We start from the raw sequence: 54280 nt of genomic DNA on the forward strand, positions 1-54280 counted from the left end.
TAACTCCGGAAATTTGGCCCCGGTGTTGAATTCGCTGACACGCTTGACTTGGTGCTGACAGATTATTATTGCTTCGAAAATCATCGTGCGACTTTCTGTGTTCTGACGGCGCTGTCTCGCGTCAAGATTAAGTGAGTGACTTATAAATATTCAAGTTAGTTGTGCACATGAAATATTACACGATATACTTGACTATAGAACTGATAGAATGCAGATTACAAAACAAAATAGAAGAACAATTAATTGAGTGGGAACGCCCTAAGACCGGTACAGCACCCGAAAGCACATTGACAGTAAGATTTTAAATTCACTTTAAAGCTCTCATGAGTATATGTGGTAGAGAGCCGCTATGTGCTACGATTATTCTGCATAAAAAAGAGTAAGTTGTAAATGTTCTTATAGGTACCCAATACAGTAATGATTTGTCAAGGAATGTACATTTCGATAAGAGATATGTATATTTTCGGATCATAAAAAAGTTACAGTGTGAAGATTTATGCTGTGTAATCAAAGCAGTAAGCGAGAATATAAATTGACTGATGGGTGATGCTTTATCTCAAAATTAGCTTACACCATATCAATGAAAATATTTTTGGTGGAGCAACTAAAGCTGTCAGCAAAAAAAAAAGAAATGTGAGCGATACCACCCTGAAATTGTGACGTCTGCAGAAAAACATAAATTAAAAACACATATTTTAACTTCAATTAATTAGTGTTTTATAATGGAGTTCTACTGATCTTGATAATTTTTTCCCAGACTCATTCTGTCATTGTATACGAAGTCACCAGCTGCACATTACAACATAAGAGGCGTTTTACGTTTTGCCATGATAATTCATTTTGCTTGATTTCAGGCTGGTACTAATAACTCACATAAATTGGATACCTATTATTGCTATTATCTAAACATAGCTTCAACATATATATATCTATAATTTTAGATGTGCCAAAAAGTTTTGAATTATTTTGTCGAGTGTTTTTAAATTATTGATTTGTGATCAATAGCAATAACTTTTTTGCTACTGCAAAATCCACCACATTTATTGAATGCATTAATATTTCCCCTGGAACCTTTACATGTTATTAATTCCAATTTGTTTTGCGGGGTATTCACATTTTTGTTTCAAATAATATTTGTCAAAGTGACTGTTATACTTATATATAAACACATACATGCTTAGATGGTAGACAAGGTTCAATTGCTGTTGGCAATTTATTTCAAAATACCCTAACTAAAATAATTTTTGCAGACGTCTCGAAACTCACTTTTGAAGAATGATTTGCTGTAACTAGATGGGGTTTTGGTATGGAAACGCATCTAGGGGGATTTTATGAAGATATGTCTAAAAAAAACGTTTGAAACAGCCATGTAAACTAACAGACCAACATGTTTAACTCAATAGCTTGATAAAAATGTCTGTTAAATATTAAGCACAGGTATAGCACAAAGAATTGTTTTGGGTTTTAATTCATTTGTATTTTTTTTTTTAGATCTATCTCCTATTGAGCATTTAAATACTTGGAGCATGATTATTATTTCTAAAATTACCAACAGTATTTGGGTCATTAATAACAGATGAACCGGGGAAATTTTTCTTTGTAGGTTCTTCCTGCATCTGGTGCTAGGATTTCGGAAATGGGTGAATTTGAAGCAACTGCCAAGTTTTGCAAACTGCAAAATACATTTTTTAAGATATGGAACAGCACTACTGACGTGGCTTCCCGCAAAAACGGAAATCTACTACTACTCTATGAAACATCTGGAGACAAAAGACAGTAGATCAGCAAAAATTCATAAATATTTCACACACTGGAAGTCTACAACAGATGATTAGCTCAAGGATTTTTTAACAAAATTAATGCTATACACTACAGCTACATGCAACACATTCTGTAGTCATATTTAAAAAAAAAAACATTTATTGTTTCTCCAGCGTATGAAGGGCTTCATATACTGGTACCTTCAACATGTGGTATACCATATTAGACCAAACATCTGTCAGCCCCCCCTTTAAGTGTAAGATGAAAGTCTTCTAAATTGGTTTACTATATCATACATATAAATTTTTTCGTGGCTTGAAACACTTTTTAGAGTTAGACCGCGATCAGACCTGCTAGGTGTTTTGGTCTAACTTGTCAATTAAAAGATTTCAGCCCCCCCCCCCCCCCCCCCCCTTCAAAATCTTCAGCTATGCCCGTAGGGCCTCACCCTCAATATTGAATGAATCGCCAAAGGATTTTCAGTTTAAAAGATGCATATTTTGCAGGTCGCGGGGCTGGGGATCCATCGGTGCTCCAGTTGATTGAAAAGCAGCAAAGAAAAAGAAATATGTAGCAACGTCCACGTGATAGAACCTAAATTGCCTTTTTACTCCAACTAAGAACCACTCTCAAAGCCTTAAAAAACATCAATACCACTATTAATATAACTCGATATTCAGTGTTTATTCACATTAGTAATTAAAATAATAATTTGTATTTCTATGGATTCTTGAGAAAAAAACTTTACTCCAGAAATACGTGTACCAAGATAACGGACAACGGAACATAGTATGTGTACCAGGTTAGGCCATACTTTCAGGTACAAATACTACAAAACTCACTTGGTTAGTCCTTGAACTCGTAATAGAATTAAAATAAGGAAAAGGGAATAAAATTTTGGCCTAACCCTAACGTAGTACACATACTACGTTCCGATGTCCTCATTTCTTGGTACGCATACTTCAGGAGTACGAAAACTTGACTGTAATCAGTAAATCACATACATCTTAATCTTCGTTCTAGCTGCTGTGTTTCTTCAATTGTTTTCGTATTCCATGAGTCCTATTGTCCATCTTGTTGTTATTATTTTGGCTGCAGTACTTTGCGTATACATTTGCTCAATTTTTTGAATACTTTCTCAAGTAGTGTTGTTACATCTTGACATTCAGTTACATTGTTTAATAGGTATTCGCTCATGAATGATTTGAAAATATTTTTCTTTTATATCAAGTGTCGGATGTTCAATGATGTGATGATGGAAAAAATTTCAGCTGCTTGCATGTGTTGAGATAGCCTTATAATCATTGACTCTTACAAAAGTTATTAAAAGATTGGTTTGATTGATTTCTTGAGCAGAGCCTTGTGTTTCTGGGTTGCATTATTAACAGAAATTGCTGCTCTACCTATGCATTCCAGATTGTTGTCACATTCACAAAAGCTGCAGTGCGCAAATCACTGGCCCTTCGTTTCGTTTGACGCCGTTGAATTCTTTCTCATATTCATTACGGCAAAATTTTTACGTTTACTCATTTTATCCCTTATGAAGTTCCAAATCTAAGCTAAATTCAAAGTTTAATTTACTGGTATATTCATTTATAAGGTCAAAAATAAGGACACGTCAAAATAAAGATGTTTCTTAGAAATAAGGACAAAAATATTTCCTAAAACAAAGACCTTCAAAATAAGGACAAATTCTAAAAATAAGGACGTTATGGCAGTCCTGATTATAGGTCAAGTGGAGAAAAAACTTCTGTGAAAGCTACTTGAGATGAAGTGAGATCAAAATGCTGTGCTACTAAGCGTTTTTTTTTTTATATAAAGTGCAAAGTATTCATTTTCGTCGCCGCTTTACCTACATCTGACTGACATTTTTTGCAATGCATCGCATTTTTGATGCCTTGCTTTCTTTCGACAAGGAAGTTGTCACATCATCCTGGTCATTTGCAAGACAGACTGTGTCTTCATTTTCACAATTATTTGTTCATTTTTATCAAATTTCTTAGTCTTTCAGCAAATATTTCGATTAGTCATCAATGATCAGGGCTAGTTTTCGAGCTGTGATGCAGAAGCGTCGTCGTCGTTAAGCATCTTGTCTGAACAAAACCAACCGTGACGCCCGCCACTTGGAGGTGCAACATCGCCTTTGTTTGTTTAATATACGGCAAGCGGAGTTAGACATCTAGTAGTAGTATATATTTACGGTTTTTCTCATCTTTATTTAAATGTTCCACTTCGGATAATAACCTTCCCCCACTTCAGGATCAGAGCCAGACATATCAGCAATTTGGTAAACCTCCCCTCTTGGGTGAACTACTCCCACTGAGGTACCCACCTCGACATGCACCGGTTCCTGGCTCACGTTGACCACACAACTTGGGATTCCAACAACCCAGGGCTCCACCACTGAAGGTAACACACAATCCCACTTCTGAAAACCGGTCACAACAGTCCAGCCAGCTTTAACCACCGCACACATGCCGGGACCTTCATCATCACACCAAGGCTCACTCAGCCCACCAAAAATGTTGTTATGTTCCGCCTGAGACACCGTTCCCGAAGTCGCTGAGTTGATAATGGTTCCGTTAAACTCTTCGTCCAAGCTGGATTTTTGTTTCATTTTCCTGATTGTCAGAACCTTCGAAGTTGCCGTCATTGATTTCCTCCAAATCCGTCGCCGTGCTCGCCATTGTCACGGTCTAAGATGTTGCTACCGTGTGTATTGAATCAGAAGACTCAGATTCCGGATTTGTGGTTTATTATGAGGCAACTTCACAGTTAAAACAGCACAAAACAGAGAACACAGGAAAACACGTCCGGCCGCCAGCGAGGCGACCGGAGAAGAGAGCGTGAAACTCTTTTTCTCACAACTCGAGGGTGATTGTAGTCCCACAGCAACCGGACCCGGATGAAGTATACCCGAACCAAGGGTCCTCAAAAAGCATATAAGCAAATACAAAAAGACAAACTAAATTAAAACACACGGATAATAAAATCCGTGACACTAGCACATAATTTCATAAAGGTTCCCACGAGACAATGAAATAGGGTAGATTGCTCTTCTGTAGGCTACCGGTAAGCCCTTGGATTTGTGTTTGACTCACGTACGAATGAAAATGTAGTCCATCAGTAAGTCTCGGATTAACATCTTCTGGATACGATTCCTTTAAAAGTTCTACGCCTCGTACAATTTCTACCTTAGATGCTTTCTGATTAGCAATAAAAGAGGAACATTTCTCCAATGTCACTGTACACATTAGCGCTTCTTCTCAAATTGGCTTCAAGTGCGTCGAGAATAGGGATAAATTAATAAATGAATAGGCTTCAGCCTGCCTAGTCTATTGGGAAAGCTGGCCCTGCATATATATATATTGTTTTCTAGGATTAAAAGGGTAGACTTTTTCAAATTTAGACAGATTCATTTACGCGGCCGTATTTAATGTTTAAACCTATATATAAAACGGTAAATATTTGTGGCAAGAATTATCAACCTAATTAAAAAATTGAACAAATAACACTTTCGTTAAATTTAAACCCTTTTTTTAACCCGGAACTAGCCTATACAATTCAAAAAAATAAAAACGATTTGAAAATGAATAAAGTTCAAAATTTAATTTCGAAGCCTAGTTTTGCTGAAATGACTCCATACAACATTCTTTTCCCTCCGTAATGAACAAACGATTCCCTATTGGCAATTCGAGTACTCGGCAGTAATTCGTATCCATGTATAAAGTGGAATGTTTGTAGTCTAGTGCAGTAGTGTCAAACTTTTTTGTGTCGTCGCCCCCTTACACTACTTTTTACATTATCACTGACTGAACACACCGACAATACAATAAAACATGAAGCCACAAATAAATTTATTGCAAATCAATTAAACAAATGAATTAATCATGGCTCATGGTGTTTTTTTAATAGAATGTATGAGTTTCAACAATATTTTAAAACTAAAATTTCAAATGCCATTTTGGTCAGGTACAATCTCAAATCCTCTCGTATGTCTGATGACTCGCAGCAAACTTTATCTTCGGTAAATTTTGTTCAAAATCGGAAACATTCGCCGCGATCACGACTTTCCAGCGGATAATGATTTTTCAGTTGCGGGAAATATGCAATTCATACGTGCATTAAAAATTAAATTATTAATTCAATTATGTTCAACGGAATGCTTCGGCTTAAGACAAATAAAAAAAAATTACTGAACTCTATAATATACCGCGGCACGGCAATTTGTGCCATGAAAAACAATGCTAATAACCGAATTGCGTAAGTCATTTTTGGCGATTATGATTTTTTATGAAATAGGTATTTATGTAATGCTGTGCACCTGTCTGTTAACTCAGATTTTATTTTAAGAATTCCGAAACCCATAAAAATGGAGATTTAGTATGACATGCACATCTGTGCAATTGTTTCGTCATAATGAATTATCATTGTTAACGCAGGACTAATGTGACGTCACAAAGGCAAAATAACTTCTGCTAAGTATTTTCGAGTTTTTGCATCTCGGATTCTAGCTTAGCGCGTATTAATTTGAATTTATACTACAGTATAGGAAGACGTGCACTTGTGATATTCACTGTCCGAGTCCTTGGTTGGCTTTTATATTGGGTGCATTGCTGTTTTATTCTTTATATTTAATCTTAGTCTTATTTCGGTGGGTGTGCAGAACGTGTTAAGTTGATGAACTATATATTTTTAAACATAAAAAATAAAGTAATTGGAACTGATTAGCTATTTTGGGGATTAGACATTGTAGATACCGAGAATTACATTCGTTTTTGTAATGTTTAGTGTTCAGGACTGGTGCATATAGTAAAGATGCCCCCAAGTCATAGACACATTTCTGCCTAAGTCACAGTGCGCCATTATGACGTCACTTAACTGCGTCATACAAATTAACTTAAATCCGGCGACGATCAAAAAATTGAACCATGGAAAATTATTGACTCTCAATGGAATAACAATAACATTAGGAAGTTTTTTACGTTTTTCTCAAAACTGCTAAAAATGACTTGCGCAATTCGGTTATTAGCGTGACAATATGTAAAATAATATTTTTCAATTTTATTTTATTTTAATCATATTTTAGATATGTTTGACACAATTCTGTTAATTTTCGCGGCGTACTAAGCAACTCGACATTTATGAACTGCTGCTGTAGTGCAATCAGTGATGGGGAGCAACATTTAGTGTCACACTAGTAGCACTACAAGTCTCATACAATGGCGAAACATTACCTTATACGCCGCTGTTTCCCATGACTCATTTCGAAAATATTGTTCTAGCATGCGTGATGAAATTATTTTATTTGTGTTATCATTTTCATTTGTCGATAAAAACACTGGTTACTAAATTGAGTAAAAGATGATATCAGTATTACCAATATTATATATATATATGTGAAATCAACACGACTGTGTCGGCGCGCTTGATCATTGAACCGGACATGAATAACTTATTAGCGTTTGCGTTAAGTAAAATGAAAACTGCAATTAGAACAATGATAGAAATTGCGCGTTTCACTTGCGCAGTCACGATGCGTTTTACAACATCCACCAATTGCGAATATTTGAATAGAGCATACCAGTATAGCGATATTTTACTTTAACCTGTTAGTTAGGGCTTACATATATATATTAGTGATAATACAAAATAGGTAATATTTCACTTGAGTATTAAATACAAGTTATACTATAGTTCAAGATTATCGGTCAGTCGAAGCCCACACTGCAATCTAAACCGATTTCGTGAATCTGGAGCCATATGCACACATCTATTCCTGCCAATAGCCACAAGCTACAATTTCTATAAATTTGTGTAACGAATGAATTAAAATTCATCAATTCCGACAAATAAATAAAACGAATAATTTATAGTTTGAGGTAATTCAAACAAACAGCAACGATATTTAACTGATTGTTCAAAAGCAACGTATTTCCAGTATCTTTCTTGTATCTCTCAACAGTAACAAGTTTCGTTGGTTACCAAGCCGTTGTCTCGCAGACTAACCTTTCACCTAGAAATCGAGGTATATTTGTGGTTCATTTATAAGTTTGCTTAACCAGACGTTTCTCGTTCGACGTTTGCAAATATTAGAGTTCCAAGGCTAGACTCTGCAAACTTGCAAACACAACATAGTACAGTGCAACGTACCATCCTTCTTTCAATTGAAAAGCCACAACTCTGTTACCTAAGGCTGCAGTCCAATTTACTTTGCAGCTATATAAGGCTTATTTCATTTATTCATTTTTTTTTTGTTGTAAACAGATTTTTTGCACTTTTATAATGTGTTAAAAAATATGCAAGAAATAAACCGACCTGTTCTTTTGAGTTAACGCGCGTCCACCTGTTAACTAAAGTTAGTTAAATTAACCTAATAAGCTAAAGAAAAGCATGCCTTTGCGGATAAAATTTACTTACGCAACATGTGTAGAAGAACGGTATGTATATCGTATGTGGCAAGTGGAAAAGTACTAGGTACAATTTCATCTATTCGACGCACGCTGTGCGATGCGAGAGATAAAAAGACATCCATGTGAATTCCGGTGCCGAGCATATATACAGGCCCTGACTGAAAGAACGACGCAGTAAGTCAACGGTGCTCTGCTCGTGCGTGATAGTTTTATCCTAGATGGATTCATTACCTAAAAAAATTGCTATAATTGGTGCTGGATGTAGTGGTTTAGCAGCCATCAAATGTTGCCTGGATGAAGGACTAGAACCTGCCTGTTTCGACAAAGATCACGAAATTGGAGGTAAAAATTGAAATTAAAGGCAAGGTTTTACTGAAACAGTTTGTACCATAAAAAGTAAGCATTTTTAAAATGTTTTCGATTTTTTAGTGTATCCAGTGAGGGGTAAGTATTTTTAATAAATAAATAAGGTTTTGAAAGAACAAATGTATTAGGTAGGCCCGAGGATCGCAGGAAAAACAGTATATATTCGTTAACCGGGTAAAATCAACTGGTTAACCACAGCGTGACGTAATAAGTTAAAATTTTACCTTGTTAGGTCACAATGTTTCCAAAGCAATTTCGAGTGATTTTATCCTGGCATCACTCGAAATTATTCACGGAGCGAGTTAGTTCTATGATCGCTCTACTGCAAGGATAGGCAGCGTGTTTCGGGCATATCGAAGTATTTTATTAAAACCCAATTCCGTGAATAATAGTCATTTTTGATGGATGTCGATATGCTAATATATTCTTGTGACTTATTGAATGGTTGCTTTTGCAATGGAATCATAAACAATTTTTTTCAAAACCAGCAATACTAGTACTTCAGTTATTTATTGATATTTACCAATACAGTCAGTGATATATTTTTGAATTAGCCGCCACGGGAGATAAATTTGCGGTGAACTAATCATTTTTGAAGAAATTTTACAGTATGAAGGTGATTTGTACAGTTAATGATCAAAATAAATCGTAACCGTTAACAAACTAAAATCGGTTTTATATTCCCAATCCTAGTACTTGAATATTTAACCGCACAACTGAAAATTGTTTGTTTTTCTTTACTATGAATTTGTCAGCAAGTATATCTTCAATTTACTAAAATGATTACTTATCACTTCTGTCGTTAGATATGTCTATAATTTTAGATTTTTGCAAAACGTATTCGAAGAAAATAATACCTGGTTAAATAAAACACTTGTGTATTTTACAAAGGCATTTTTTGTTGTTTAGAATATAGTAATGTGAATGTACATAATTTGGTACTCCCGTAGTGTGTGTATCAGGTTAGGTTAGGCCATAATTTTATTCCGATTTTCCTTATTTTAGTTCTATTACGAGTTCGGGGAATGTCTGTGTTAGCCAAACGAATATACCCCGTGCCCATAGGTTTCAGTTGAACAAAGTTAGTTACCTTCATATTGGTACACTCGTCATTTTATAGTTTTAGGTCAAGCCACACCACAAGCAATTTATTCTGTGACTTTAAATAAAAATGCTGAATGTTTAATCGCTGCATAAAAGAAACAAGTATACGGAAAAGTTGAATGAAAAACTAGATAACTACCAAACCAAACCTGCGCTCAGTGAGTGACCTCGAGCTTTTCAAAATCAAATCACCAGACCGTATAGGTTCCGCTTGTTACCTCATAATAGTATATTATCAAGCGTTCTTTGTGTTTTTCTATTTTTAGGTCTATGGCGATATGAAGAGGGCGAAAGAGACGCAGCAACGGTTTACCATACTACCGTCATCAACAGCAGCAAAGAAACCCTTGCATTCTCCGACTTTCCCATTCCAAGAGAATATCCAAATTTTATGCATCACACAAAAGTGATGGAATATTTCAATCTTTACGCTGAAAAGTACGATAAAGTATCTATTTTAATTTCTCTCAGATAGGATGCAATCTGTTTGAAATGTTCTTCTTCCTATTTTCAAGTGAAAGTGCAACCTAAATTCTAGCATTTATGCAATACTTAGATGTATTATCATGTGTTTATTCGTGCCATTGCCGTTTTGAAATGAAAGAATGATTTTGTAACATTTAATGGCGAGTACCTTTTTTTTTCGATTTTATATAACTTCTAGTATGAGCAGATAGTATTTATTTATTATTTTTATTTATTCTGTTTTATAATATTATGGGATATTTAGGGCATTATTTGCCCCATAAACGTATCACGTATATCTTGTTGGACACGTACCGTGTTGCCCCAAAAATAAGACCTAGCCTGAATTTTAAGGATGATTTTAATATAAGCCCTCCATTTAAAATAAGACCTAGTCAATAGCGCGAATTTTTTTCACCTATACAATAGCAAGAAATCTCTCCTACACGTTTTAAGTTATTAATCTAAAACGTGTGAGAGAGAGAAAAACGTATCATTTAAGTAAATGGGTATCGGTTTTAATATTTTTCATATTAAAAAATCTCGTAATTCTCTACTTTGTAATTTTGTTTTCGATAAATGAGAATAAAAGACATCCCCGAAAATGGTCCCTAGTGTTATTTTTCGAAAGAAAAAATTGAAATAAAACACTGTCTTATTCTCGGGGAAACACGGTAGTGGACCTATAAATCGTTTTGTTATTATGTTTGTGTTTTAATTGTTCATGGGATCTTATATTTCATCTCAAATTTTGGTCTATTATTCTTTACTCATGGGAATACTGTTTGTGCCCTTTTTCAAGTGGTTGCGCGATTGAATATTAGGCCTACAGCTACAGTTCCGGTACTGGTAAGCAGGGGCGCATCCAGGGGGGGTCGAAACCACAATATCAGATATTGAGATTTTCTAACGGCGATAACGAGTTCGCACGATTGCAAAAATACGTATCAAAATTAAATACATCAGGCAGTTTATTTCATATTTTTATGTCCACAGATTGCCGTGGTGTTATAGGGTAGACATGTCTTCATTTCGACGTCAGAAAACGCAACCGCGAGTTACGTTGGACACAATTAAATTAATTTAAAAGGACATTTTAGAATCTCGTAGTTGTCATGGATTGAATATTTTAAGCTACAGAAAAATAACTATACGCTGAAAAGACTCCCCTTTTAACGAGCACGTAATCGCGGTGACTGTTACAAACGGGAATGGAAAGTTACGATTTTGAACCCCCCACCGGCCCGTCCCCTTTCCTGGCTGCGCGCCTGCTGGTAAGTTACCGTAACGCATATGATATTCGGGGCATTGATGATAAAATATTTTGTTTTCTCTAAGTGTCCATATATTTAAGCATCGATCTCTTGTTAATAGTTCAGTTATATTTCTTAAAATTCGTTTAATATGATCATTTGATTGGAATAAAAATCTTTTTTTTCATGCTTTGAAACTCAACGGGCTTTAGAGTGGTTTATATTTTAGATTTTACCTCCGAAAATATATCAGCTTGAATACAGAAGTGGTCAACTGCTGTCCAACCGCGGATTTCAAGGAAACTGGAAAATGGTATAATAGCAAAAAGTTGTTTTTTACCTAATTTTTACGAAAAAAATTGATCTAAATCACTTGTGCCATAATTATTCTCTTTGTGAATTGAAAGATCAGACCTTTCGAATGTAATTTGTCGTCAGTATTTGTGAAGGGTTATTATTCCCTTTGTAAATTGAGAGCTCAGATCGTTTGACAGTGGTTTGTCGTCAGTATTTATGAAGGGTTAAAGGTTATTACCACGAATAGTTTGGTCAACTTTAATTGATCCTCTACCCTGTACGCTTTCAGCACCACGAACCACGTACATTTCAACATAAACCTTTTATTATGATAACTCTTCCCAAACCTTTATCCCATTGTATTTATTCGATTGTATAAATATGTTGTATAAAGGAAATACAACACGGGCGGGCACGAGCTGACTTATTAAACCATAACTCTGCTTTGTATTCCCAAAAAGTGTCTCTGATGTATTGGACAAGATTATTTCAAAATTGTATCTTTTTAACCATTTTATGTATATCACGTTTATAAATTTTCAAATAAATATTGAAAAAGATCAACAACATGACTTTGAGTATTTAGTATAGTTGTTCGTCGTATTTCGATCATAGCAACGCCCGTATAGTTCTGTAAGCTAAGTGCCAGTTGGCGTTTTTCGTTTCGGCGTGGATCAATAAGATTGAATGAGAAATTAGGGGGAAAAAATTTTGCAAAAAATAATTTGGAGGTTAAACTCATTCGCTGGCTTTACTTGTATTCACCTGGTGAAAATTGAAATAAAACTTCAACCATTAAATGAATTTATTATTTTATGAATTAAAGGCAGCTGATTCTGAAAAAAGTTCTTGATGGAGGCACGGAGACCAGAATCTTTGATGGCGTCATGGTATGTGTTGGACACCACGCTGTGCCTTATTATCCATTGCAAGATTTCCCAGGTGTGTATAATAAAACTTGATCCTGTAATATATGTGAACTATTTTTATATAACTAATACTACATAATTGAACTGACTTCCGAGTTCTCTGGTAGAACTTATTTCTGTTGTTGTTTTTCTATTAAAAAAATTTGCTCAAAGCAAAGTCGCGTGCACTTACTCAATATCAAAGGAGACTCATCTATGAGGAAATTTATGAGCAACGATGATTAAATCTGTGAGTTTCACGTAATCGAAGGCTCTAGAAAACTTTTTTTGTTGTTTAGTACACACTGCCGGTAAATTAATAACAGCTTTTGATAGTCTATAAAATTGTAAAGAAAAATTTAATGTACATTATTTTCCGCTACCGCCATTGATCACCAATAGCAAAAGTATTGACTTTTAATGAAATACGACTAAAAGAGTTCTTTATTTTGTGTAGGTGTGGAAAAATTTCAGGGTAAAAAGATGCATAGTCGCTCATATCGCACTTCCACCCCATTTGAAGGAAAACGTGTAACTGTCGTGGGGATGGGAAACTCTGGTTGCGATATGGCTGTAGAATTGAGTAGAAATGCAAAACAAGTAAAATTAATATTTTCTCAAAAGCTTTTCAATGGTTTAGTTTTAACATTTTTCACACAGCATGGTTTATTAAACTAATAGGCTTACATCTATATTTTGTGTTTTCATCAGTAGAGTTTCAAAGGAATAAGAAATAACTTTAGAACTTTTAATATACTGTATATATATATATCAATTTACTGTAAGAGAGTGGTGAGGTATATGAAGCCGATGTTTGAAAAAATTGCTTCATCGGCGTTTCAACGGGACTCTTTGCTTATATATATATTAAAGCCCTAATCCGACAAAATTTAAATAAAAGTATAGTTATCCAAACCCGAGTAAATATTTTTTGCAGTCATATAATGATTTAAATATTACCCAATTTATAGAATCTATCAATCTTGACAGTTAATGTATATCGTAACTAAAAATCTTTGGGTTTGCTGTTTTCGATAAATACAGTTTGAGCTCAATCCAAAGAGCCTAGCCAGGCTCACAACACTTCCAAATTTCATAATTGATAAATTGGTTGGAGCTCGATCTGACCAGCCTAACTGGGCTTAAAACACTTCCAGACTTTTTAAATGAAAAATTGTCGTATTTCTTACGTACAAGTCTAATAACAGGCCAAATGCTCGTTCAAAATGTTGCTTTTTTTAATACAGCGTATCAATATCTTCCGATGCTCTTGGTTTAATTTGCATTGGCTTACTGTATTTTTACCTTGGAACGTGACCGAGTTATAATTAACACGATTTGTATCGTAGATATAGTTTCTAATGACAAATAGAATGTTGTAAAAAGTTTATGTAATGTTTCTATAGTTTGCCCCGCGGTAGTTAATGTCGAAATTTTTTAAAAGTGCTTATTGTGGCAATTCAACAAAAACACGGTTTGTCTATAATAAGAAAAAAAATCATTTGATTTTCACGTGAATGAGATGTGGGCTTGGGCTACTTTGTTTTAATAGTGTCGTTGTTAGAAAAGTCATGTGAAATTGAAAGAAATACCAAGTAATTGCTTTCTAATTAGATTTCACAAACCTACATAAGTACTTTATATAGAATCTCGAATAATTTTTTTAATATGCTTTACCCAAAGATCCAAAACAACACATGAAATGTTACGAAAACTACTATATTTTTATAATCGTATTCTCTGAAAATATAGTTATATATTTAATAGTTATGCATTTTAACGAAAGGTGTTGCTATCATATCTCCAAGTCGGTTATTTGAAAGTTTCCCGGCATAACTAATATATTGCGGTATTAGTTCATAAAAGTTGCCACTCTCACAATGAATGAAGCCTTGTGTTTTCCTTGTGTTCTCAACGAAGATGAACTCAATTAATAATGTATATATATAGGTTAAAAAGTTGATGGATTTTAAACAGTAGTTAGAAAAATTAGATTTAACAAGGGTAGAATAGTATGTTTGTCAGTGCACGAAAACGTTACATTGGACAGTAAAATACCCTATAGAATGTTGATGCAGCCGGAATACCGGAATCCGAGTAAATAACTTAGCCATTGGGTAATATAAGAGGCTACAATAAACTACCGCTGAACTATCTCAAATGCAGTGTGAAGAAAGTACATTGACCAGCCCTGTTTTGCATGCCGTCAACACATTTAAGTGAAAAAATGGCGAGTTCTGCAATGCTCATTTTAAATATATATATATATATATATAAACGGCTAATTATTTGTATTCATTCTATGACTTCATTCGTGCATTTTTTGAGCAAAATATTCTGAAATCAAGTGTTTTCACAATAATCAATCCATGCATCCGAAAAAAATAATTGGCTAACTAACCCCATACGCGACACAGACTGGTAACAGGACGAGAGGCCGTGGTTCGCAATATGATCAAGCCGTCTTAGAGACTTTCCTCTCTCCCGGGATAAATATGTAAATCCTGTCCTAATCTAGCACTATCTTTATTATTCTGCTATAGGTTTACTTGAGCACAAGACGGGGAACATGGCTTTTTAGTCGAATCATGGACAAAGGGGTCCCCTTCGATTTCCTACTCATAACAAGGTATGTTTTGGACTGGACCAATTGCTTTTCAGTGATTAGTATTTTATTGTTCGCTATCAAGCTGTTACTTTCATTTATTTTCAAACTTTCTGTAGGCTTTAGGTTATTCGTTTTTTATTTCAAAATTCAGTATGGTGATCTCTTCCAAATTAATGAAAATTATTTGTAGCGCTACTGCGACCGTTTCCTTTACCGTATCATACAGTAGACGAGGTAAGGTACTGTTAAAGATAAGGTAGACTACTGCTTCTCTTTGATCTCCGTGTTCGTATATTTGAGCATCGATCTCCTATTCACCAGTGTTTTTAAAGAATTTACAATAATATTGTTCTTCAAACGGCTGTGGTTGGATCAACGGTATAAGTCGTCTCCTCCTATGTTACCATCAGCATGCTTGTTTTATAACGCTGATTAAGAACATCACAAATTCTATTTCAAGGTTCACTTCTTGGTTGATGTTAAATCTGCCATCCCTTATGAATCCTTTATTTGAATCGATTCTGAACACCAGATTTGATCACGAGAAGTATGGAGTTAAGCCGAAACATCGAGTTCTTTCCCAGGTGCGTAATATTATGTTTCCGTATTTACCATTATTTTAAAATGAGCACCAATGTCCCAAACAAGCGTCTTGGAATCCCAATTGGTTTCGGTTAAACGGCTTCGTTGCATTGGAGGAATCGCTGTGATGATTTTCACAACAGCACTGGGAATACCATGGTACAATTTGGTTATTTAAGTGGCATATTTCAAACATATATTATGCCGGTTTACGGAAGACTTTGATTTGGATTCCTCGCATGTAGATCAGAGGCAAACATTTTGACGACGTTTTGAAGATAGACGATTGAATGCATGATTGTTTAGCATCTGTCACCTATTTTACTCCCCTACTAAAGTGAGCAATAATAATCCTCGTAAGTATTAAATGTGAAAAATTTATATACATTTGACAAATTATTTCAGCATCCGACTATTAGCGACGAGTTACCTCATCGCATTGTTAACGGCACCGTCATTCTGAAACCGAACGTGACAGAATTTACAGAAAATGAAGTCATATTCAAAGACGGAGCCAGAGAAAAAATGGATGCAATAATTTTTGCCACTGGTTTTTCTTTCGAGTTTCCGTTCTTGGACAGGAACATAATTGACGTAAGTTACGTATCGGACAAAGACTACTAGTATATTTGTTATTGTCTGCACAGGCCAGCTGCCTTTCCTATACTGTATGTTGTAGAAATCTGTGTTTTGACGTAGACGTGGTTGAATTTGGGAAAATATTTTTTTTTATGATTGTTTGTGTGAGTATATCGTCACGCTAATAACCGAATTGCGTAAGTCATTTTCGGCGATTTTGAGTTTTTTTTTTATAAAATAGGTATTTATGTAATGCTGCGCACCTAACTCAGATTTTATTTTAGAATTCCGAAACCCATAAAAATGGAGATTTAGTATGACATGCACAATTGTGCAACTGTTTCGTCATAATGAATTATCGTTGTTACCGCAGGACTATTGTGACGTCACAAAAGCAAAATAACCTCTGCGAAGTATTTTCGAGTTTTTGCATCTCGGATTCTAGCTTAGCGCGTATTAATTTGAATTTATACTACAGTATAGGAAGGCGTGCACTTGTGGTATTCACTGTCCGAGTCCACCTTGGTTGGCTTTTATATTGGGTGCATTGCTGTTTTATTCTTTATATTTAATCTTAGTCTTATTTCGGTGGGTGTGCAGAACGTGTTATATTGATGAAATATATATTTTTAAACATAAAAAATAATGTGATTGAAACTGTTTAGCGATTTTGGGGATTAGACATTGTAAATACTGAAAATTACTTTCGTTTTTGGAATGTTTAGTTTTCAGGACTGGTGCATATAGTAAAGTTGCAAAATTGCGTATGTCCCCAAGTCATAGACACATTTCTGCCTAAGTCACTGTGCGCCATTATGACGTCATTTAACTGCGTCATACAAATTAACTTAAATCCGGCTACGATCAGAAAATTGAACCATGGCAAATTATTGACTCTCAATGGCATAACAATATCATTAGGAAGTTTGTTCCATTATTCTCAAAACTGCTAAAAATGACTTACGCAATTCGGTCATTAGCGTGGTGATATAATACCATAACGATAAGATAGTTTTTTTCAATGTTTCATTGGATTTCAGTTGTTAACCATTTAACAAGATTGAATAGAATAAGCTATTATATCAAATTATGTTAAATAAAAAAGCTACAATTATCTTTTATTGTCTCTAAATCCGTCTATATAAATTGTAATCAACATTGGTTATAAGTCATCGATGATGCCGTGACGATCCTACGGGTCGAAACCTATTCTATGCTAAATAATGGCGTGTCAATATACTTTTATAAATAATAAAAACATGATCGGTTACTCACAGACAACCAGTAATCAATCAGGACTCTATCGGCTGGTGTGGCCTATGAACTTGGAACAGAACACTCTAGCCGTCATCGGTCTTGTTCAACCGCTCACTGTAATTGGTCCATGCTCAGAAATTCAATCAAGATGGGCAGCAAAGGTTTTTAAAGGTATTTTGATGTCTATTCTGCGCACTGTTTTATATTTCACGACGTTGTTACTTAACCAATACTTGGCCCGAAAATAGAATATAGCTCTTACAAAAAAAATGGTTGATTAGATTAGCGTATGCCTAACTACTGCATCTTCCCTGCTGCCTTTGTGCAAGTGCAGAAGTTTCCAATGTTTTTTGATAAACCCTTTTTTATTTCTATTTTGGACATTTTTATTTCTTCCTCGATAGATTAGTATTGTGGCTTTTGCACAATTTGATTAGTTTATGATATATCGATGAATACATATTACAATATTACCAAATAATTTTTGGTGAAATTAGACAAAATACAAAATTTATCCCCAAGAAAATCCAGATTGGGAAAGAGATTCCAACCTGGTTGCGGAACGTTTTGCTAGTGGGTCTGTATACACAAGCCATAAGGATACTATGTCAGCTATATAGAGTTGTTGTAATGTTTTGACCTAGGTCAGACTTATTCGAACAGCAGCTCACAGCAGTAACAGGAAAGTAACATCTTTGAGTTTGAAGTTATGAAACATTAATTTAAATAGAATTTCAATTTCACACCATAAATACGAATTAGAATAATTTCTCGCAAAGGAGTATATAATAATTGGCTTAAAAAAAATTTTCATGAAATGGCTGAAATAAAGTTCCGGATCTAACTAAAGTTATCATGTATAAATTCAGGTGGCTTGAAACTGCCTTCAAATGAATTGATGAAAGTGGATTATGACGAAATGATGACTGAGATGAAAAAAAGATACCTTTGCAGTCATCGATATACTATTGAGGTACGAAAAATAATGGAGGAAAATATGAATTTATTTAACATGCACGTTCTGCAAGTACTGAAAAGTAATAGCCTGGGAATGGCTATCGTTGAATCCACCGGGGAAAAAACACTATAACGAGGGATGTGGAGTGGAGAATATTTTTTTACATACATACAAATTATTATTTATTTACACTTACAGGTAGATGGAGTTACTTACATGGACAGAATTGCAGAGGAATTATCATGCAAGCCGAACCTGTTCAAACTTTTCATCACGGATCCATTACTTGCGTGGGAGGTATGAATTCTACAAGTTTGGTCCAAGAACTTGTTTAAACTGAACCATCTATAACAAGATTTCAGTTCGTTATTGGACACCAAGTGTACATATTGATCGTTTTGTTATTATGTTCTTGTTTATCATCCCGATAGTATTCCTTTCCTTCTTCTTGTTGTGAAAATGTCTCTTTTCTATTAATTACTGAACCAATTGCTTTGAAATTTTAGGTGATCAAAGATTGTTGTTGTCGCTAAAAGACTATTACTTTCATTTATTTCAAACTCTGGTAGTAAACACTTTAATATATTGCGCGGACGAATATAATCTATTCTCTGTACAACGTTTGTTGTATTTCCTGATATGTACATATATATACGCAATATGTGTATATTAATTTCTTACAGAATATTTGATAGAACTGGAATTTTTGAAGTGGTATTATATATTTTTAGGTATTGTTCGGACCATTCACCTGCGTGCAGTACCGGCTGACAGGGCCTGGTAAATGGGAAGGTGCTCGAAAAATTATTATGGCACATTGGGGCCGCATGTGGTTCCCGTTGTCGGGAAAAGAAGAAAAACAACGTCAGTCTTTCTGGATGAATATGCTTATCATAGCGTTCGCTTTTTGCGCTATTGCTTGGATTATATAAATCATTGTTGATTAGGTAGAAAGCATGCATGGCGTTGCTAAGTTTATAATACTGGAAGCTCTATAGTAGGTAATAATATATAGGCATATTAGATAATTAGAATTTTGACGAAAGTGGATATTGTAGTGGAGAAATTGAATTAGAAAAAGTTTTAACAGAACTTTTTGTGATTTTTTTCAAAAAGAAAAGAGGATTATTTGATGGGAATTTGCTGCAGTGATTACATTATCTAAAATGAGTTATCATTTAATACAAAGTAATTTAAACTGTGGCCCGCCGACACATTTCGTGCGGCCCGCCGACACATTTCATGCGGCCCGCAGAACAATTTTGGCGTACACTACTGAACCATTGGCAGATATTTGTATTTATTAGCAGAACAATTTCAAATAATATTAAACTATTCCAATTGAGGATAGCCCTATTCCTAATCCCGATGTCGGGATTGGTGTTTGTTAAAATCAAGGAATTTCATTGTTGTACATATAAACGTCAAAACGGTGCTATATGGCAGTGGTTCTCAATCAGTAGTAGAAGATTTTCGAGTGGTACGCGAGCAGCTTTGAAATATTGCAACAATCAACTTTTGAGTTGGTTAAGATATGACGACAACGCTTTATCCTCCATACCGTATGCATTCCATGAACGGGTTTATAGCGCTGCCAGTTCTTGTCTTGAGATCGCCCTCGACCGCTACTTCCCACCTAAAAAAAAACGATGATTAAACCCTTTTAGCTCTGGCGGCAGACGACGCAAATGCTCTCGCGATTTTGCACGCAATTATCACGTTATTACTACATAAAATAATACGTTGAAACTTTGCACGAAAGTCTAAGATGGATGTAGTGCCATATTAAATGCTACCATAGCGCGTGTCTTTTGCCATTGGTCCCCACCCCAGAAGGGAGTTCTGTCGGTGGTACGCGACCAGAGTAAAAACACAAAAGTGGTACGCAATCAGTGAAAGGTTGAAAACCATTGCTATATTGGAATGCCGTCCTGTAAGTGGTGAAAGAAGAATGAATTCTCTTGTGCAGACTGAACCAAGCCCATGAGATAAGCTTGCGTCAAGTAACTCCTCATTTGAAGAGACGTTTAGTGCCCTCATCTTGTCAAAACACTCCTCTGTTCTCAAACGCTGGTCATGTGACAGCAGTGACAAACCGCTGAGCTGACTCAGCGCCACGCGATCCATTTTCGTTTTTTATCTGGGTCTAAGGTCCCAACTTGGACGGACTTAGTTGTTTTTTGACGGTAGCACTAGGCCTGCTCACGCTCATTTTTTCAAATATAACAATTCATCATACAATGAGTTTAGAAAAAGGTGACCGAAGTAAACTGAAAGGAATCGCATTTCCTTACCCACAACAACGTTAAACCACAGTGTCTGGTGTGTGTTTCAAGTAATATCCGTCACGAAAGAATATAATTTTAAGCGACATTACAAAACCAAACACGAAAAAAGATACCGATAAATACCACGATATTTCTCGTCTATCTTGTCTTCTGTAGGAGTAATGTTAGGTGTGTATATTTTTATGTTGCCATAGCTGCATAGCACATGACAGAAGTATGTATATCTGATCCAAACCCTAACTAGATAATTCCTAATTTTATATGAGCGGGGGCGGGGGCTTTGTACAAAATCTTCCAAATTTTAGGCCCCTTGTACGCACTAAAGAAGTTACTGAACTAATTTAACTTTCAACTAATCGAGACATGTGATAAAGATCAGACTATAGAGCAGGGGTGGGCACACCGCGGCTCGCCAGACTTTTTGTGCGGCTCTTCTCGCTAACATAATTTGTTATCCAAATTTTAACTAAAAGAAAACCTTTAATGTAAACTCTTTTAATTTATTAAAAGTCGTAAAGAAGTTTTCGTCAATAATTAGGACAAATTATGTTTTAGTTTGAAAATCGCTGTAGCGTTGAATTTAAGTCAGTCGAGTCAGCAAATCTTTCGTCACAATGGTCAATGTTTATTGATGCGTCGGTGATATTGCAGCTTGATTGCGGTTAGTTAGTCTAAGTCAGTGTTCTTCAACCTGCATGGCATCCGAAATCACCAACCCAGACACATGCCCGTATTATCTATATGATTTGTGATGTAACAACGTGCTCACGTCGATTCTTAGCGTTAATAACATTTTACATTTCATGTGCGCCGCGTTTGCATTGTTGTATCCAATTGAATATTTTATAGGCTGTACACCTTTCGTATACCCTTTATCAGTTGTATACCCAACTTATGGTCTGGTATACACTTGGTATACCGTATACCCGATTGGAGCGCACTGGTCTAAGTTACTGTGCGATGTGTCCAACATTAAAAAAAAACGAAAGTACGAAGATGAAAACAGAGTTGCCTTGTTTATCTATTTATTGTTATTAGACTATTGTGTGAATTTATTTTCTGTTCATGGTATTTCGATAATATTAATAAATTCACAAATTCTGCGGCTCTCTTAAAGTTCTGACTTGCAGCATGCGGCTCTTATACTAAAAAATTGTGCCCACCCCTGCTATAGAGGGTTACTATTTTCTGTGATCAGACCTAGGGTATATTCGTTTCAAAAGTCGAGTAAAAGCCACTATAACATTGAATTGTTGTTGAATGTAATGAGAAGTAACTTTGGGTAACGTGACATCATGTAGTCAGTAACTGCTCCCAATCAACTATAAATCGACATTGATTTTTTGTGCATTTATTACCTGAATATCAAGCAGCTAAGATAAGTTTGCACGCGTGACTGAGCACACATCAGCGATTATTTTGAGATATATTATGATGTCAGTATATAGTACGCCTATACATTTATAATTAACGTTTAGAATATTTTATGAATAACAATAATAACTTAATCAGTTTTCATGCATAAAGAAACACATAACAAATTCTGATATTTAATAAGTCTTTCTCTACATCAATCATCTTTCTACCTAAACTGTTTTTCAATAATATAAAAGGATGATATTTCATTTGTAAAACTATCGGGTGGAGAGTGTAGTAGTATCAAACATTGCTCTGTACGCATTACACAACTTTAAATACAATCCAAGCAATTACGCAAATCAAAAACGCTATGATGAGCATGTTCATCCAGAATGGCCGACTTTGTCGTTTTTCTTTTCCAGACAACGGGAACCACATGCGATCCCAATGTGCCATAATAATTTTTCGAGCATCTTTCCATTTACCAGGCCCTGTCAGTCTGTACTGTACGCAGGTGAATGGGCCGTAAAGCACCTATGGAAATAAGAACGAATTTATTCCAATTGTCAGTGAAAAGAACAAATAGGGAATTGTGTGATGTTTATCATTATTTATATTTCTGGGGTTATGTCAATACAATGATTGACCAAAAAATCAAAGATAAAACCAATTGCGTTATTCAATAACATATTTATTTGCATTTTTATGCAATTTACTGTATTATATAGCTCAAAGTAAAGTAAATTTTCAACTTAGTTTGGTTGAGATCTATATCTTTTATTTCATTTAATGTGACCTTCGAACTATTTGAGTTATTTTTGGATTCCGATTGCCTGAAGCATCCTTAAATAAATCCCATACCTTCCACGCAAGTAATGGATCCGTAACAAACAATCGTAACACATCTGGCTTGCATGATAGTTCTGTTGCAATGCTGTCCATGTATGAAACTCCATCTACCTGCAGGTAAACGGATTTATGCTATTACTAACAAACATGCAAATATCAATTGTTTATCTCCTCATGGCGCTTATCACGCAATATCTCCTTCCATTTGCCGCAAGGCAATTTTTTGGCGGCAATGCATAAGCACTGTTTTGAGTATATGGGCCAAACCTAGGCATATCCGTCACGAAATATTTATCCATGTTATTGACTCCGTATGAGTTTAAATTTTATTTTAGAATATTTACAAACCTCAATTGTGTGGCGATGACTATCAAGATATCTTTTTTTCATTCCAGTCATCATTTCATCATATTCGACTTTCATTGATTCATTTGATGGCAGTTTTAACTCGCCTTAAATACATGTAAACTTAAACAAAGTCATCGTCTATTCTCGACCTATATTTGCATGCTCGTTCTTGAGCTTGACGTTTATTCACGAAACAAACAACAATTTATGGTTTTCGCCTAAACGCTTCGGTGCTGTAGATGAAATTGAGAGAATAATATGTTCTTTTAACAACATTCTAAATGTTTTATCGATACATAAATCTATATGAAATGCTGTATTGGCATGACGTATTCGATTAATTCCACACCCCCAGCCATATATTCTCATTTTTACAGTTACGTCGACCATATTTGAAATTATTGCAGACATTGAGATTTCGGAGTCTACACAAACGTACGGTTGTGACTATTATTACCTTTGAAAACTTTTGTTGCCCATCTTGATTGAAGTTCGGAGCACGGGCCAATTACGGCAAGAGGCTGAACAAGGCCAATAACGGCTAATGTGTTTCGTTCCAAGTTCATGGGCCATACCAGGCGAAAAAGTTCTGATTCGTGGTTGGTTGTCTGTGATGAAATATTGTTTACTAAAACATGTTTGAATGAATATACCGAAGCTTGGAGATTATACAAACATCAGTTAGACCAAGCTCCTCATATTTGCCTTGTATGCACGAACCGATACGTTTTATTAAAAATAATATCTAATAAATGAACGCCTCAATGCTTACAATTTTATATAGAACATTGCATTAGTCTCTTTTTGTAATATCAAACAGAACAATGAAGAGTCTGAGTTAATTGTTTTGTTGTTGATAATTTCATATATTTCTGAAGTCTCAAATCGGAGTAAAATTTTTCCCTTGGGCAGAATACGGTCAATCAACATCAAGGTTTTTGCGATCAAAATACATTGCAGTGTAGTAGGAGTAATTTTCTTTAGAGACTAGGTTGAAGTCACATTATTAATATACTTGAAGTGAACAAAGATGGGATCAAACCTTATATGACATAATGTAAAATTTATCAGAGTAACAGGGTCCTATGTCCCAGACTGATAACCAATTTAAATGAAAAGTGCATGAGTCATGATATATTTATTAGACAACATGGCCGCGTGGATAATCATGCCATGGTTGTTGTTCAAAAATTAGTGTTTGTAAATTACAGCCGAATAAGTCAAAAAAACTTTTTCGGTTTTAATGCTACAAGCAAATTAATAAAGTCGGAATATGGATATATTCGATTCCAGACGTAATATGTTCAAACCTACTTTAATATTGCCGAGCATGTTGGAAAAAGTCATGACGAATCTCAGGATTATGCTGCAAACAGCGAAAAATTGCAAATATGGAAAAATCCACCTTACAAAATCTAAATTATTATTCCAAGAGCAAAGTTATCTTACGTCAACCACACATTTGTCTAAGAACGGAAATTCGAAAGAAAATCCTGTTGCAAAAATTACTGCATCCATTTGTTCTCTTGTTCCGTCACTAAATATAACTTCAGTTTCTGTGAATCCTGTGATGTTAGGCTTCAAAGAAACAGTGCCGTTAGCAATCCTGTTTGGCAGTTCGTCGTTGATTGTCGGATGCTGAAAATTGTTAATTAAATTTTCAAATTTGTATAATTTAAAATACATTTTGAGTGGCTTTAAAACGAAAAAAGTAAGAGGTATAAAGACACTGTGTAATATAATCCATTCAAAAGTGACCAGCCTAGTGACATATCAAAATAATGACTTTACTTATGCTACTATATGCTTATGTACCATGCTAGCCATGGAAGTGTCAAGTATTGGATATTCGAAAAAGGTGTGAAAGAAAAATATTCAACCTGTGAAAGTACTCGATGCTTCGGCTTGAGCCCATATTTTCCGTGATCAAATCTGGTGTTCAGAATCGATTCAAACAATGGATTCATGATGAATGGCATGTTTATCATCAACCACGAATTAAGCCTGAATATATTTTTAATCATGTTTAAAACAGCTGTAATATACAGATATATGCATTTTTTGCAGTGGTATTTATTACATATGGGATGCAGCATTAATTTTATATCGAGAATTTTAATGATCAGCGCTAGTTATGAAACTGATATAAACAAGCAAACCTGGTGATGGCGAGAAAGTCAAACGGAACACCTTTATCCATGATGCGATTAAAAACCCAAGCTCCCCGTCTCGTACTCAAGTAAACCTGTGAGAAAAATGAGAGGATACTGTCATTAACATGTTTCGATAAAATGTTTGTGGAAAGGAATATATAAAAAATGACATGTTCTTTCTGTTTCAAATTTTTGCATGTTTTGATAAAAGTACGGACCAAGCCACAGAGGGCTTAAGCAACACGAAAAAAAAGTTTTGAAGATAACCAATTTTAACTAATGTGTATTTCTCTGAAACGTCTTTAACGTTAGACGACTCATATTTACAAAAATTCGTGGATTATGAGTTGTTTAACATGCTATTTCTAGATTTTGTGGTTTGAAAAAGCACAAGCTGCCCATTCTGTTTCATATAATCTGCCGAGCCATGTTGTGGTATTATTTGACAAGACTGAGAAGCAGTAATTCAAGTTAGTAAAAGTAAAATATGCGCTACAGGCGAAAGTATTCAGGTTAAACAACAACAACCAATTCCATTTTTTCTCTATAGAGGTTACCAGAAATAAGTACTGCTAATTTTTTGCTAATAACTAATAACATTGCCGTTGCCACAATCCGCTTAGCTCGGAAGTAACTGAAAGTTGCTGAAATGGATTAATAAATTAAAAAGTATAAAAATTTCTGGTAAACAAATGTCATGTCAGTGATAATTACAGTTTGAATCACCACAATAACAATTCCCACGAAAAATCAATCCTGTATATCACGTAGGCACGGCATTGAAACCTAACATTAATTTTTTTGAGAGGCAGCAAATCAAGTTTACTTTTCAAAGCTTATACATTCTATTGGTCTATATATTCTAGTTGTTTATAATTATCATTTACTAATTTTTATTCCGATTTTGCAATACTCTATGCGTAAAACAATTTCAAAATTAAAATAAATCCATATCAAGTTATAGTCTCGAACATGATAATGATCTCTCTTTCAATCTTTGTATTTAGAGGGGAAAAAATTATCCGGATATTGGCGTAATTCGTTTTGGCACAAACCAATAATCATTTCAGTTCCATTTCGGCGTATTAGACGAGCTGGCGGAGTACCCAAATCAATATATATGTGGAATAGCAATGCATATTTCTGCGGTTAAGTAAATAGCACTTGGCATTTTAGTTTCTGTATCTTTGCTCATTCTCGTTAATTTCTCAGTGAGTTCTCGTGACGTTGCTTTGAGCGAATAAAACTCAAAATAGTATTACGTAGTCATTGTCACTTAAATTTGAACAGAAAAATTTGCATCGCGTTTTTAAAATAAATTTCAAATATTTTAAACCGGATATTTGAGGTGGGAAATTTTGGTACAATAATGAGCACGAATCACTTAGTCAGTAGATCAAAATAATTCTGAAGTAATTTACACACAGTGCCCTTGTATGACAAAATGTAAAACAAAAAAATTTAAATACTTGTTTTGCATTTCTACTCAATTCTACAGCCATATCGCAACCAGAGTTTCCGGTTCCAACGATAGCAATTCGTTTTCCTTCAAATGGCTTTGAGCTTCGATATAAGCGACTGTGCATCTTATCACCCTGGAATTTTTCAACGCCTGAATAACAATACAAGTGGTTTTGATGAATTTCGCGGGTGATTTGATATGTGACAGAGACTAGCAAGGGGCCTGGGCTTATTATTGTCACAGGCAGACAACATCTCTTTCTTATAATATAACCACATAATTCGTTTTCAATCTGAGCAGACAATATCAATACCTGGGAAATCGTCCAATGGATAATAAGGCACAGCGTGGTGTCCAACACATACCATCACGCCATCAAAGATTCTGGTCTCCGTGCTTCCATCACGTACGTTTTTCAGACTCAGCTGCCTTAAATTAATAATGAGGGAATTTTTATTTTATTGCCAAACAATTGCCAGCGGACTATATTCAAATTGTAGTACGGGAAACAGTAAAAGTAAGTCATTATATTTTAACACGTTGCTATCTATTGTAGAATACATTTTTCTAGTTTCCCTGAAGTGAGCTTATATAGAGTAACTTTAAAGTAGCCGAACACAAATCGTTTGTGCCGGCTTTGTTTATGGTGAATGCTTTATTTTATTTGGACTTTCTCAAAAAAAAAAAATATATATCCACAACTATGTACTCTAACATAATACTCTAAAATTGCATTCAATTGACTCTTGTAAAAGAATTTAAAAAATGAAAATACACAAATTTTGGGTACGACAGACAAGCAAGACATGTGAAACAGCTGTTGAAATCATAGACTACTTTCAATTTCCCGGCGTAGAGAGAGTAATACTGAAGCAGTCACGTTACGGCATATTTCAATGAGAAGTAATTCAAAAAAGCAGGAATATGTTCTTTAATTAATAAAGTATAATAATCTAATTTTCATTTCTTTCAAACTTAGCGTTCAGCGATTCATTCGTTTTAGCAATACATCTCTGGGAGTCTATACATCCGTATAGCATACTTATTCGAAATAAAACTTTTGAAGAGCCCTCGCTCGTGTTTATCAATAGCTACCGACGTGTATCATCACCATTCCCCCAGGCTTAACGGCCGGTTTGAAAGCATCTCATTGAGTTCTTTTACCTATTTTCATTGTCATCAGGTGCGATTACACGTGTAGTACATTATTGCCTAATGTTTTAACACTGATTCGAAGTTTTAGCAACTTACCTGAATATCAGTCCAGTATCTATGTCTTGTGTATTGTAATTATATACTACACCGGGGTGGAGTTCTTATCTAACATAATAATTTATCACAAGTTCATAATGGCCAATTTCTCTGCAATCTTACCATCTTCCCGTTTCTTTGAAATCCGCAGTTTGGCAACATTTGATAACTTCTGTGTTCAAGTTGATATATTTTCGCAGGTTAAACCTAAAACGTGAAACAAGTTTAAGCGTTTTCAATATTCTACTTGAAAGATGAACATCCGACTTCAGTAGTCCTCAAAATAGTACTCAATTTTATCGCCGCGGCAACCCCTAGAATGGAATAGGACTGTAAAATATTTATAAAGCCCCGTAAATGGACGCGGATAAATTTCAAGGAAAAGCTCTGAGATTAAATGTGCTTGAAAGACCAAGAACCACAATGAGTGGTTACTGCACCTCCAAATGTCAATACTAACGTTTCAAGAATTTAAGAAAGAGGAACTGATTCATTCATTCATATGGCAGTTTTTATATTGACTTTTCGTAATATTACATTTAGCTATAGAAAGCATACTTTTCTGCATAAAGGTTGAAATAATCCATCACTTTCGTGTGATGCATAAAATTTGGATAATCTTTTGGTATAGGGAAGTCGGAGAATGCAAGAGTTTCTTTGCTACTGTTGATGACGGTAGTGCTATAAACGGTTGCCCCATCTTTCTCCTCTGCTTCATATCTCCACAGACCTGGAATAGGATAAATGAAAGTATGCATAATAGGACAATAAATCAAAGCAAATGTATGAGAAAATTTGGGTGAGCGAACACGTACTACTTCTTTTACCAATACCTTTTCATCTAAAATCTGTACGCTTCAATCTGTACCTTACTAGAGGTTTTGTTTGCTCTCCCGATTTTATAATCAGTTTATTTATTTCGTTTTTATCAATTATCTATTATGCTGATTATGGAGTCGAAATAAACTTATATATACTTATGAACATGGAGTGAAAATGCTCCTGTAAATTATACCAAACAGAAAAATTTGGGGTGAAATATTGGCCCTTGTATAACAAGAAAAACGAAATTTGATAAAATACAAAAAATATTCTTTTGGTGAATTATTCCATCTTTGAATACTAAAAATTTGAATTTAATTGGACCATTAGTTACAGAAAAAAAGCATTTTTCAGCCTCAAAAACAACAAATATTAAAAAAACAAAAATACCGACAGAAATATAGCAAACTAATTCATACGTCCAATTCGTGCCCGACAAAAATATCTCAAAAAAAAAACGAATCAAAACTTGTTATAATCTGGTTGTTTTCACGTATTTAATGTACACAGAATGCCGTAGTATTTGACATAGTGCACTGATGCTCTTACTTTGTCGTAATAAAATAAATTGTACTCGTGTGATTTTATCGTCGACCTTGGGATTTTTCCTATGACGATATCTTAAAAATAATTTTGAAATTTTAAGCGGCTCAAATTTTTTACCCCCAATTTCGTGATCTTTGTCGAAACATGCAGGTTCTAGTCCTTCATCCAGGCAACATTTGATGGCTGCTAAACCACTACATCCAGCCCCAATTATAGCGATTTTTTTTAGCTAACGAATCCATTTGTTATTAAACTGTTATAACACAAGTAAGCGAGACGTCAATATACTGTTGTACATGCCCTCTGGATTCGTAGTTTTTAAAGAAGAATTTTCTCTCTCTTTTTTTGGAATCTCTCCAAGCAACGTTATCACGACGCTGTATAAAGTAAACAGCGACATTTCAGTGAATCATTCATTTTTCACCTTGCAATTTAACGTAACATGCCCTCCGTGTGCTTTGTTTTCATTTAAGTGTTTTTGCTTCTTGCGTGGCAAATTTACCTTGAAGAATACTAATATATGTTCAATGTTCCTATTCCACACATATATACCTCTGTTACGGTAGTTAAGCGGACTTGCCATAATTGCAGCACTCAAGCGTACGTCGTTTTTCTGTTGAGTCAAAATAATTCTCTTGATACTAAACATAAAATGTTTGTCCGCTTGATTCGTACACGTAATTCAAACCACTAAATGTTTTAGCCCAGGGTGGTCCAAACTGCGGCCCGCGGGTCGCATGCGGCCCATGGACACCTTCCGTGCGGCCCGCAGAACAGTTTTAGCGTGTACTAAATCATTGGCAAATATTTGTATTTATTGGCAGAAAAGTTCGAGTTCTTTTTAAACAATTTCAACTGAGAATAGCCATTTCCTAATCCCGATGTCGAGATTAATGTTTGTTAAAATCACGGAATTTCAATGTTGTATCTATAAACGTCAAGACGGCGCCAGGGAATGACGACCTGTGATCGGTACCAGGAAAATGAATGTAATTTTAAGACATTATAAAACCAAGCACGAGAAAATATACCGAACATACCACGGTATTTCTCGGCAAGCAATTTTAAACTAACTATACAGCAGGATCGTCCAACCTGTGGCCCGCGGAAGCATTTAGATTGGCCCGCGCTGTATTTTTCAGAATTGAATAAAAAAATTGAATGAAGATGAGATACAAACGATATGTTTATTTTCCTGAAATGCGCTCTGCCAGCCCTTTCAAACGAGCCATTAGTGCCATTTTGTATAAAAACCAACTGGGAGGAGATATCGATACATAAAGTTGACTGCTCAGTTGGCAATTTGGCGATCTTCTTGCGGGGAGTTATTAAATTACTGAATAGCTCGCAGCCATTTTCCCTATTAAGGGTACGACTGGAGGCATTGATTTGTTTGGAGCTGTGACAAAAATGATTAAGCGTCTTGGCTTTGGCGAAACTTTCGGGAATAACCACTGATGGCGCCACATCAATGGTTGGGAAACGACAGTTTCACTATTCTAATAATTGTGAAAGTTTGGTGTGAGGGAATTGTTTGTTTGTTCATTAACCTGTAGTCAGTATAGCAAAACTAGAACATAACTACCATGTTAAGTAGCCCGTGCAATTATAGTGAACTACATGTGGCCCTTCGACTAAAAAGGTTGGCCAACCCTGAACTAATGGCTTTATATATATATCCTCTTCAAAAAACTGATTAGAATGGTAAAATCTCATTCTTAAAAAGTGAGTGAATTCGCGATGTTTTAATCACTTTTGGGTTTTCTGCGACTACGGCCCGCGAGACATTTTCAAAAGTTATTGCGTCCCGCCAACCTCGCAACCTTGAACCACGCTGTTTTAGCCTATTTACCCACTAAGGCAGAACCCCCTTCTACCGATGTTATATGCCGTTCTGAGCGTCTACATGAAAATGGCTTTTGAGTGCATAACAAACACTCATTTAATATCATCATGGCCATTGTTTATTTGAATTTAAAAATATAGGTACACATTTATGTACTTCACATTTTAATGGGTAATACGTAGCTTCACTTTCCAATGAATTCGATTTCAGTGTAATTTTGTGAAATTTCAGTGTATTTTTTACTCCTGGAGTTGTAAACTGAGAAATACACAGAACCTCCGCCAGTTCGAGCAATTTGGTGCAACCGTGTGGTTAAAACAAATGCTATTAAACTATCTTTCAAGTACAAGCTACAAAAGTGAAATTATGGAATTCCAATAATATTGATAGACATTGCACGAAACATATCTTGAATGCCCACCTGTCTGACTACTTAAGTGTGACATATAATTGTCATATGCAATACCTGAATGCCAATCATATATATTGAGAAACATTGGGCAAAATGTATTTTACGTGTACCACTTCGATTCGACCACTTGAATGTGAAATTTAATAATAATAAAAAAACGAAATTCTGAAATGCTAGTCGTATTGCGAAGATTTATTTAAAATATATCAGAAATGTCCACCTATCTGACCACTTAAATCGATATATAATTGAAAAACGAAAATCCGAAAAGCCAATTATATTAAGAATCCGAACACATATTATATCGCAAATGCTTACGTATCCGACAACTCAAATCGACATATATTTGAAAAACGAAAAGCCAATCATTTTGAAAATCAGTATTCAATATATATCACAAATGTTCACCTATCCGACAACTTAAATCGACATATATTTGAAAAACGAAAAGCCAATCATTTTAAGAATCAGTACTCAAAATATATATATCTCAAATGTCCACCTATCCGACAACTTAAATCGACATATATTTGAAGAACGAAAATCCGAAAAACCAATCATTTTAGGAATCAGTACTCAAAATATATCCCAAATGTCCACCTATTCGACAACTTAAATCGACATATATTTGAAAAACGAAAATCCGAAAAGGCCAATCATTCTGAGAATCAGTACTCAAAATATATCTCAAATGTCCACCTATCCGACAATTTAAATCGACATAATATATTTGAAAAACGAAAATCCGAAAAACCAATCATTTTAGGAATCAGTACTCAAAATATATCTCAAATGTCCACCTATCCGACAACTTAAGTGTGGCATATAATTAAAAAACCCTATTCTGTAATCACATTGAGCAATGTTATAGAATACATATCTCACACGACCACCTATGCGACCGCTTAAGTGTGAAATGTAACTGTATTACGATATTAAAGAGAAACAATATTATCGAAAAACGTTACTCAAAATAAGTCTTAAATGTCCAACGATACGACCATTTGAATGTGACACATATCGGTAATAACACAACGAAATTTTGAAATGGCAATTATATTGAGAAACATCACACAAAATTTATCTTGAATGTCCACTCATCCGACCGCTTAAGTGTGATATGATAATCGAAATAACAAAATTTTAAAACCATATTGATAATCAGTACACATAATATTTCTCAAATGGTAACCTATCTGACCACTTGAGTGCGCAAATAATAGAAAAAAATTCTCTAATCATATTGTGAAATATTTCTAAAGATATATTTTAAATGTTCACCTATCTGACCTCTTTAATATACTACCCATATAGCGAACGAAAATTCGAAATGCCAGTCATATTGTGAAACAGAATACAAAATATACCTCAAATGTCCTTGTATACGGCCTTTTGTGAGACACGCAATTGTAAAATGAAATTCTGAAACATTACTCCTATTGAAAAACATTATACAATATATTTTTAAAATGTCCACCTATCTGATAACTTGAGTGTGACATAATTAAAAACAAAATCACAAAAATAGATCGAGAACGTGTACTAGGAATTCAAGTTTATTGTTTATATCACATAGCTGTTGTATCTCTGGGTCTGAAAGCACGTCTTCAACAAAGTCAGGAGGCACGACCGCTGGGACTAAATGAGAAATGAAATGTCTTTCCCACCGTGATATATTACTTTTAAATAGTTCATAATAAACTTGTCCGTCGGAGAAACTACTTTTAAACTACGTTACTTATCGTTCCATTTTTCTTTATTTACCTCTTCTCAGTGTTTCACCAACAACCTACTAAGCTCGCCACCCCGCCCAGCATTAAAAAGTGTTAAACGTGAGATAACCAAGTTTCGGACAACTATAAATATTTCGGGGCCACACAATGAAAAATCATCACCGACTTCCCGCTGTATCGTATTAAGAGTGTACTGTCGGATATGTGCAATTTTGTTTTCAATAGGTAGCTAGCTCACTTGGCAATCTTAGTTTTGACTGTCTATTTTTTACAACCTGGTATTCGGCATCGACAAAATTTCTAATCCATCTTAATTGTAAAACAGCTTCGAACTTTTCAATTTGTTCCGCTTTTTCGTCATCCAGATTCATAAGGTGGGTTGTTTTCATGACTTCGGCAGCCATTTTGAGTAAATTTCCAATATTGACCACTATCCCCGATTTTAAAGCACTATCCTCGTGTGTTGCAATATTCTGTATGGCTTCCTCTAAAAACCTAAAATACTCGCGTTGTAGCATATTCTCTGATGATACTTTAACATTTTTCTTTGTTGCACATGATTTGAAATCGAAAAAAAGGAATGCCAACAATCTCATATCCGGCCATTACGACTTTCCTCAAATCTGATTTTTTTTTTAGTTTTCTTTCGGTGTTTCTGAAATTTACTTCGACCGACAGTCTTTATTAACTCATCGTGCCTGCATAAGTTTCCCATTTCATTATTTTGAAATCTTGTGAGCATATCAACGAATGCGTCGCCACCACGACAAACCACGATTTCGACCCACCAACCCGTTCTAGAATCAGGGCTACTGAATTTGCTTCGACACAGCTGATGATGTCTATGAAATGTGTTCCTTTGGAAAAAGCCTAAACAGTTGGTGCAAATTTTCATGCTGACACGGCCCTGATGTCTCTCCGATATCAATGGCTTATGCTGCTTTAACATTTTCATGTTACACTGATAGATTTCCTTTTCTCAATAAATCGAACTCTTGCTGTTATTTTGCAAAATGAAGCGACAAGATTCTGCTCACTGTCGGTTCATCTTTATGAATTGTACGGAGATGTCTTTCAAGCTTCACAATAAACTTCTCGCAGAAGATGCAAGGCCTTGCAATTCTTTTTCTTCTGCTCGTTTCTTTTCTGGATCGCATTTTTTTATTCAAAAGCTTTTTTGGCTTCGATTTACAACCTTTGTCTTTGTTATTTATATGGGTTTCTTTAGAATCACTCAAGTCGCTTATTGAAAGTGATTCTAAAGATGGTAGGCCATATTCTGTAGAATCATATAAAATTTTAATTAAAATACATGCACTAGTCATAAAATATCATCATTGTGTTTCGGTCCAATAAATTTATCCTATTGAAAGAACAGGATAAAATGATCTGGGTTCATTCTCACTAAAAAGTTCTGTATAATCTTTTTATATTTTATACCCAAAAGTTTCAATGCTACCAAGACAATGAAGCACCGTTTCAGAAATTCTAGACAAGTATGCGCAGATACCAGCGCTATTCTCTATAGGGGACAGATATTGTCATAATTTTGCGTATTACCATATATAGGTATTTATGTGCTACTGAGTTAATACCAATAAACAAGCATAGAAAACACATTTAGTCACCTCCTGTAACAGCAACCGCGGAGTGACTACCCGCATTTTCGTCTGCTAAGTTCTGAAGGGTCGACCATCTCGCGGGGGAATCACTTAAACGAGAACAAATATACAGCCTAGGGAAATAGCTAGATAGTGATGATCAAATACCACGGGAATAAAGATAAAAAAACACGAAACAGAAATTGCCTAGAAGGCATCTTTTGAGAAACTGTCTTGCGAATAAAAAAAATATCGTTATATGAGCCACCTATACTATGTGGCATCAACCCCTCGACTCTCATATCTCCTACTTCTCCGGGAAAAAATAAATCGATTGCATTTTCAAATTCTTCGTTTGTATTGTTATCTGCATTTAGAAATCATAAGATATTTATCAACCTGATTGAATTTAATATAAAATATTGTTATTTTTGGTGCCGCTGTTTTCTGTGAATGTTACAAGATTGAACAAATGACTAAAACACCAAAAATAAACAATATATTTGGGAATATTGTAGCTTTCTGTGTTACTATCGTTTGCACTGTTTAAAAACCTTTTTGTACATCACATATTCATTTGCTGAGCCAAATTTATGAAATATTTCCACTGTCATCTCCATGACTATGTACATTTTAAAAATTAATATTAAAACTCAAACCAGTTGAACCTGGGATTTTTTTTCCACAGTGACACTATTTTCTGCTCACAAAATTTTGAATTATATGCTTATAGACTTAAAATTTCTTTTTAATATACTAGCACAGAAACCTGTATTAGGCGGTGTCAACAAATCTTCAATTTCTTCTGAAAAAAATAAATCTATATTTCCGACACCGCAATTTTAATACCTTCTGTACTTCTGTATCTTCTGCAGAAATTTGTAAATGACAATAATTTGCTTTGTAACTAGATTCACTAGAACCTGATTAGACATTTTAAGGACACGCCAAATTATCTGTAACTCAAATCTGCTAAATTCTAATACTCTTTAAAAGATATTTTCAGAAGTTTATTCAGTACTTTTGTAATCTGTTGCTAATATCTATAACAGCAATAAAAACTTTACAAATAATGCTCGGAAGGGCATGAATTTAAAAACATACTGTATATATATATATATATATATTATGTGTTGTTTTCTCTGTTAACGATTGTACTGTAATTTGTACTACTGTTGTCTAGTTTTCTTATACGAGGTGCGGCTAAAAAGAAACGGGACTGACGTCACAGATTGCGCAACACGATTAACCATCGGTAATCAACACTTTTGCAGTGTGGCGTAATATGTGTTCTTTGTTTAACAGCTATTTTGACACAATATCGCAATTATTTTTGCTTTTCAGGATCCATAAGTGAATGTGATAAATTTCTTGTTGAAAAAAAAATGCTGTGCGAGGTCTGATTGAGTTTTTTGGCGATAGGGGGTTCAATTAAAGAATGACGATTGAGCAAAGAATTAATATTAAATTTTGTGTCAAACTTGAAGAAACGGCGACTGAGACTTTGCAGATGTTGCGTGATGTTTATGGAGATTCTTCCATGTCCAAAACAAGAGTTTTTGAATGGCACAAGCGATTTGTGGAAGGCAGGGAGAATGTGGAGGATGATCCGAGATCAGGGAGGCTTTGCACTTCCACTACTGATACCAACTAGAGATGTACCGATACCACTTTTGTCGCCGATACCGATACCGATCCGATACCAGCCAAAAACGCCGATACCGATACCGATACGCCGATACTACAAAAAGGCCGATATTACCGATATTCCGATACCGATACTATGTAATTATTACTTAATTAGGTGTGCTGTGTAGGGCAGACGGGTTAAAACAATGGTCTTTGAGCGTTGTTCATAGTACACATTATTTCAGATCGAAAAAAAAGATATATCACATAATATGAAATTAATGTTTGGTGTTTGCTTCAACTGATTAAGATACGTTATACAGTAACGCTAGTAATCTCAGTGTTCAATTAGAAAACTCATTATGCCCGGATGTCCCATTTAAACTTAATATGAATATCGCGACCTTCGAATATCGTTATTCGTGTTTAAAAGAATATCGAATACCACCCACACATTCTAGCGCCGCCGTCCTACGTTCAGATTTAAAGCATTTTACAAATATTTTATTTCGTGGCTAATCGTAATCGTCGACGCAATAAGTCAAAGCCAAAATGAAAGAATATCAATCAGCACCGACAAAAAGAAGGCCTACCTATAACCGTCGAGGATGTTTTTTTACTTTACTATTTTATAATATAAAATATTTTACAATTGCTATCATATATTTTGAATTTCGGAATTTAGTTTATCGATGTCGACGGACTAAATGACACTCGTACTTGACGACAAACAGTCAGAACTTATACCCGTGCCAAAAGTCCATGTGCCGTTGATAAGGACCCAATTCCACTGTATGATTTGAAACTGGGCGCCTAGTTGCTTTTCGGTATGTGCTGTGTTGATATATTTCTTCATAATTACTATGTAATATTAAAAATGTCAATATTAAAATTTGACAGCGAAAATAGCCAAATTAGTTGAGCTAGTTTGGCTGATGAATAGCTAAAAACACGTGAATCCTATTCTCTCGCGGGGGTGGGGACATGTATGGCTCATAGCTCACGATCTCTCCAGACAAAAAATAAATTAAAAAGTAGTATTCCAACTTATCTTTTAAAATATTCTGGACCATATCAAAAAGATAAATATATCGGAAATATCGGCCTTGATTTAACCGATACCGATACATGACCGATACCAAAAAATGACCGATATTGCCGATACCGATACCCGATACCGATACATCGGTACATCTCTAATACCAACATCGAAAAGGTTTGGCAGTTGGTTTGCAGTGACCGTCGCTTAACAATTCGCGTCATTGCCAACGAAATTGGGATGGACAAAGAAACGATCCGCACCATTTTGGTTGACACTTTGGGAAAGCGAAAGGTGTGTGCCAAAATGATGCCAAAGGCTCTTGAGTTGACTGAGGAGCAGAAAGCTCAACGATTGAATGCATGCCGAGTTGACATGCATTTTTCCAAGTTTGACACAAAATTTAATGTCAATTCTTTGCTCAATCGTCATTCTGCAATGGAACCCCCTATCGCCAAAAAACTCAATCAGACCTCGCACAGCATTTTTTTTCAACAAGAAATTTATCACATTCACTTATGGATCCTGGAAAGCAAAAATAATTGCGATATTGTGTCAAAACAGCTGTTAAACAAAGAACACATATTACGCCACACTGCAAAAGTGTTGATTACCGATGGTTAATCGTGTTGCGCAATCTGTGACGTCAGTCCCGTTTCATTTTAGCCGCACCTCGTATATAGCAGCTTTGTTTAGTTAGAACAAACCCATCAAACGTTGAGTCAGGTTTTACGTAACGTGAAAAGTTCACTTACTTTGCCCGATAGACCACTTTATTCTACGCCAAGGTGCGTTTGGCGTACAAAGATATTTTTCAGTTAACGCAATTTTTCCTATTTACATACCAATTTCAGAATCCACCAGTTTTACAGAAAAATCCGACGTAGACAAATTTTTCAAACAACTTTCCTTTGCAACATCGATGGATTTTCTCCTTCGCTTGTTTTCCATTCAAACATTATTTTGATGGTCCGCACTGTGACCAGTAAAAGCATAACAGGATCAGTAGTTTATATTTTGATAATCTGGATTGAATGAAAAATCTCAACAGCATAAATGTAGTGACCTAATCTGACAATAACCAGCAACCTTCCTCACAATGAGGTTAAAAAGCTTTGCGGTGTTGAGGTACTTCAAAGTATTATTACAAGCTTATTATGACTCGACCTTTTGCCAACTCACTGTCTAATTGATAACCCGTAGCAGATAAATAATCACTTCTAAAACCAAACGACAGTTCATTTTAGGGCTACTCATTTATAAAGTTACGAATTCCCTCATTACATCCACCCCGCGTGCGAAAGAAAACCCGCAAGCGTGGTAAAGTTTCCGACAAGTTTACTATTGCGTCACTAAGCCCGCATTGGAAAGTAGTTGTAAATAAGGGACCTATTCAGTTTACTGTATTACCTTTTAAGTGCAAGATACAGCACGCACGACCTTCATATTCTGCTTGTTTATTGGACACGTCAATGTACATAATGATCGTTTCAATATTATGTTGTTGGACACTTTAGTGGACAAGACGATCGTTTCAATATTATGTTGTTGTTATTGTTCTGCTTCGTCACCATCATTATAAAATCGCCTTTCTCTTCAAATACTGGACCAATTGCTTTGAAATTTTTAGTGGTTAAAGTTTGATTTTTTTTTTTTCAGAAGGCTATTACTTTCATTCAGTCTATAAAATTTCTATGAATCCTATGAGATCTGATATTCCATTCAGAATTTCGCTGTTTCAAAATTTACTCATGGGAGTCGATGGGACACTGTTTTGAAACTTATTTCAAGCGGTTGCGTGATCAAGCCTGCATGTATGGTACTCCGCATTTACCGTATCACAGTGAAATTGACTTATTTCTTTCGTGATCTTAATGTTGCAGTAATGTCAAATGTAGGTTTTCTAGCAAATCTAGCGTACCGTATTTGGTAATTTTGATGTGAGCAAAGTGAATTGAGTTTTTATATGCCAGAGAAGAACCGTTCCACGATCGAATAGCAGGCCTATAGGTAATGGTAAGGTACGGGCGGGCGAAACCGTACGGGCGAAACCGTTCCGCGAACGAATATCAGACACTGGTGAGTTACCGTACCGCATATACTGCATACCGTAATGAGGAAGTGACTCAGATCACTTGGTATTTCAATTCACGTTGAAATTGGATGGAGAAGAATAGATCATTACCACAGGTCATGGAAGCGCTGTGACAGTCCCTGAGCTGTTTCACTGTTCAGCTTCGTGCAGGCTTAGGGTACCCTATGGTTTTTGATGAAGTGATGATAATATATTTCGTTTTATTCTAAGTGTCCATATATTTGACCATAGCTCTCTTCTGGTAGCTCTGTTCTTGGTATTATTCTTCTCCTTTGTCATGATGAAATCGCTTTTCTCTTCGAATACTGAACCAATTGCTTTGAAATTTTCAGTGGTTAAAGATTGATATTTTTGCCAGAAGGCTAATACTTTTACTTATTCCGAAAATTTCTGTGGACTTCAAGAGATTCGTTTTTCATGTGTCAGAAAAAAAATAGCGACACCTCGTGACGTGTCCATATATTTGAGCACAGCTCTCTTGTTGTCTCAAAATTATCAAACCCACAATAAAAAAATCGCTAAAATATATACCTGAAAATCAAAAAAATTTTTTGCAAAAAAAAAAATGTCCACTTAATGTACGAAAATTATACCCGTCGAATATAAACCAGCAAAACTACTGTCCGCTCAAAGTTCGTCAAATGTGCAGATACTTTGAAAATATTCGAGGAACACATTACTTTTAATACTATTTTATTGAAGAAAAAGAGCTTTCAACAAAAAACAGCAAACAATATTAGTTATGGAATGTGTAATAATCAAGTTGATAATTAATTGACAATTTTGCGCAATGGATGCAAGTAACTCTTCAACGCCGAGGAGGTAATATAGAAGATTATTGGACACGTAGTGAACATAGCGATCGTTTCAATATTATGTTGTTGTTCTTGTTCTTTGACACGTTTTTAAAGTCGCTTTTCTCTTTGATGGCTGGACCAATTGCTTTGGAATTTTCAGTGGTTAAAGATAAAAATTTTCTTCATAGCTATTACTTTTTGTTGTTGCTATGACGTCATCAAAATTATTGCCATTAGGTGGCGCTACGTGTCCATATATTTGAGCATAGCTCTCTTGTCTAGAGCAGGATGGGGCAAACCAACGGCCGCGGGCCAGCGTCGCATTCGGAGATGATCAAAAAATCGCATTTGGTATTGTTTCGTCATAAAATTAACCAGAAAAATGATGCATCATCTTTTGACATATTAATACATCACTAATGTCACTAAATTGACTAGTGTTATGGCTAGCTAAGGCAACTGGCGCGAAGTAGAATGCTGTGTTTGGCAGTCTAAATTGTTATCTGGCTTTCTATCTTTTTGGTCGGGAATATATGCTAAAAATTTTAGCATCATAGAAAACTAAAAATCGAATGCGGATTCAATTAGCCCAAGTTGGCTATGCCGGATTAGATTACTAAATATTAATGTTATGGCTTAACAATATAATTCATGCCGGGTGATTTTTGCAACTAGACTATACAGTATTACAAAAAATGCTGTCTATATGTCACAAAATTTAGTAATTACCTTCCTGTAACTCACATTTGGTAATCAGAGTCATTATTGACCACTTAGAATCAGGTGGTCCACTAGAATCAAGTGAAATCTATCGATTTCAATATAAACTTATCGTTTCACTTTGTCGTCACTATTATGTCGCGTGTGAGCTACAGCAAATTTTCACATTTCTTGATGTTAGACAGTTAGACGACTCAGAAAAGTTTGTAAAACACTGAAATACTGCAACCATTTATCATCTGTGTCATTTTAATCTGTGTATTCCCGTAACAAGCCACATCGTTCATAGAAACTGCCATGACTTAAGTGCAGAACTATATGTTATTATTCTTTGTCGTTACATTACTTTTTAACTATAGGCCTAACAGGAACCCCATCTATTCCAGAGTCAACAGTTCATCGAGCTAGTTAAGTTCGATAAACTCCAATAATAAGAGCGTTTGAACTGCTCTCTTCGATATAGGTCCAACCGTTCAGGCGTTTACTTCAAACAATGCAAACAGCATATCTTACTCAGGGAACGGATGAACGGAGATACATTTTCCCATCCATTTCCAGAATCCATCCGCTATATAACTGTGTGTCTTTGTAAATTATCGTGAGGTGGTTTCCATTCTCTTTTATTTTGTTAGTAGTAATTGAATGATGTCATTTCATTCTTAAGAATGATAGTTATTCACTCCTGGTTGAAAAGTAGAGAATCTTACAATTCAAATTAAACGCATTAACCTATTAAAGATATTGACTGGTATAATTCACTTCAATTTTGGTCGTTGTAGTTGTCTTTTGTTAATCTGTATATGTAGGATAAATCACAATGATGTGTCGTGTGCACTTAATTTTTAGATCCATTCAGAGTTTGACGATAACTCGGCGACGTCAGTTCAAAGTAAAATCGTCATAAATTTGTTTGTAGAAAAATTACACGTCGCTTACTTTCTTCCACGCTAACGCCTATTCACATCTAAATTTAACATAGCTCGCGTTACAAATCCCAAAAAAGATTTATTCATGTCATCAATTTTAGCGACACATTTTATCACTTCAGCTTATATTTAAAGATGAAAATGCATGAAGTACGGCTTCGAAATCATTGTGATATCAACACAGTTAAAGTAAGTCATTTACCCAATATTAAAATGGAGCCATTTTATTACAAAGTTGGTAATTAGAATATGAATAATATAAAGTACTATTAATCCTTATCATTCCCAGGCTAGAGATTTTTACACAAAAAAAAAAGGATTATGAAATTTAGAGTTCTGTAGACTCAAGCAACGGAAGTATTCTTGGTATAAAGCTTCCCAGAAAAATGAGCTTTCTTCACAAGTTCCCCCTAACAAAATTACGAATTTCGATGTATTCGTGATGTTCGCTACGATTTCGCAGCATTTGTAACTTAGGAGCTCGAACTACACCAGTTTGTTTGCTTATATATAGTGTATTCTTTGAATCTATACTGTGCAAACAAGGGAAACTTGTATTGTACTGAGAACTTCTTTATTTACCCAAATTGCGGAAGGTACTCAATCGTCGTCTCGGCCATTTCATTAAGCTTAAAAATGGCGACGAAGCAATTTTTCATATTTACGTCCCCATGAAGAGCGGGTATTTTCACTGAGATGAAAGCTACTCAATACAACGGAAAATTCTGCTGTGAAAATTCGCAAGGTCACATACGCTTGAATGAGACTCATAATTAACTTACTCATAACTCATTTATAACTACCACACGTTGGTAATAATACTTGATTTAATAAAAAAAAAAAAAAAATTACAGAATAATGCTCTGCTTATCTTAATTAATAATATTTATTTAAGAAGTGTTAAGTTTGTCGGCCGGACATGGTTCGGATTTGGCTATACATTAGAAACAACGGTTCGAAACAAATATTCTCACCAGGTTTCTTCGTCAGAATTTTCTAGCTTACACTGCTAAAATATTTTGATAAGATGATTTTAAGTTTTTCACCATTTAAAAGTACTATCGTTTTTGTACTGTTTCCAGTTATCTAATTTTTGGTATATATACATCTAATGAAATTGAAGTCCCAAAAAGTTGTACTATTGAGAAGTTAAAAATATAAATGAATATATAGTCTCAGTCGCTATGGCCTTTCCCGTAAATAACTACTTGATTGCCATATACCTAATTGTGCAGTGTCTTATATTTGCTTTACGTCACTTTAATCGGGTTATATTAAGAATATGACATCATTTTACGCGGAGTATTTAAAGATGATGATTTTTTTTTGTGAAATTTCAAAAAATTGACTTTCATATAATGATTGCTTGGATTTGGAATATTCTATTTGCTGAGTTCTTTCTGTATGTTTAACCTTACATTAGTGAATTCCATTGGGACCATACAATGTACACAATTTGACGTATTACTATTGAGCGTATATAAATGTTTGAGCAAGGTATATCTGAGAGACACAAGCTAACAGATGACATAGGTGGATCTACAATAGGTTACCAAATGTTAGTCACAGAACGGTACGAATGGTATACAAATGGTACTGTCATATCAGGGCTCCCATTTTAGATATTTATAGCTAGATCTAGATGTTTTATTCAAGATCTGGATGTAAAATTTGGAGTCGATATGTTAGCTATAAAATCTAGATATTTTTTTCACCGTTCTAAATATTACGGTATTCAGTGGGAAATAAAAAAAAACGATGTGTATAATTGTGAAACAGATAGTATTTAGACTTAGATGTGAGATTGATAAAACTTGAAGTATATGCCTGAATGAACTATTTGTACTCTCTTGTTTTGTTTTTCAATCTCGATATTTTTCGATGTTTTCTGAGGTCAATCTAGATGTTTTTATTCTGACAAAAGTGGCAGCCCTGTGTCATAGTTCTTTCTACGCTTTGTCAACGTGGGAACAAATCACCTAGTTTTACTAATAATAGATCACAGCATATTCGGTTCACTGCTAGTCTGGTATTTATATTCGTGGCACGCAATTTCTGTTTATCAATAAAATGTCAAGAAAACGTAGAATTTTTGTAGGCCAGAGTCACGAAAGGACGTATTGCGATAGAACGCGCGGTTGAGGCTCAGTGAACTTACCGGCGCGCCGTTTCCTTACGTTAATGACTCCATTACGAATGATGAAAGAACTTGAAATGTGCATGACTTCTGGTGTATTTTGCCACAATTACATATTCTTACCAATCAGGATACGATTATTTGAATGCAAGTAATCGTGATCTCATATAGTTAAGACAAAGCCGATAGTAGAGTAATATGCAGTAGTAGATGATCCGTCAGGAGAGCAAACCTGTGAAATTCGAGTGTTATTCTTTGCAAAATCTATTACCAAATCGACAGCTATAAAAGTATAGCAATCGTATAAATAAATATAAGACAGTCATCGGTATCTGAAGAAAATAGCGCAACGAAATATGCGTTTCCGGTAGGTTGGCGTCATCAAAAGTCACACACAATAAGCGTAGTTTGTCTTCGTTTTGGGCGAGGCAGATTAGACGCAAGGAACAGGCTTTCTAGCAAACATTGTAAAGTAAATATAAAAAAAAAAACAGAGGAAGGGCTATTATGAAATAAAATCAATTTGCAATTATTTTGTGACCCGAGCACACATTTTCTCATTGAAGTAATTCCCACCGTTGCCCCAGGGCAAAGTGTAGATTGGCGATCTGGCCGAGGCATATGGCTATTCTACACTCGTTAAATTTGGTGTTACTTCAGGACGAGTTAGGCTGAGATTGTATTGTGGCATATCAGCAGACGATATCCCCATTCAATTGCAGCGTTGAAATTTTTGTGACAGATTTATTCGTAATATGCAGCTAACATTTTTGTAAAAAAGTTGGAAAAATTATGTTGAAGGCTATTCAATTTCAACAGGAGGGAAATACCCAGGTACATGATTTGTTGTCCTTTCCCTATCAAGGTCAAGTTTCGATGATTTTACTTTACGTAATCGCTACCGTATATAACATGTCAGAATTTTATAATAACTCGCCAGTATTAATAATGCTATTAATCTCAATGCATTCCGATATATCGAAGATGGTTCTAATGCATGTGCGATATTCTTTTTTTAATCAGATATTTAGTGTAAAAGCATAACACTATGAGAGGTGTATTGGTAAATGATTTACCAAAGTATTTGGTGCTCACAATCTGGCTCGGACTCAATGGATTCATGTTCGCATATTATTATCAAATGTATGATACCGGTATTAATTTCTACTACACAAGAGTTTTGCTTGGACCCGGTTTGGCTGTAGCTCGAGGATCTGCTGCCTGCTTGAATTTCAATTGTATGCTGATATTGCTTCCCGTCTGTCGAAATATGTTATCCTTAATTCGAGGATGGTGTGTGTGTTGTCCACGAAGAATGAGACGAGTTCTTGACAAAAATATCACATTTCACAGACTGTGTGCATACATGATTGTCATAATGACAATGGTTCATTACTATTCGCATTCATTCAACGTTCAATTTTACTCTACCGCATACAATGTTCAGCTCGGTTCTAAACCAAACAGTGCATTGATTGTGAAACTTGCGACATTGGGAGACGGAACAAACGAAACCTATCTCGATCCAATACGAAAACCCACCTATCCTATTGGATCTGTGTTTCTACTTACAGGAGGCTGGACTGGTGTTATTATAACTACCGCTTTGTTTTTCATGGTGGCATCTTCGACTGAGTTCATTCGTCGTTCATATTTTGAGGTATTTTGGTTCACACACCATTTGTTCATTATATTTTTTGGATTTCTCGTTGTTCATGGTATTGGAAGACAAGTTAGAGGTCAAACAAATGTTAACGAACACGACCCAGTCTACTGCAGTGGAATCGATATAGATGATTGGCCCAGTGACACAAAATGTTCAACCACGCCACAGTTTGCTGGAAATCCACCAGGGACGTGGAAGTGGGTAATTGGACCCATGGCATTATATGCCTTTGAAAGAGTGTTACGATTTGCGAGGTTTCTTCAGATGGTAGAAGTTCTGAAAGTTGTTAAGCATCCATCAAGAGTTATTGAATTACAAATGCGAAAGAAGAATTTTAAAGCGGAAGTGGGGCAGTATGTCTTCATACAATGCCCACAATTGTCTTTTCTGGAGTGGCATCCCTTTACACTTACTTCTGCTCCAGAGGAAAAATATTTTAGTGTTCACATACGTATTGCTGGTGACTGGACTGCTGATCTCAGCAAAGCTGTCGGGGCGGATGTAAATGATCAGGAGGTGCAACCTGCTTGGAAGATGCCACGAATTGCGGTGGATGGCCCGTTCGGGACTGCGAGTGAGGACGTATTCGAGTATGACATCGCTTTATGTGTTGGTGCTGGAATCGGTGTGACACCGTTTGCTTCGATGCTAAAATCTGTGTTTTATAAGAATTTGGACAACAGTGATTCGTTGAGGTTAAAAAAGGTGTATTTCTTTTGGATATGTCCTGATACCCATGCTTTTGAGTGGTTTGGAGACATGCTAAAACATCTAGAAAATCAACTTTTAGAGAGTGGCAAACAAGACCTGATAGACTATAACATATATCTTACTCGAGGATGGACTGTTGGTCAGGGAAAAGAAATATTCATTCACGATGAGGATCAACATGATGTAATTACTGGACTTAGACAAAAAACTCAGTTTGGCAGGCCGAACTGGGATGAAATTTTTACAAAAATTGCAAACACTCATTCGGGCAGTGAAGTGGGCGTATTTTTCTGTGGTGCTCCTGCTTTATCAACAATTTTACACAAAAAATGCAATACACATTCATCAGCTAAAGTCACTTTTCATTATAATAAAGAGAATTTTTAATATAATAGCAATGCACACTCTATTTGAAGAATGGAGGCACGGAAACGTTACAAGCCATACATATATATGTTTAAAATGACAAGTGGTGACTTCAAGGTGCACAACTAACGAACAGAACAAAGCGCAAACATTCGTGAGGGTATAATAAACAAATCAACGCAATAATTTTAATATCAGCTGTTTTACATTTACCCTAATAACAATGGCATTCATATGGAGATGTGTGCGATATAATTGACAAACCCTTATTATTTCCTTTCCGAGACTATTTATCTATACTATTACATTGGGTGCAAGGATGGGCCCATGCTAATTAATTCGTAACTGTGGATATCATATACCCGGCTCTATAGCATTATCCGCCATGGCATCGCGCGACTATAAAGTAGCAGCTGAGTAAACTGTTAGCTTGTTGTGAATGGATGGATAAAGTACCTTGCGCGCTTGCAATGAGAGTCAGCACAATACTCTCCTGTTACTTTATTATTATTTATCAATATTTTTTACCAGTCATCTGTTAAATAAGACCAGTCGTTACATTACGTTCATACTTTCGGTGAAAGGTAGGCAACGAATGTCTGCTTTTCAATTTTTAAATACTTTAATTAATTAATGCTCCCATCTGATTTTTTTTATTTTACTTATGTTGGTTTTTTTAACTTTATTTCTTTTATTTTCACTATATGCAATATTTTTTTTCCATGCGAAATAATTTGTGCTAAATATCAATACCACTTGAAAATTTCGGCTTTTCTTTGTCACTGTGTCATGCACAATGGCATACATTTCATCAGTAGTGTAACAATACCTGAGAAATGCATAATTCTTTTGTTACTGACTGATCCACTAACATTGTTTGCAGCTGTACCCATAGGCAGCTCTATAAATATTACGAAAAGAAATCTTGGCATATAAACCACATTTGCCTCAAACATCCTTTCTTTTAGGCTTTCATATTGGATACCTTTTTTTAAGGAAATTTGGTGTGATCGATGATATGCAAATATCTATAAATAAATTGTCTTTGAAGTGAATAAAATGACTCAGTTGAACTAAAAATAGAAAATCACCGTGGTAGAGAGGCACCTTTTCGTCAGATTAAGATCAAATAATTTAGCAAACTCAGTAAAACCAATTCAGCTTCAAATTCTTCGGAGATGATTTCAAAGTTGTCGAACATATTGAAAAATTGTTTTTCATAATATAAAAGTTCGGTTGATAAGTACTGTTGAAAATACAAATATTTCCAACAAATATACAAAACTGATATTGGAAATAGGTATTACATACCAGTGTGAAATTATTATACATTTATTTACGTATTATCATATTTAGATATAGTTGGACTGATTTTAGGGTAACTATTTTAATATTTATTTGAATCTGATTTATTTATTTATTACGTGACACTATACCACAAATATATTTTATAACGTTATATTAATTAGCATTAATTGATATGTTGACACCTATGAAATGTTTCATATTACCAGGACGTGGGTTAAAATGTCAACTATATATCAATGCAGGTTGATTTTTATATAATTATGACTATAATGTCAATTTGTCGACCTTTTATAATTCTTTTTTATTTTTTTGATTAGCCTTCCTGACGTAAATGTAATCAGATAATAAAATTTGCAGTAAGCATTATAACATAAAATGGTGTGAGCATTTTATTTTGAAGCAGTATTTAAATACCCCAACATATCAAGAAGGTTTAAAATCTCAACAACCACACAATTACAATCAGAGTATCGATGACTGAAGGAGTCGCAGTCTTTTACGTTAATCCTATTTCAGCACTCAATTTAGGACATACATACCGTGTTTCCCCGAAAATAATACTGGGTCTTATTACTCATCGATTTTATTATCGATATTCTCGTTTCAATTTTCTTCCGAAAAATAACAGAACTTATTTTCGGGGGATGTCTTATATTTTCATTTATCAAAAACAAAATTTCAATTAGAGAATTACGAGATTTTTAAATATACAAAATATGAAAACTGATATCCATTTACTCATAATTAACACGCTGTTATTCAAAATAACTGCAAAACATAAATTATCATTCATTTAAAACGTGTAGGGGAGATTTCTTGCTATCGACTGGGTAAAAAAAAATCGCGTTATTGACTAGGTTTTATTTTAAGGGTAGGCCTTATTTTTGGCGAAATACCGTACATGTAATAAAATGTTCAGTCAACCGGTATTTACGCTTAATCACTATATTTTACGATCTAGAGTAAAAAAGTACAATATACATAGGATCACGAAATTCAATTCTGGTCGACTGATCTTGACATTTGTGTAATAAAAGAAGCTAAGTGAACCGGAATCTACGTATAGTAACTTTATTTAACGAATTAAGTGGAAAAATTACTCTATACACTCGGAAATAATTATATATATATTTTTATTTCGGATACTTACAGCTAGAATTTGGAACTGGAAACTTTTTTTTTATTCGTTAATTTTATCTTACTACTTTCGACTGATATATTTCCCAATCGGATGAATTTGACTATTCTTGGATGACTCCGAATACCCCTGTCCACGTAAGCCCGTATTAGCACGTTAATTCATTTTCTTAGTCTGACTGCCGTTCAAGTCAGACGTGGGTTCGTTGCTATATATTGCACCTGTTCAGTCCGCGCTTTTCTGCTGAGAGATAAAAGTATTTACATACGGCATCCTACTATCGAACTTATTGTGTGGCTTTGCAGCACATGGAATCTCCTGAGGGTTTACAGACTTGGCGAGCATACTTATTAGTGAAACCGCACCGCTGCACAATGTCAGTGAGAACATCTGAAAGAGAGTTCATTGTGTTTTGTCCAACAGAAAAACTATACACAACAAAATACAATTAATTGAAAGCAAAAAGTTCTCGGTACAGACTGGTTCACCATCGGCATTATCATCCTTCGTGGAATAGCTGGCATGCACGTATGCGTCGACAAAACATGACTGTCGACATATAGGCTTATGAGTTTATTAGTGTCCCGTATACAGTCAAACATGCAACACCAAGAAAACGTTCAAAATGATTGAAGTACTAGTATTGCTGATTACGAAAATTTGACAATGTGACGGACGCTTTGAATTAATAATATTTCCGGGCGTGTTGAATGCACTATCTGATGGTACACTCATATCACATCATACATAGAGCTAGCAGCTCTGGGTCACAGTTGATGATGTTTTCTTTATCGTTGCGTATCGAATACTGTATTTTGTCACGTAAATGACATTTAATAACGGAATGGGTTTTACTAAAATCATTCCATATGTCCGAAGTATGATGGATAACTCATGCGGAAGAGCGACGATCTATCCCGATCCGCGAAACCAAAACGAGAATATCAGACCGGAGACCGAAGACTTATCGATCGAAACTGTGGTTTCGATTCATGACTCTATAGTGACACCGCGTGTCCCATCACTAATTAATTAATAACTTGCTAATTATACGACATAATTCATCCAAGATGAGATGTCTAAAGATCGATAAGTAATAAGATTACGCGAATTGTCGCCCCGCTGCGGTTAACAATTTTAGGCGGGTAAAGTGTTTTCTCTGAAATTCCCAGCCCTAACATTCATACAAGCGGACATTGGCGAGGGTCGTGAGGTGAATTTTAGTTTTGATTTTATTTGTCATCTTTATCGTAGATAGAAAAATGCAGCCCGTCTTTAAGTTTGATTTAGATTCACTTTCAATCCATCGTAAGTGAGTCGCACCTCGCAACTCATCTGGTCCCGAGCATGAATAAAACGTGCATCTAAATTCTAAAGTCAAAGCATGATTTTCGATAATATTAAACGCAGACGAAAATTCCTGCTCATGCGAATTTTCTCCAGATAAACATTTTTCTGGCCTCGAAACGAAAGCACTTCGATATCCAACGATATAATGGAAACAAGTGGGGCAAGTGGAACACGACATTTTGATACACCCTATGTAAGAGTGCATTTACATGAGAAATGAAGCGCATTCACCTCACCGGCCTTTGCCGGAAAGATAGCTTGTCGGCTATCAATCAATCAATCATCATTTATTTGTCAACACAATAAAAAGCAAACAAAAAAGAAGATCTTCAAATGTGTGACAGGAACCGCGAGGGACCTCGAAAGGTCTTCGAGCAGCAACACCTACGATGCTGATTCAGCTTAATGGATATATATATATTAATACAGATGCTTCTAATTATTATTATTATAAAACATAAGAAAACGAAGCACCAGAACAATTTAATAATATGTGTATATAACAAATCAACAGCCTAACCTATGCTGCCCCCACATTAGTGTTGAGCACAAACAAAAGTCAGGCCTTTAATTAAACGGCTGGGTTTTCTACAAACAGGATCGAATCAGGAGTGTGATTATTTTCGGTCGCCAGGTGTCAATCTGGAGTTCCAACTTGGCTAAATCTGTAATGGTCCCTTCAAGCCTATTTAATATCACTTCAAAATGACTATTTAGGTAGCGGTCTGTGGTTTGTATGTCTGTATATACAGATGTCTAGATGTACGGTAGCCACAGAGGTACAGTACACAATTTAAATTCATTTGTGGTACCGGTAACAGAGGTCAGGAGGTACGTACCTAGTCATGAAAACACAATACAGCAATAGTTATGATGAGATTATACCAACACTCAACAGACAGATGGTTCCATGTTTTTCTTTGTATATTCCGCTAGTGTATGAGATATTGTATTGCCATTCTTACAGCGTTTGGATGGGGTTGTCTGTCTGTAACTATTAGTTCATATTTGCCATGAGTTTGTTATTCATTACCAACGAAATATGTAGTTTACTGTTTACAAAAAAAATTACTGTATGTCTGCATGTTGAACACTATAGATTACTGAATTAGGGGTGGGCAAGGTATTTGAAACAGGGTCAGGCCATGTAGCCTACTTTGCCCATGTTAGATGGCACATAGTTTTGTCGAAGCTATTACCGGTACCGGTATCTGATTATAAATGTATTGAAATGTAGTTGTAGCTATACGGCAGCAGTTTAGTGCATTATAACATCTGAACATGCAGACATTAGTTATATATCTATGTCTGTATGTGGGGACTTTGCTAATGTTTGAGTGCGATTGCATTAAACACTAAATTTCCGGGTCGGGGTGGTCAAGCCAATACTGACATATAAACGACTATAATGTTCCAAGTTGGGTCATGTTTAACAGACAACATTCAGAAATTGATGTGTACTCAATGCACTAATGAGTTTCCACTTTCAAATTGTCCATTTTTTATGGACCTTTCCCCGACCTTTGACCCATCAAAAAATTCTTTCTATACTTTACCATTGCAAAATTTTTGGGGCTATTTTAACCGTGCTTTTGCGATTGGCGTCTGTAAAATGGGGTATGTGTTTCAAACCCTTATTATGATGCATCGCCTACAACAATCTGTTTTTTACAAGTACCGGTAAAGAATTTTAGCTTAGTCTATCACAGCTATTTCTACACTAATCTTTTATTACTGCAATTAAATTAAAATTCCTAGGAAGACAGAGTGATCATTGAATTATCTGATTTATATTTAAGTTTCCGAAACACAACTAAAAACTAACGAATAAAGTTCAAAAATGCGAAAACGAGGTAATGCAGTAATGTTTACGACCACGCTTGAAAATCTGTCTGAGTGAGAAAAGCGTCTGAGCAGATGCGAAAAGGGATCATTGTTATGTCACTTTTTGCATCTTGCTGCTTGGCCTATGTCACGAAGTAAACGAGAAGTCGATGCTCAAGGAAAGGTCCATAGTTTTCAGGAATTAGACAAAATGTATTTTTCAGTCTGACTGTGGGACATCAATTACTGGTACCTCAAATACAAAATTTTTGAATGAAACTTTTCTTAATTATTCCCGAAATAAAGATTCTGAAATAGGGCAGTAGGGTACTGTTTTTCGATTCCAAGATGTTCCGACATTTAGACTATCTGTCTCTGAAACGAGGGCATTTGGGATGATGGCAAATGCGTGTCTCTATAATGACTTGAATCAATCGTACCATGCGTCTGCCTCACAATCATGACTAGAATTGTGTTTTTTTTGCTAAATTATGTGCGATTAATCTTTTTTTCTTCAGTGAATCAGACTATTTTTCTTCAAAGTATCCAATGGTGACGTACTGACGTTTTTAGATTGCGCCTTCTTTTTGTTTATTGCACAATGCTGGTTTGCCGCTATATGGAGGCCCAGACTGTCTTATAAAAAAGGGGTTTGCAGTTTGCACTCACTGTTGTAATTGATGTCTTTCAATGAGAGAACTATTCTTAGAATTGGAAAACTGTGCCGTACTGATACATGTCCTGTTGCACACAGTCTGATTGTTCTAGATTTAAAAAAAATCTTGACACTTTTTGATTTGTTACTCAAGAGTTATACATTCCCAGTACTAATGCGCCAAACAAGCCATAAACACACACCGTAACATGCAGTAATCAATGTGGAAATGAATTCGAGGTAGGCCTAGCACATTGTATTTTAAACACATGGTAGCTAAAAGCACCAAAATCAGCAAACAATCACTAAACGATGCAATGCTTCTATTTGGCGTGACACAACCATTTTTGCAAATGTTATTCCTAACCCCCACCTGTCTCTGTTATCCGAAGAATATTTCACTATGACCTCAAATCAGAGAGCTTGCCAAAGTATAGCTACGATCACCCGAAATGGCATCTTTGCCAACGATAACGAACTCACTAACGCCAGCGGTATCTTTAAAATCGGGATTGCTACGACGAGAAAACGAGAGAAAAAGCTTGCTCGATTTTGGATGATCCGCTGCGCGTCTTGGATGACAGTCGGTACAGTCTGGAAGGCCTTTTTACGTTACAATGACGTCGTAGTAACAAATTTTTGAATGATGTAGTCAGGTGGGGGTTAGGAATAACATATGCAAAGATACTTGTGCCACA

The 54280-nt window shown here is 35.3% G+C and overlaps 3 protein-coding genes and 1 long non-coding RNA gene across 5 annotated transcripts; 3 read left to right on the forward strand and 1 right to left on the reverse strand.

The window, feature by feature from the left end:
- The first annotated feature begins 301 nt into the window (after nt 1-301).
- Nucleotides 302-3113, forward strand: LOC144422920 (uncharacterized). Its single transcript, XR_013475447.1, has 2 exons — nt 302-1437; nt 1604-3113. It is a non-coding gene; the product is annotated as an uncharacterized LOC144422920 (long non-coding RNA).
- A 5051-nt stretch (nt 3114-8164) lies between these two features.
- LOC120345149 (flavin-containing monooxygenase 5-like) lies at nt 8165-19703 on the forward strand. Its single transcript, XM_039414568.2, has 12 exons — nt 8165-8516; nt 9911-10082; nt 11592-11675; nt 12486-12601; nt 13025-13167; nt 15111-15196; nt 15636-15759; nt 16163-16351; nt 17614-17764; nt 18463-18566; nt 18750-18848; nt 19283-19703. Exons 1-12 carry the CDS (start codon nt 8393-8395, stop codon nt 19481-19483), a joined length of 1593 nt encoding a protein of 530 aa, XP_039270502.2. The 5' UTR covers nt 8165-8392; the 3' UTR covers nt 19484-19703.
- A 2548-nt stretch (nt 19704-22251) lies between these two features.
- On the reverse strand, nt 22252-30006 carry LOC120344694 (flavin-containing monooxygenase 5-like). 2 transcript variants are annotated; one of them, XM_039413998.2, is made up of 12 exons: nt 29747-30006; nt 28820-28991; nt 28385-28468; nt 27324-27439; nt 27018-27160; nt 25555-25640; nt 25276-25399; nt 24845-25033; nt 23853-24003; nt 23396-23499; nt 23060-23158; nt 22252-22732 (listed from the first exon to the last, which is right to left on the reverse strand). In XM_039413998.2, exons 2-12 carry the CDS (start codon nt 28864-28866, stop codon nt 22520-22522), a joined length of 1356 nt encoding a protein of 451 aa, XP_039269932.2. In that variant the 5' UTR covers nt 28867-28991; nt 29747-30006; the 3' UTR covers nt 22252-22519. The 2 variants fall into 2 exon arrangements, with proteins under 2 accessions (XP_039269932.2, XP_077969065.1); XM_078112939.1 differs by lacking the exon at nt 23396-23499 and having other exon boundaries at nt 22538-22732.
- A 15492-nt stretch (nt 30007-45498) lies between these two features.
- Nucleotides 45499-49009, forward strand: LOC120345115 (NADPH oxidase 2-like). Its single transcript, XM_039414514.2, has one exon. It carries the CDS (start codon nt 45613-45615, stop codon nt 47326-47328), a length of 1716 nt encoding a protein of 571 aa, XP_039270448.1. The 5' UTR covers nt 45499-45612; the 3' UTR covers nt 47329-49009.
- The last annotated feature ends 5271 nt before the right edge of the window (nt 49010-54280 follow it).

The sequence above is a fragment of the Styela clava genome, chromosome 5 (assembly GCF_964204865.1).
Source record: "Styela clava chromosome 5, kaStyClav1.hap1.2, whole genome shotgun sequence".
NCBI lineage: Eukaryota > Metazoa > Chordata > Ascidiacea > Stolidobranchia > Styelidae > Styela > Styela clava.

What these genes read in the sequence shown, in the direction of transcription:
- LOC120345115 (XM_039414514.2), top strand. Translation starts at nt 45,613, where the DNA reads ATGAGAGGTGTATTGGTAAATGATTTACCAAAGTATTTGGTGCTCACA.
- LOC120344694 (XM_039413998.2), bottom strand. Translation starts at nt 28,866, where the DNA reads ATGCATCACACGAAAGTGATGGATTATTTCAACCTTTATGCAGAAAA. An exon ending in TTCAACCTTTATGCAGAAAA is followed by an intron (nt 28,469 to 28,819) that starts GTATGCTTTCTA and finishes TTCACGTTTTAG; the next exon opens with GTTTAACCTGCGAAAATATA. An exon ending in TGAGTAGAAATGCAAAACAA is followed by an intron (nt 25,641 to 27,017) that starts GTATTTAAATTT and finishes TTTTTCTCACAG; the next exon opens with GTTTACTTGAGTACGAGACG.
- LOC120345149 (XM_039414568.2), top strand. Translation starts at nt 8,393, where the DNA reads ATGGATTCATTACCTAAAAAAATTGCTATAATTGGTGCTGGATGTAGT. An exon ending in CAAAGATCACGAAATTGGAG is followed by an intron (nt 8,517 to 9,910) that starts GTAAAAATTGAA and finishes TTCTATTTTTAG; the next exon opens with GTCTATGGCGATATGAAGAG. An exon ending in GGCAGCAAAGGTTTTTAAAG is followed by an intron (nt 17,765 to 18,462) that starts GTATTTTGATGT and finishes GTATAAATTCAG; the next exon opens with GTGGCTTGAAACTGCCTTCA.